At 36.6% G+C, this 72,089-nt stretch overlaps 3 protein-coding genes across 6 annotated transcripts; 2 read left to right on the forward strand and 1 right to left on the reverse strand.

Annotated features, from left to right (window-relative positions):
* Positions 1-2,213: 2,213 nt before the first annotated feature.
* LOC113303638 (putative disease resistance protein RGA3) lies at positions 2,214-11,700 on the reverse strand. Of its 4 annotated transcripts, none has more exons than XM_026552686.1 (5): positions 7,516-11,700; positions 7,095-7,182; positions 6,857-6,908; positions 6,168-6,255; positions 4,806-5,825 (listed from the first exon to the last, which is right to left on the reverse strand). In XM_026552686.1, exon 1 carries the CDS (start codon positions 11,641-11,643, stop codon positions 7,993-7,995), a length of 3,651 nt encoding a protein of 1,216 aa, XP_026408471.1. In that variant the 5' UTR covers positions 11,644-11,700; the 3' UTR covers positions 4,806-5,825; positions 6,168-6,255; positions 6,857-6,908; positions 7,095-7,182; positions 7,516-7,992. The 4 variants fall into 4 exon arrangements, with proteins under 4 accessions (XP_026408472.1, XP_026408471.1, XP_026408468.1 ...); XM_026552683.1 differs by having other exon boundaries at positions 6,817-6,908; XM_026552684.1 differs by lacking the exon at positions 6,857-6,908.
* Positions 11,701-13,301: 1,601 nt separating this feature from the next.
* On the forward strand, positions 13,302-15,976 carry LOC113303639 (succinate dehydrogenase assembly factor 2, mitochondrial-like). Its single transcript, XM_026552688.1, has 6 exons — positions 13,302-13,473; positions 14,167-14,344; positions 14,454-14,555; positions 14,653-14,779; positions 15,365-15,433; positions 15,518-15,976. The coding sequence occupies exons 2-6, from the start codon at positions 14,205-14,207 to the stop codon at positions 15,662-15,664; spliced, it is 585 nt and encodes a 194-aa protein (XP_026408473.1). The 5' UTR covers positions 13,302-13,473; positions 14,167-14,204; the 3' UTR covers positions 15,665-15,976.
* A 90-nt stretch (positions 15,977-16,066) lies between these two features.
* Positions 16,067-17,402, forward strand: LOC113303640 (cell wall / vacuolar inhibitor of fructosidase 2-like). The gene is made up of 2 exons (XM_026552689.1): positions 16,067-16,207; positions 16,309-17,402. The coding sequence occupies exon 2, from the start codon at positions 16,668-16,670 to the stop codon at positions 17,226-17,228; it is 561 nt and encodes a 186-aa protein (XP_026408474.1). The 5' UTR covers positions 16,067-16,207; positions 16,309-16,667; the 3' UTR covers positions 17,229-17,402.
* The last annotated feature ends 54,687 nt before the right edge of the window (positions 17,403-72,089 follow it).

Genomic DNA, 72,089 nt, shown 5'->3' on the forward strand with positions numbered 1-72,089 from the left:
TTAACATATCTAAGTCCTCTTTTTGCAGTATTTAGGTGAGCTTATGTTGAAGACTGCATATGTTGACATATTTGATTCACAAAATTTCTGGTCTGATCCATGTCATATAATGCAATGAACCAACTAAAGACTTATATTCAGATGGATATTGTAAAATATCACCTTCTACACCTGCAAGTTTGAAATTTGCTAGTCAAAGTGAATTGCAAGGTTTCAAGCCAACCATATATATTAGTCTTCTATAGTATATCCAAAACATATTTTGATTGAGAAAAAAATAATCCTGCTGAACTTTTATGAACCTCCAAACCCAAAAAATAATGCAGATTACCAAGATCCTTAAGTGGAAAATGAGTGCCCAATTATTGAAAAATAGAGTTATAGTGAGATGAATCATTGCTAGTAATCAAAGATAATATTGGAATCAGACACGGATTTTTCAGTAAGGGTAGAATAAGGATAAACATTTTCATGAAAAGAAACATGTCTGGAAACAAAAGTTATATCAATAGAGGGATGTAAACATCTATAACCTTTATGATTACCACCGTAACCTAAAAAGATGCATTGTTCACTCCTAGGCACAAGTTTGTTAGAATTATATGCCTTAAGCCAATGAAAGCATAAGCAACCAAAGCATTTCATAAAGAAGTGAGCTGGATATTTATGAAAAAGTTTTTCAAAGGTTGAATATATTTCTTGGGAAGTCTACTTACATTATAGTTTGTTGTGGATAAAGATTCAAACCAGAAACATATAGGTAAATATGCTCGAATAAGAAAAGTTCTGGTAACATATATTAAATGCCTATGTTTTGACTCTGCAACACCATTTTGTTCAGGTGTATGAGGACAAATGATTTCACGAGAAATACCAAAGGTGGATAAAAATTGGTTAAGTTCGTTGTTAACAAACTCAACACCATTATCAGTTCTGATGGTTGTAATGGCTTAAAAAGAATAATTTTTCTGCATAAATTTTAAACAGATGTCTAAAATCAAGTTTATTTGCCATATGGAAAACCCAACATAATTTTGAAAAGTCATAAATTACACTGATCTAAAACCTATAACCAGATACAAAATTGACTGGTGCAGGATCCCAAACATCCATATGCAAAAAGGCATAGTAGACACAAAATTGGACATTGCAAAGGGTAATTTATGACATTTTTCTAATTGACAAGCAGTACATAATAGAGGCTTTGACATGACATTTTCAAGCTTTATTATTCTACAAACTCTACTAAGAGACTCAAAAGAAGGATGTGCAGTATTTGGATTGATTCGGTAAGGGATATAGACCATTCTCATTGGGTCCCTGGAAAAGAATCCCCCCTAATTTAAGGTCTTTGATATAAAAAATGAACTTCAGGTAAAGATTAGAGAACAATGATTATCTCTAGCAAATTTGTACACATAAATGAGATTATGAGCAGCTTTTGGAACATGTAAAACGTTATGAAGCATAAATATTTTATTTGAGCAAAAAAGAGTAGGATTACCATGAAGAAGAATTTGCATACCTTCACCATTAGCAGTAGTGATTTGTTCAGTACCAGTAAAAGCAGCAAAAGTATCAAGATTATGAGCATCAGTTGTAAGGTGATTACTAGCACTAGAATCCATATACGTACCAAGGGTTCTCACCAAAAATATTTGCAGAAGCCGTCATTGCATGAATGCTTCTTGGAGGTGGTCTGCCTTGATTTGAAAAATTCAACCTATTCCAACATTCATCAGCCTAATGAGCATACTTGTGACAGATTTAGCATGCAGGTTTTTCTTCAAGATACAAACTAGGAGGTGTCCTTGTTGAAGGATGAGAATGAGTTCTTTTTTTTTTTTTACCTAGAAGGAGTTGGTAGAATACAAAAACCTCTACCAATACTATTATTAAAATATGAATTTCTTCTAGAGTAAAAATTATTAGATCTACCATCTCTGAAGTAACCTCAATTTCCACCTCTACCATGATACCTAGGATTATTCCATTGAGCTGCAAACGCTCTATTTGATGATTCTTGAATTAAAGATTTATTGTGTTCAGCAACAAGTTCTTCACTTAACAGTAAGTTTTGCAACTCAATACTAGTCACAAGAGGAATTCTTATCCTAATAGAAGTAGCAAATGATTTATACTCAGGATTTAAAGCAAATAACGTGACAACCACCAATTCATTATCCGCGACCATAAATCCAGCAACAGCTAGCTGACCAGCAAAAAATTTAATTTAATTAAGAAGAGTTGGTACAAATTTATCACCCTGTTTGATCGACATCAATCTTGTATGTAACTGAATCGAGTGAGTTGAAGAGACACGAGAAAAACGATTTTCAAAAGCTTTTCATAGATCAAAAGAAGAATTATAACCTACAATGTAAGAAATTATTGTATCTGAGATAGTCGAGTTGATCCACATCATGATTGTTGCGTCTTCATCCATCCAATAAGTGTAGAGAGGATTTTCAACGTCGTTATTTTGATTAGTACGAGATGTAATCTGAACTGGACATCAATGTGATCCATCCAAGAACTTCATCACTTTGAGTCTACAAATAACAAGAATCATAAGATATTTCCAGATCAAGAAATTATCTTCTTTAAGTTTCAGCGCAACAATGTTTGTTAATCGATGAATTGGAACATTTGTGGTCAAATTGGAGATTGGATTTTCCGTTATTTACTGAAATTATCTAATCAAGATTTCAAGAAAACAACTGAAGAAAAGAAAGATTAGAAGAGAGATATTCAGAGAGAAAGCTCCGACAACATAGTGAATTATACAGGCGAAAGTAAAAGATTCTCGCTACCAACCAAGAAAGGTTACAGTCTTATATAAGAGACAGCACATGACATGCTGGAAATAATAGGAGGTGAAGAAAAGACTATTTATGCAAAACAAATAACAGTTATTACTAGGGCTGCACATACTCCGGTGCGGACCGGTTCTCTTATGGAACCGGTGTCTGTACTTGGTGTTGACCGGTACCTCTTTTTGAGTACCGGTACCTGTACTTGTACCTGGAGTTGTACCTGTACCGCCGGTACCGGTCCGGTACAAGACCGGTACCGGTTTTTTTACCCGGAAAACGTTACAAATTAATACTAAGTTATACAACATTTCCATATGATCAATGTATCCAAAATAAGTTCAGGTTGCATACATACTTAAGTTCAACATTTCCATAACTTCAAAACAACAATCCAAAATAATTTCAGTTTGCTAAAAAGTAAAAAACAACATTTCCACAACTATAAGTCTGTCTACGACAAGTCGATAACGATAAGAAATGAAATGTGAATCATGTGATCATTGCAAACGAAAATGGATGGTTGCAAAGCCTGCACTTGCAATTTGCAATCCTAGCCTGCATTCATTTCCATAAATTACATAGTAGTAATGAGAATTTGGTATAGAAATGAATCCAAATTATGTTTCAACAAGGACAACAAGAAAGATAAAGAAAGTTACCAACCTTCCATTTCTTAGCAAGGAGCCAAGAAATAAACTTCAAGCTTTTAGGAAATTCTCAATTATGACTGCAACATGCAAAAAAAAATAAACAAGAAGAAATAATTAAAATTCAGTCAATACAATAAAAGTAATTACTATTAAAGAAAACAAAAAAGAAGAAAAACCTAAATAAGTACCTGCCGCATCTTCACCATCATCATCAGGTACATAATCACATAGTAGATCAAGAGCCATGGGTTTTTGTAAATAACTTTGTGTACAGAGCAATGCCTCAACTGTCTTTGTAGACATAGAAGCTCTCCATGGAGTAAGCACGCGCTTTCCGGTGCTAAAAGCTGATTCAGAGGATACTGAAGACACAGGCAAGGCTAATATATCTCTTGCAATGTAGGACAGTACCTTATACCTGTTTGCATTAGCCTGCCACCAAGCCAATATGTCAAAGTCATCATCTTGATCTACTTCACGCATTTTTCCATCCATCATCACATCTGTCAAGTACCTATCTAACTCCGTTGTTCTTGCTTCTTCAACACAACTTGGGTTGTCCCAATGTTGTCTCTTCCTTGATTGAATTCTTGATTTCAACCCTTGAGATGGCGTGCTAACTGAACTGGCAACTACCGAAGCAACACTAGATGACCCTTCCTCATGAGTTGAATACACTGAACTATAATCATCAAAGAGTTCCTGAAATTCTAATTTCACCTTTCTCATGATTCTTTGAACCTCCCACAAATTGTTCTCAAACAAACAGTTAAGAGTAAATTCTAGCCCCTTTAGTTTCTCTCTTGGATCCAACAATTGAGCAAAAAACATAACAGGATTCATTTTCTCGTACACACCCCAATACTTATTGTACTTGGCAAACATAAGACGAGACATACGTGAAATAAATGGATCTGATGCTACATTTTCTCTAAATTCAATTAATTGTTCATGGATGAATACCAACTCCCATAAGAAAGAATGAGTAGTGACTTGTGTAGAAGCAGAAAAATTTACAGTTGCATCGAAGAATACCTTTAAACACTTCACAAGACCTCTAGCATAAGCCCAATCTTCTGCATAAGGAGCATGAGTCTTTACTTTCTTTTTCTTCTTCTTATTTACCTCTTCTTCCATATCCTCAACCTCTTCATCTTCTTCCATATCCTCAACCACTTCTTCCAAGATATCATCACTAGCTATAGCTTCCTCAATATCAGCATCACTTGGTAAAACAGATTCCTTGTCTTGCTCAAAAATAAACCTCTCTTGAAAGTCCTTATCAATCTGTGCTAACATTGCAAAAACTTTTTCATATCTTTGAGCAGCTTCTAACATCAAGAAAAATTAGTCATAACTCATAAGATGCATGTGACAAATTCCAAAATAAATTAATGATGTGAAATGAGAATGTTACATGTAAATATTTAGCTCTGATTGGTGATCTTGTCCAGCTAGTAACAACTTGCTTCAGATGATCCATAGCTACTGTGTTGGCGCTGACATTGTCTAGAGTGACACCAAACACATCTTTTAGACCCCAATCTTCCAAACAATCCACCAACTTCTCACCGATTGCAATACCTGTGTGACCTTCAACTTGACAAAACATGAGTATTCTCTTCTGCAGTTTCCAGTCCTGATCAATGTAGTGAGCGGTTACACAAATATAATTAAAATTATTTGGTGATGTCCATGTGTCAGTTGTCAAAGATATCCTCTGCTTAGATGTCAAGAAGTAAGTTTTTAGGTTATTCTTCTCTTCTACATACATCTTTAACATATCCCTATAAATTGTCATACGTCCTGGAACCTTGAACCTAGGTTGTGCCTCTTGCATCAATGCCACAAAGCCTGACCCTTCTACTTTTCTAAAAGGAATTTCATCCTTAATTATCCACTCAACAAGACGCCTTCTTAACCTATCATAATTGTAAGTATGAGCAATAAGTTTACCATCCTGACCTGGTTTTGGGGGTGGCATCAACAGAGATGGTTGTCCCTTTTCTTTCTTCCTGTTAGGATTCTTTAGACATCTATTCAAATGCTTTCGCAATCCAGAAGTGCCATTATTGTCATTGTGAGCTTTGTATTTATTGTGGCAATAACGGCATTCAGCCCATTCATCATCTATCCTAGTCATTTCCAACCAAACAGATGATCTCACTCTGCCGTGCTTCTTTTTGCTATCACCAACTTCAACTGCTTCAGCTCTGCCTTTACTTGTTGGAGTTGCAGTTTCAGATTCATTTGTGTGAGATGCAGCTTGAGAGGATGATCCAACTTCTGTTTGTTGAGTTGTACTTGTAGTTGGAGTTGCAGTTTCATTTGTAGTTGGAGTTGCAGTTGATGTGGTCATCTAACAAACATAAAACAGAACCAATTACATTCAGATTATACCAACATTCATTATAGAGTATTAGAAACAAATAATAATCAACCAATGGTATTATATATATGGTCATCTAGCAATGCAGTTAATGATGACTGAGCACTATGATGACTGAAAGAGTTCAAGTAATCTTTCACACTTCTTATTTTAAGGTTCAAGTAATCTATCAATCAGATTTAGGAGCCCTATATCTTGTTAGCTGAGCACTATGATGACTGAAAGAACTCATCATTTCCCCACTCATATCCCTGACTACAACGAAGATGACTGAAAGAGTAAAATTAATGAAATACAAGCTAGTTTACATACTCTGAAGTACTTTAAGTCTTTAATGGGTATTTTGTAACACCTGCTGCCCTGAAACAAATCACGATCCTTAAGCGTTCAGCGGTTCAGCCTGAAATTCATTTATAGTTAAAGAGGAAATTAACAAGTAAGTAAATTTGCACAAGAAACAGTAGTCAGTAAAGGTTCAAGTAAATTTAACAAGGAATAGATAAACTGCATTGTGATCCATATCAATATGCACTGAACTCTTATTGGTGGTTATCGACCATTAACCCCAAATTTGAGTAGCATCAACAGGTGTTTAACCTGCTGGCACGGCGAAAAGACATCTCTATGTTTATGTGGTGAACCAAATGTAATTTTTAGTCACACCTACTCCGTAAATTAGGAATAACCTTATTCGATTCCTTAATTATTGAAAACAAAAGAAAAAAAGGAACAAAAAAATACATGGAGACCTACATATGTATTGTTATAGTTATATATCATTATTCGTTACCGATTAATCAATGTAAAATGCTTCTTCTAATTTTAGGAATCAATTAAAATCAAAAATTTCTTATTTCATCGAAAGAGAGTAGTAATGTATATGTTGTTGAAGATGAATCTGTTAATTTCATCTTAAGAGTTATTTGTTTCGGTGGATAAAAAGAATACAAGATGTGCATACTCTGAAGTACTTTAAGTCTTTAATGGGTATTTTGTAACACCTGCTGCCCTGAAAGTAACAAATCACGATCCTTAAGCGTTCAGCGGTTCAGCCTGAAATTCATTTATAGTTAAAGAGGAAATTAACAAGTAAGTAAATTTGCACAAGAAACAGTAGTCAGTAAAGGTTCAAGTAAATTTAACAAGGAATAGATAAACTGCATTGTGATCCATATCAATATGCACTGAACTCTTATTGCTTGTTTCTTTATATAAGAGTTGAGTAAAAATTGAGCTTACCACAAGCCATTGTGCAGTACTTGAGAACCCCAAAAATCTAATTCTTCCTTCTTCTCTGCTTTGGCCTTTGGACTAATCTTCTCAATATCTGAAAAAAAAAAAAATACAAACGAACTTAGAACATAAAACTGAAATTAGAAAAGGAATTCTACTGAGAGACAATCAGACAAACCAAAACAAAATAAAATGAAAAAATAAACCCTAAAAAAATCAATACAACCAGATATACAGTAACCCTAAAAAAATCAATACAATCAAAACTCGGATCATAAAACTGAAATTAGAACCATACCCATGATTTTAACTTCATAAAATCAAAAAGTTTGCTAGAGATTATGTCAAAAAAATCAATATTCAATACGAAAATCAATGTACAATCAAACGATTCAAAGTTTCAAAGCCTAAGGAGAAGAATACTGACCTGAATCCTGATAGAGATGGTGATCCACTGATATTACTGATATTCAATCTCGATTCAAACCCTAAGAGAATCGAGAAACTGATGCTGCCGCTGAGTGAGAAGAAGAGACGAAGAAGAAAGAACTGAAGAATGCTTCTTCATTTTCTTTTGTTCTCGACATCCTATATAGATCTCAACGGCTAGGATTAAAAACCTAGATAGATCTCAACGGCTAATAACAGCCGGTACAAATGGTCCGGTTCAAGTACGGTTCTCCCCAAGAACCGGTGTCTGTACCGGTCTAGTCCGGTTCTCAAATTTCAGAACCGGTGTCTGTACCGGTCAAGCCGGTTCCGGTTCGGTACAAGTCCGGTTTTTCCGGTTCTACTCCGGTTCAGGTCGTGTAGACCGGTTCTTGTGCAGCCCTAGTTATTACAGGTAAAGATAAATGTACACACTGTTAACTGATAAGGGGCTACCTTATCTGACTACTACCTTTTACGGCAGCAAATTAATCAAGTCTGTGTAAACAGTTGGATCTCCTCGCTGCTCGTCTCTTTGAATAAAATCAACATACAATTCCTTAAGAAATGAGAGGGATTTGAGACCATGACTCAAAGACTCTTTCACATTTGGGCAATTGAAGATGAGTAATTGTTGAAGAGAAGTGCATCCTCGTAAATCTGGAAGAACCTCAAGAACTGGGCAATCAATGAAATACAATTTCTGAAGAGAAGTCAATCCTCGTAAATCAGGAAGAACCTCAAGGACCGGGCAATTATTGAATTCCAAATGCTGAAGAGAGCTGCTGTACAGTTTATTTACACCAAAGCCTTTAAACTGATTACACCCTTCAATTAACAGAAGTTGAAGATTGCAATTGTTTTGGAGTATGCTTATTGAAAAGAATGTAAGCTCCTCAATATCACCCAAAAACAGCTTTGTCAGAGATGTCTGGCTTCTTCCAACTGAGCATACCAACTTGTGATCGATCTTCTCTAATACCAGTTTCATCAGCGCAGGAAATGAAGGCATTTCTGTTAATTTCTTGCACCCACTAATCCTCAGACCCTGAAGACAAGGATACGAGTAAGGAAATTCTTCTAGAAGAAACATGTCAGTAAGATCGAGCTCAAATAAAGAAGGAAACCCGCCGATATCTAAACTCTGTAAAGACATTCCTGTAAGTTCAAGACGCTTAAGGCTTGGGAGCTGCCCAATAGACGTTGGCAGTTGTTTAATTCTTCTGCAATCTATAAGATCCAAATATTCCAGTTCTGGAAGACCATGTGGAATGCACATCCACGCGGGAAGGTCACACCCCATGAAGTTAAGAATCTGCAACCTTTTCAAACCGGTGGGAGGTTGGAGAGCTTCAAATACTTGAAAATTACAGGATTTCTGATCCCACCACCGGATGCCCAACTCTTCTTCTATATTATCCCAATCAAGTACCAATCCAAGAAGATTTTGTTTTCCCTTCAAGTTTGCATTCTCAGCATCTACTGGGTTTTTCACGTTCTGAAGATTCACAATGCCTAACGCCTCAAGAAAGTTCAGGTTTCTTAACTCTTGAACACCAACGCTACATTCAGGTTCACTTGCTAGTTGTTTTGGCACTGAGTACTTCAGTTCTTGAAGGAAAGCTAGTTTCCCTACACCCGACATTGTTGATCCTCTCCCGTAAAAGTGAATCTTTCTAAGTTTTGTCCAGTTTTTTATATGTTTAGGAGGCTCACACTCGAATAGATGCACAAACACAATATTGTTTAGGCTGGCACAAGACTCAGGCAACACTTTGATCCCAGTACCTTCTAGGTCCAGGGACCTTAACTGACTTAAAGCTCCAAAATCCTCTGGTAATGTTTTGAGTAATGGGCAGTTTTTGAAATGAAATATCTCCAAATTAGCAAGACCTGCCACATATTCTGGTAAGGCTCTTAAATTTCTGCAGGTGTTGACGTCTAATGTTTGCAAATTGGAGAGGGTGAGGACAGAAAGAGGCAACTCTTCAAAGGGGTTGACTGACAGATTTAGAAATCTTAGATTTTTCAAACTGGAGATAGAATCAGGAATGAGTTTTAGTTCGCAATTATTGAGATCCAATGTATGCAAATTAGAGAGCCTGGTGATAGAATCAGGCAGCTCTTCCATGTCCGTTGATGAGAGTTCAAGATATCTTAATTTTTGTAAAGAGTGGATGTTTGTAAGAACATTTTGAACACTATAGATGTTGGTCAATATCAGTGTCTCCAAATTGTAAAGTTTACTGACGGACTGATCATTCACTGCTTCCCTAAGATCAAGAGAGGTAAGACGGAGGTACCTTAAATGTCGCAGCGCGGAACTCAAAGAACGCCATTTTGGAAAATTTGGTGAAAAACCCACATGCAGGATGCGTAAGTGATCATTTCTTGAGAATATAGAAGGATCCAGGCTTGCACCTTCAGAGATAAAAATTGTCCGCAACTTCTTCGCATTACTCAAGCATTTCAGAGATGTTGATGATATATCTTCATCCCATTGTAATTGTAACCGGCGAACTTCAGAAATATCTTTGAACTTGCTAACTTTAAGGGACACCAATTCGTTTACCCCAAGAACATCTTTAGCAAGATCATGCACAAGATCATGCATCTTGCACGTCTCAATGTCGCCTAAGTCGTTCTTCTTGAAATCATGGAAAAATGAGCTCCACGCCAGACTTTCGAAATAATCACGTCCAAAGTCTTCGACTGATCTTTTGGTTTTTGTATTAGATTGTTTGAGAAATCCTTCTGCCATCCAAAGATGAACCAAAGTTTCTTTACTAATCTCCCAATGCCTGGGAAAGATTGAGCAGTATGAAAAACATTGTTTCAAATGAGATGGCAAGTTATTGTAACTCAATCTCAATATTGAAATGAGTTTTCTTTTTCTTTCTGGAGTATTCCACATATCATCATCCCTAATTGAAATCCAATCACTTTCTTTGTTTTTTAAGTGCATTAGACTTCCAAGAAACTTTGCTGCAAGTGGTAAACCGCAACATTTTTTTGCAATTTCTTTTCCGATATCTGACATTTTTGGAGCATCAAATGCTCCACCGGGAGCAAAGGCTTTCTGCTTAATAATAGACCAACATGCACCATCTTCTAACTGACTCAAATTATACGGAGGAATACTCCCTGAAACAATAGAAGCAACTTGGTAATTACGCGTAGTGATTAGTATTTTACTCCCCGGAGCACCAACGTGCAACACAGACTTGAGGCTCTCCCATTGCTCTGCATCATCATTCCATAAATCGTCTAGTACTAACAAATATTTCTTCCCTTTTAATTTTTCTCGAACCATATTCTCTAGTACACGAAAATTTGAAGGCTTGTGGAACTTAGCTTGAGTAATGGACTCCATAATGTTTACCAAGAGGATTTCGATATCAAAAGTTTCCGAGACATGAACCCACATGGTTAGATCAAACACTTTCTTTACCAACTCGTCTTTGTAAACGAGCTGTGCAAGTGTCGTCTTCCCCAGCCCCCCCATACCTACTATGGATATCACGGTCACCTTTTCAGGATATACAGAAGATGCTGCTGCTGCTGTGGTATTGGTTGTTAGAAGTTTTATTATTTGGGATTCATCGTTCTTTCTGCCTACAATTTCTGACTCGTTAACGTGGGACGTGACTTGTCTGTCCAGTTGATCAGCACTCTCACTATCTGGAACAGGCGTAGTAAATTCCAACTGAAATCTATCCATATCTTGGGTAATTTTTTCTAATCTTTTATTAATAGCTTTAATTTTTTTAGCCATTTTCAGACGAAATGCAAATGGCGGCTTTGAAGAAGAAGCGAGATGGAATACCTTATGCTTTGAGCTATTCTTTTTATAACAGCGACGCATGTCCTCGTAAGAGAACTCATCAATCACGTCATCGGCATCATATGTAATATCCTTGAGCCTTCTCAACCAAAGTCTTACAAGTTCTTCCTTTTCTTGCCTCTTCTCCGCGTCTGCAATCACCGGAAGAATCATTTCCGAGGTACTTTGAAGCTTCTTCAAGTCATTTTTGACATCCCAACAAGCTAAAGCAATGTCTTCGGAAACAACACCCACCAGTTTTTTAAGGATTTCGGTTGCACCGCTCACAAGAATCTCTTCCATGGTTTTAAGGTGTTTACGAATTAGAAACACGAAAGCAAGTTTAGTATACCACTCAAATAGAGTATTGCTCTGAATATATAGTCAGAAGATTTGAATGGAAAACTAAATGGATAATCATCAACTACTGCTGGTTGTTGGTGCGTTTGATTACGATAGGTTTGATTAGAATCCAATGAACCTGCTTTTCTTCATTTCAGGAAAAAAAAAAAGAAAAGAAAAAGATGATTATGAAATCAAGAGCACAAATTCAAGAAACGGTACAACTTTGAACTGATGCTTAACAGTAAAGTAGATACTATTTCTTTTGAGATTTTTCAAAGATTTTTATTCTACAAAGCAATAACCATGCCTAAAGTGGCCGCAATACCTTTTTTCAAGAAGTAAATTCCATCCCCACCAGCTTTGCCTCTTTTTCATATTCACAACAAATACGATATTGATACAGCTTGCATTTAAACTTGTGGTTCATTGCAGTTCTCATCAAGTACTTGAAAAACTGGAGCTGAACCGTACAATAAAAACAAGTTAATTGACTGTATAAACAAGTTACGGTACCTTTTCATCAAGTCAGTACAATTTCCAGATAAATGAAAACAAAAGTATGAAAAACTTTGAGTTGTTACCCTTTTACTGGCTGCTTTCTTGTAGCGAAGCATAATTGAGCTAAGTGTTTGAATTCGTACAATGCTGCATGCTGGTGGCCCTAGTTAGTGGCTCCACATGCACCCTTGTGCGGCCTGCTTTAACCGCGGAACAAATCTGTGGCTCCGTCCTTGCATTCGGCGCTGATACAGCTTGACTTCTAGTTGTTAGTGTTGTTGGGCTTATGTGACCACAAGCCCAATCTAAATTTCGTATCCTAATTTTATTTCACCGTTGAATTGGGGGCCTGGAAAGTAATTGGGGGCCTCACACTACCCCTTATCCAAATATCTTGGTAATGCCTGATCTACCTCTTATCTAATTAGTGGTAATCTCATTTAATTAGTGTAAAATTTTAAAATCAAAATCAAATTTATATTTTTTTCCGAATCTTATGTTTGAAAAAAAAAAATCAGCGCAAATTTGTATGAAAAGTCGTCATGAAATTTTTTAAAAAATAACGATCCTCAAGAGTCGTCATTGTTTCATTGACGACTCTAAACAGTCGTTATTATTTAAAAAACGACACTCAATAGTCGTCATTGTTTTAGTGACGACTCTAAACAATCATTAATGTTCAACTACGGATATGACGAGCCTTTAATGTATTCCGCCATTAATGAATCTTTAAAGAAGATAACGACTCTTTTATAAGCAATAACGACTGTTTAGAGTCGTCACTGAAACAATGACGACTCCTGAGGGTCGTTTTGGAACAATAACGACTGTTTGGAGTCGTCACTAAAACAATGACGACTCTTGAGGGTCTGCTATTTTTTAAAAAAAATTCATGACGACTTTTTATACAAATTTGAGCAGAAAAAAAAATTGATTTTAATTTTAAAATTTTGATTTTAAAGTTTTGATTTTGATTTTAAAAAAAAAATTAAAAAAATAAGAGATAAAATAGTATTTTCACTTTACTATTGATACACCACTGAAAATTTTGGGTGCAACCAAAATTGCTGAGGCCCCCAATTAAAATCTATGGCCCTTAATTGTAAATGGCACCGCGCAGAATGTGTGCACGTAGCGTATCCAGCCACCGCTTAATTCTGGTCGCGGCGAATGCATTTACCAACCAAAACTAACACAATTTCATCTCAAAAACCCAACAGGGATTCAAAATCTTGTACCTGAAGGAGATAATCAGACAGGAACAGCTACCGACATCATTTGGGCATCTCGGTATGTGATTTCTCTCCTTCTCTTGAGTTTTTGCTTTCTGTCAAAACCCTAATTTTTCATTTCGCTTCTATTTAATTCGTATGATTTGAATTGCTTGCTAAGTATTATGCCTCTATGATTCTTGCTGTTGGTTGGTTTGAAATCGTGGATTCGATTTCATGGTAATCGCTTATTCGTGATGCTTGTTAAAGTTCAGAAGGTATTAATTAAGAACAGAAGCTTTGCTTAGGAATCCTAGAGAATTTGAAGGGTTATTTCGTTTGACACCCTTACATCTAGCTTCTATGGCCTCTTTATAGTGATTGTGCACACATTTTGCTATTTAAACTTAACAAATAACAACAATATTGCGGTTTGTAGTTGTCACGTCAAGGTTCAATAGCGCCAATGATTGTATCTTGCCTAGCTTATGCTGCTTATCTCGATTGTTTTTTCTTTTGTTAAGTAGGTGTTTGAAACCGTAATGAAAATTTATTGTAGTATCAACAGGTCAGATTGAAGCAAAAGTTAGGTTTGTGGATTATGATGTTTTATCAATCCGATTCAGGTGTTAATAGTTGATTCTTTCTGTGAAAAAGATACATGCCTGCAGCTGGTGGGATCTGAAATTAGAGTTGAATTTTTATTTATTGATTACGGTTTTACCATCACTCTAGCTGATTCTGTGTATTTGTTTGTGATTACATTTTAGAGGTTTTCGTTAATTGAACGAGCTACCAGATCAATTAACCATGGCGCCGATGAGAAGAGCTCTGCTTGCTACTCTCAAACAGACTCTTAGTACAACGGTAGTGCCGAATAAGACGAGGATAACGACCTCCACAAGGGCTTTGCTGATGGACACCCCTATTCAATCACAATCTTGTTTCAGGTACAAATTTTAAGACTTATGAGTTCTTCTTGTTGTTTTGATTTAGCATCTTTATCTTTCTCTCGTTTTTTAGCCATTCTTTGACTTACGAGCTCTAACCATTTTTTAGGTCTCAGCTTGGTTCAGTTTATAGTTTCTCTATGAATCTTCAGTCCTTTGGTGGCGTGTTTGATCTTTCCAATGAAGAAAGCAAAAGGCGCGCTATTAATAGGTTGCTTTCAAAGATTTTTTTTTTCCCTCTCTTGGGTTTTGAAGTAAGGCTTATGATCAATGTCTTACTTTCTGTTGAAATTTGTTTGTTTTTCCAGATTGTTGTACCGAAGCAAGCAAAGGGGTTTCTTAGAATTGGACTTGGTATTAGGGAAGTGGGTCGAGGAAAATATCTCTACAATGGATGAATCTGGCATAAAATCGCTTGTTCATGTTCTCGACGTGGTAAATATACCTAATACTCAATTTATCATTTTTAATAACAGCTAGGTTTTGTTATTTTCGCTCAGAGTTTGGTATTTGTCAGATGTCAGACCGCTGTTTTTCAGTTTTGAATGTGTCTGATTTGGGCTTGAGTGTCGAATCAAATGTAATACCTTCATTTGAGAGTCACCAAGCAAGCTTACAGCTTCCTGAACTTTTTTGATCATGCTTACATCCGTTTAACTAAACACATTGATCCACACATTTGTGTGAAAAGTCAAATGTAAATCCATTCAGATGAACAATTCGTAGATATAGTTATGTTAGTGGGTCAAATCACTGGATTTATCTCACAGGCCTCACAAAGATACTTTAAACTTGTCTAACGACTGCGTAAGAAGAAGGTTTGGTCTCATCATTCCACATATCTACTCTTTAAGGAACTTCCATGTAATATTCAGTTTGCGCGATTATTAGTTCTGGTACTTGTTGCAAATTTCAATTTTCCTTTGGTTTCTGCTTTCATAATAATGCACACATGCCCCTTAGTCAATTTCAACTTTTTTCCTTTCCTTCTCAATTTCATATTTCTCTTTTATTCTACAGGAGAACCCAGACCTGTGGAAATGGCTCACTAGCCAGGAACAACCACCCGAGGCTTTGAATAATAACCCAGTGAGTATATTCTTTATTTACAGTTAATTTTCTTCTTACTGTGCAGTTAGAGGTCTAGATTTTTACAAGTGTATGTATTTGTAGGTATTTTCTGCTCTTCGTGAGAAGGTCATGGGCAACCTGGAAAATCATGCTTCCCCTGACACACGAGCAAAACCTGGGCAGCCATGGGTAAGAGGATGGGATGATTTGAAAAGAGGACGAGACAGCCCCATATCTGGGAATCAGTAAGTACTTACTCATGTGGAGTTTCGGATCACAATCTTATGTATTTAGTCAAAAAACGGGTGATTTCTGTCGGACTACTCAATGGGTACTGCTTTGTTCTAATGTTTCAAGTTGATATTTGGTGAACTTAGTGCTTAATAAAAAGCTCATGTGTTCATTAAGGATAAGCGTCACATGTATGTGTCTGTTTGTAAAGAGAAGGTTGCTGCAAAATGCGAGTTGCATTCTCACCTTCCCCATTTTATATAGTATGACAAATAAAGCCACTCTCTCAGGTAATATATTATGCCAAATAAAGCTACTCTTTCAGGTTAATCTCTACAGTCTTCACAGCTGTTCAGTCTTATTTTGCATATAATCCACCTGGATCGAGTTCTAGTCATCCAAAATCAAACCTCTTAAGGTGACGAGGTCTTAGTTTTCCAGTCAGTTGTTTCTGGTGAGGGTGTCAGCCATTACTCGTCCTGTGGATTATTCATGATGAAATGAGCATCACTGTGCAATAACTAGTTGTCGCCAAACCCATAAGCTGCATCCAATTGTACTGTACGTCTCCAAATTACATCCACGTGATTATTATCTCTATTTTCCTTCTTTTGATATGACTGGTCGATTCATCTTACTGCATCTGTTTTATTTTACTGCAGCTCTGACAATCAAGCCAACCATTCTGGTTCATCTCTTCTAAGGACCACAAGTAGTCCACTTGGGAACCTTTGTTTGTGAAAATCCATTGTACTGGTGACCCGTGACTCCATAGTATGGGGTTAGCTAAGCTACAAAACAATAACTCATTATTAAAATATCATCTATATGAGGAATAAAACCAAAGGGAAAGTGAAAATGTAGTAGCTGTAACTTTTGTCCAGCAATTTCAGATTTTTTGTCCAATACGTTTGAACACATCTCAACTATGAGTCAAACACTTATTTTATCCCTATATATGTTTGTGTAAGAGACCAGCAATGATGTCAAAAGCAGTTCAGCAGGTAAACCTATCCAAGATATGGGTTCACTTAGTTTTCTTCATCTTCTTGTTCTTCTTCTACTTTCCCAAAATTTCTCTTCTGCACCTTATCGCCATCAACAGTTTGCAACTGGAGATTCAGCTTCCATCCGTAATATTTGCAAAACCACAAACTACAACAAACTATGCGTCTCTTCTCTCAAATCAAATTCCTCAAGTTTGACAGCTGATGTTAGAGGTCTTGCTGTTATTATGATTGGTATCGGAATGAGTAATGCAACTCGAACATCTACCTATTTGTCCTCTCAGATGCTTAGTAATACTAATGATGTTGTGATGAAGAAAGTTCTCAAGGAATGTGCTGATCAGTACACGTACGCGAATGATGCTTTACAGTCATCTCTCCAGGATTTGTCTAACATGTCATTTGATTATGCTTTTGTTGATGTTACTGCGGCCAAAGATTATCCAAATAGCTGTCATAATGCGTATCGACGGTTTCCAGGGTTAGCGTATCCGCCTGAGATGGCACGCAGGGAAGAGTATTTGGTGCAAATATGTGATATAGCTCTTGGAATGATAGGCAAACTTCTTGATTAGTAAGTAAAATAAGCATGAAGCCCAATTAATCGAGAATGTGTCTCATTTCTCCTTCTTGTATCATTTTCATTTTTTTGGGGTACTGTTCATATATTTATTTTTTCTCCTTGTAATATTGAACCTGCAAGCTCTTGTCCCACCTTGTTATTAATTCAATGCGGATTCTTGCTCATCGATTAGCTCCATTTATGCCATTATTTTGTTGCAGGAAAAAGGTAACATTGTTGGCAAACAACCCTTTTGTTCTATACTGGTTTATTTTGAACACCTGTACTATAGCCGCTACTGGAAAAGAAAAACAGTAACTGCGTTTGAAGTAATTTTGTAAGCCTTTTGTAATGTTATCTGAAAGGTGAATCAGGCTATCGTCCCTTTGGCTCAGTTGGAGAGTAGTTACAATGGGAACACAACATAAAAACTAGGGCAGGCACCCAAGGACTTTAGACAATCTCATTAAGGTTTGAAAGTTCCAACTCATGAGTAGACCCAGATTACATGTATAGAAGACCTCCATAGGTTTGACTGCTGAAGTCACCCCTAGCGCATCCTATCCTCTGAACATAACTTTACGGAAAATTTTAGTTATTAGTCAACACGCTTTTAAATTGAAATTTTATTGGGTCTACCACAAGTCGCAACAAAGAAAAAAAAGGACTAGTGGTGGACTCAAGCTCACCCTTATAATTTACTCAACTATATAATATCAGAATCGAACTTTAGAATTCGATTCTATCTTAGGCACATTGGCTCCTCTCAAGGCGCAAGAGCAAGACCATCTAGTGTTGCCACCTTGAAGAAGCTGAAGCAGTGTAGATAGCAAGCTACGCAAAACAGAAAGACTTGCCAGCTTTTTACGTTGAAGGGAACTTTCAGAAGATTATGGACCATATGAAAGGGGAAAGAAGTGAATCTAAGATGGCGATGTAAAATCGATGTCACTGTAATACAATGGTAAAATTATTAGGTGATGATACCAGTGACCTGAGTTCGAAACTCATCAGCACCGATTATTTACTATTAACTCGTCATCATTTTACAAAATACCTTCTATCAGGATGTAAATGTTTTTTGGCCTCAACTTTAAGTATAACTATAGAACAAGGAATACCGATGGATGCAGACTCCTTAGTAAAGGAAGCCAAAACTATGGGTGAGCAACGGGTGGAACCCGTGGATTTGGAGCCATCCATGTCCAGTCCATCAAATTGGCGGGTGTTAGATTTAAATTCATGTCTAGTCCATCACCCGCTGATGTGCGGGTGGATGGACCCATGGATTTCATATTTTTTTATATAAAAGTAGGTAACATCATAACAAAAATTAATTTACATCTTCTTTTTTTTTTATTAAACAAAGCCGATTTTATTAACTAGAAGCACTACACGAAATCAGGGATTTTGTAACGCCCGATTTTGTTAACGGATTTTTTTAAGTAACGTCGTATCGACGTTGGTACCGTTGGATAATCATTGCAATAATTCATATATGTTACAGAGTTTCAGGAGGGTTATGGGTAATTACCTTCCTATCCTCAACTTAAATTACCAAGTCACCTTTTTACCCTCCATTACTACTATTAGTGCCTCTATTACTACTATCAGCTCCCAATTTCATCTCACGCTCAAGGACTACCCAGCATCCCAACTGAAAAAGCGGGGGTCTAACAACCACACCCAATATTTCGCTCGGCAATCTGAGTAGGACAAACTCCAATATACTTTCAAAAGAATCAACTAGACAGTTAGACTCATCTATAGAAAAGTATATCAGGGAGCGATATCTCTATTTCTCAATTCAATCCGCAAGCAAACAAATAAGAATTTACGAGCCCGATTGAATAAGAGAAATAACTTGAAAGGTACCAAAAACCAATGTTCAAGTGTCAATCAATTTATATCAACAACCAAAGGTTGGATTATCTAATTGATTGATCTTAAGGCACAACCTGTGATATTTCTATTATATAACAAAATATAATGCGGAAAATAAATGACACAGACACCAGAAGTTTTGTTAACGAGGGACCTAGCTAAAGAGTTGTTCAATTACCATAATCTCATAGAAGTATACAAGAACACAATTGAAGCAAAATCGGTTTGATTCATTCGAATCAATTCATGAACATTATATCCACGGTTAGCAAAGATTGCATTTCTTATTATATAAAAGTATTAGTTCATGTCACAATCGATTTTAGAACTTTAACCACTCAAGTACGCAAACGGGTACGCATACTTAAGTTGCCGGACCAAGTTTGGTTTTTGCCAGTATGCGAACGGGTACGCATACCTCCAAACCCAGCAGAAATTCTCGGATATGAACCTTACGCCAGTACGCATACGGGTACGTGTACTTAGGTTCCCGAACTTCTCAAACCAACAGGTACGCATACGAGTATGCATACTATGGTTCCCGGACATGGATTACGTATATGCAAGAATGCAAAATATGTTCATAATCCAATATTGGTTAAGTGTTCTAAACTCTTATTTCAATCATTGAATCTTTCTTAGAGGATGACAATAGCCGTTTTCACACACTATTAGCATCAAAGCACTTTTCAAGTTATTGAAATAATCATAACGAAACATTTCAAGTCTACACCAAATGATTGTATCATACAAACCATGTAAGATGTTACTCGGCAATTTTCACATGATCATCTTTTGACTTTCGTCAAGAATATAAGATGAATCTGGTTGAAGCGAAAGCTTACCAACACATATTTCGAGAAATATGTAAACGAGTTAAACTCAGCTCGAAATATCAAATATGCATAATAGAAAACTATATAGCACTACGACTTATGTCTCAATATAGGATATAGAGTAGAAATAGATTTTCCAAGTGATAGATGAGTTTCAGTGCTAGAGCATAGCTCGGTTGAACCCACCAAGCGTTGGTATGTCAAGTTTGGTTGTCACATTTTAGCGAATCAAAACTCATTTTAAGAGTCGCTTGATTAATTACTAGAGTCAACTTCGTATAGGTTAAAATAGAAAGTTATTAGGATATGAGACATACAAGTATTACCTGAAGACTTGAAGAATGTGAATACGTAAAGAGCTATAACGACAACATCATCCTTCCTATTGTGGTTAGTAATATTTTGACTTGAACTGTTTCATTCCTAACGTATATTTCAAGTCGTGCTATATTGAAAACATAACTGCGAAGCTATGAATGATTATACTCTAGTTAGACACAGTATTAAGGAATTATAATACGAAGTATAACGTCTATCTTTTGAACTTCGTATATAAGACATCGACATAATCGTATGAATGCTATTTGGATTATGTATGGGTAAAGGTGAAGATTTCATCCTAGGAAACAATGTTTACATTCGTTTAAAGGAAGTACATTCATAAACTTGGTTTGTGAATCGAAAGGGAAATCGCTAGGCTTATTGGTATTATTATTCATAGCAAATCTTTGGATTATCAATATGTGTGATTAGTATAACCGCTCATAATTTATTACGTATCTTGGTAAAACTATTCACAATGCCTGACTTATGAATTAGTATAACTTTTATTAGTGGAGCTAATCTTAAATAATCACCTGAGATGGTATGATCGATATTTGCAATTGGTGTGACCGATCCTAGTCATTGGGTAACCGATCCTAGTAAGTTGGTATGGCTAATCACAAGAAGGTGTAATCGATCCTTCTAGTAGGTTAACAAGTTTTAGAAATTGGTGTGACCGATCCTATAACTTATGCAACTGATGCGTGTCGTGAGTGCAATCAAATTAAATCACTTATTTCCTCAAAATTAACTGGTAATATAATGGAAGCAAGGATCGTTCCCCACGAAGAGCGGGGAGTTTAGTTGTCAAAAAGGTCACAATTGTGGGGGTTTTGTTTTAGGTTGTAAACAAAGTAAATAAAATAATTGAAATTGAGTTGTAAGCAATAAGGAGAGAGATGACCGAGGAATCCTTCTTCATTACTAAACCGTCATCAAGTTTTATATCAATCCATTTATCCTTAGTACATATTATCACCAACCATAGAAAAGCAGCTAGATCAGTGTTATCCCCTAAATCCATTAAGTCACTGGACACGGAAGTTCTCGACTACCAGAATCTATTCAACTGAGCCACCAAGTAGTAGATCACTCAAGGTGTAACCCAATCAAATGATTTAAGCTCTATGAATTTATAGGTGGATCCTAATAGTTAGACTCTTAGATCAAGGTCCACTTTTTAGTGTTGTTTATACACACAATTGCTCCACAGAATCCCTCTGCAAGGTCTCGTGTTTTCTACTTGTGTATGAATTATTCGACGATTACTTATATCCTAACTCAATAATAGCATTAGGTTAAATCAATAAACCAATTCAGTTGGTCACCTAAATAGTCTACCAATTAATCATAAACTTTCATAATCGTATAAACAAGCGATAATCATATAAAGAACTTCAAAATAAATTAATATAATAACTCAAATCTTGTCTAGAACTTATAATTCATCCTTAATCAATTATGGGTTTAGATACTCATGGATTTAGGATCATACATGTTAAACATATAAGAAAAGTAAAGAGATATTGTTACAATTGATGAGAACCGCTCTGAAACCCTAGCTTTTTCCTCCTTTGTTGTTTCTCCTCTCCAATCTTACAAAGTAATGTAAAAGATCTCTACTTAATGTTTGGTAGGTGTCTTTATATAGTGCTCACGAAATTAGGTCTTCAAAATCCTTCCGGGCCCGTGTATTATCGAAAAGGGGGTCAAAAACGCGTCAAAAGTGTCCCAGGAAGTTGTCAGGTTTGGCTCAAATGTGTATGGACTCTTCCGGCCGAACCTGACAAATTATTTTTGCTCCGGATGAGTGTCGGGTTTGGCTCAAAAGTGGTAGAGAGTTATCAGCCGAACCCGGCTAGCTCTCTTTCAGCCGAACATTCTCCTGTAATTTCTTGTATTTTCGTCCAAAACTTGCTCCAAGGTTCGGCTCACTTCATGGTTTCTCTTATTAGCCCAACCCTCTCCTGGATACCTTGTTAAAAACTCATTTGTAGGTTCGTCTTAGGTCATTGGATCATCTTCTAGCCGAATATTTACACTTAAAATCTTCCGAAAACTTGATTTTTATGTTGCAGGTTCGGCTGACTCGATCTGATGAGTTTTGAGCCGAACCTCCCTTTGTAACTTCAAATCTTCCAATCTCGTTTTTCCCATAACTTCTTCGTCCAATGTCGGAATGACCTCATTCTTTTTGCGTTCTTTTCGTAATTGAATTCTCTTCAAGATAGAGGTGAAAATATTTGGATTTGAACACATTTCTTTGGCCCTTCTTTGTAAACTCCATTCTTTCGTAGCAATTTCCACTCCTTTTGGATGATTCACTTAAATAAACAAATAAAAGAGAGAACAAGAGTAATACACATAGAATGCAAGAAATATATCTAAAACAAGTATGGAATGGACACTAAAATCATATAAATTAAGCACTTATCAAATTCTCCCTCACTTAGATTTTGCTAGTCCTCGAGCAAACTACCTAAAATACAACAACTTCATGTCATCGAGGATACGGTCACACTTAGCATGTGTAACAATCCTTTAAACCCCTAGGTGTCCCTAGTGGACGAGTTATAGTCTCGTGAGGGCTTACGAGAGATATACCCACAAAACCTACTCCAACTTCAAAGAGTTCCAGCTTCCCAAACATCCAAAGAGCTATGAGGACATAGAGTTTATGCATGCTGTAATAAGAAGTTAGAAATACCAAAGAACATATTCTCATTCTTAAATGTTGAGTGATAAATAACCACACCATGATGAGAGAAACGCGTGATTTAGAACGATCAATAAGCATTTCTCCTCGACTTCTGCCTCACTTAAAAAGATTTTATGATAATTGCACTCAAAAAGACGGATTTTTTATGGGTCTCACATGTGTGCAGGTAGGAATGAAGAGAGAAATCCTACACATGTTTAATGGTGGGAAGGAAACCTTCCGAATTATTTCTGGAGACTCCACAAAATCGTGGAAAACAAAGATATTTTTCTGATGATCTCTAAGAAAGGAAATCAACCATTATTATTGAAAATAGAGGATGAGAGTACTTACCACCTTCACATCTGATTGCGATGATGATAACACCACTCTCACAACATCCAATAGAAACTTCTTCCTTCGGCTCGTCTTCTTCATCTTCCCGGTCTTCGTCTTCGGTCTTCAACTATTGATAATAAACTCTTGAACTTCATAAAACTTTGACAATTTGTAACTATTTTCCTCAATTTCCTTGTTGCTTGAAACTTCCTTGTAGATTTTTCTTCCTTTCCCACGACTTTTATTAAATAAATAAAAACAATATAACAAATTTTTCTTGTCTCATTTTTTTTTTTTTGAACTTCAAAATAATACAAAAATAACAATGGAAACAACCATGGGTGAAGTACTTTACCGCTTGATTCTTCACAACTTGTATTGTCTTCGTACCATAAACTTCAATAACTCTCATCTTTTGATTCTCTTCTCTCTTGTGAATAAGTCTCCATACTTAGATATAAAATTCCGCTCCTTATGTTTAAGTCTTCAACGTGTATATAAAAATATGCTCATTGTATGTTGCTTTACTTGGATATGAAATGTCGCTCTTCCTTGAATTGTTGCTTGTAAACCTTGAACGTCTTCAACTTTCCTTGTAGATTTTGATGTCGCTCCACTTGTTGATGATGATGGTGTTTCTATGGATATGTTGTTGGCGATATAGAGAATGGTGCTAACTGCAAATCAAACTACAAGAAGGTGGTTTTCATCTATAGACGTCACCTTCATGATTGACAAAATTAGCACTCAAGAGATCAAAGAGTAGTGCTTCTATTGGTGGGAGGTTGGGTAGCTCACCATTCTACCCGGAATAAACGTACGGTGACACACACTCAAAATAAAGCTCTTTAGTCAGCTACAAAGAAATCTGGTTTAGTGCCTTAGTTGATATGAAAATAGGCAGTCTCCACTAATGATTGATCATCAACTCTAATAATGTATTTCTCCCTTCTCCTAATTTGCATCACCGGCATGATTAAATCCATTATTTAACACTCTAACAGCAAGAAATCCAACGTAGTTCCCTAACACTTCTAAGTTCAGTTATGTCGGTCAGAATTCTCTATGTAAACATACCTAGAAGTATGCTAGTGACTCTAAAATCTCTACAAGTTGGAGGTTTTATGCAAAATTTTTGAAAAACTCTATATGCAAAATATCCAAACACTCCCCCACACTTAAACTCTACATTGTCCTCAATGTAATTGACTCGTCCTAAGTAAAGTCAAGGTAGGAAATCCTAATATGATATGCAAAATGAAGAAAAAATAAATAAAATAAAGATAGAAATAGAAATACAAAACCGATAGGTTGCCTCCCATTAAGCGCTTAATTTTACGTCCTCAGCCCGACTTGGCATTCTCCAAGCTACTCCTCCGGAGGGAGTTAATCACGAAATTCTAGCACATCCATATCTACATACGCAATGCTTTCGTAAAAAGGTTTCAATTTGTGGCCGTTGACCTTCGAAGTTGTCCCATCTCGGAAACTAGTTATATCAACTGCATCATGAGGATAAACATTAGTAACAACATATGGTCCAATCCATCTGGACCTTAGCTTACCAGGAAATAGTTTAAGACAAAAATAAAATAAAAGAACTTTTTGTCCCACAACAAAATTCTTTCGAGAAATCATCTTGTCATGGAAAAGCTTAGTCTTCTCTTTGTAAATCTTGGAACTCTCGTAAGCATCATTACATATCTCCTCAAGCTCATTAAGTTGTAGCTTTCTTTGCTTCCCCGCATTGTCATAATCCATGTTGCACATCTTTATCTCCCAATAAGCCTTGTGCTCAAGTTCAACCGGAAGATGACAAGCTTTGCCATAAACCAACCGATATGGAGACATACCACCGATGTTTTGTATATGGTTCTATACGCCCAAAGTACATCGTTGAGTCTAAAACTCCAATCTTTCCGTGTTGTGTTAACGGTTTTCTCCAAGATGGATTTGATCTCACGATTTGAAATTTCAGCTTGCCCACTAGTTTGTGGGTGATACGGCGTACCGACCTTGTGAGTTATGTTGTATTTCTTGTGAAGAGCATGAAAGGATTTCTTGAAGTGCGAGCCTCTATCACTGATAATCACTCTTGGTGTACCATGTCTAGAGAAAATATATTTCTTCACAAACTCACAAACAACTTGAGAATCATTAGTATAGGTGGCTTTAGCTTCTACCCATTTTGAAACATAATCCACAGCAAGAAGTATATAAAATTTTCCATTCGAATTGATAAAAGGGCCCATAAAATCAATTTCCCACACATCAAAAATTTCTACAACAAGAATCGGTGTGAGTGGTATTTGATCTCGAGCACCTAGATTGCCCGTTCGTTGACATCTATCACAAGATTTACAAAAAATATATGCATCCTCAAATAAGGTGGGCCAATAAAATCCACTCTCAAGGACTTTGAGAGCGGTACGTTTAGAACCAAAATGACCACCACATGCATAAGTATGGCAAAAAGTAAGGATAAACTAGAATTCAGAGTTAGGTACGCACCTGCAGATTATTTAATCGGAACCATATTTCCACAAGTAGGACTCATCCCACACATATTGCTTGGCTATCTTCTTAAGCTTAAGATTTTTAAAATTAAACATTAATTGTACTAGGTACTTGCCTTGTAACCAATTAGTTCACTATATCAGTGTACCATGGTGTTGAATCTTCAATTGGGAAAAGTTGTTCGTCGGGAAAACGATCATGTAACGGAAGTTCTTCTTCGGAAACAACAAGTCTACTGAGATGATCCACAACAGTATTCTCAACACCTCTCTTATCCTTTATTTCATAATCAAATTCTTTCAAAAACAAAATCCACGGTGTAAGTCTTGGCTTAGCTTCTTTCTTCTTAAGTAGGTACTTAAGTGCTGCATGATCGGAATATACAACCACTTTTGCACCCACCAAATACGATCTAAATTTTTCTAGTGCAAACACTACAACCAACAACTCTTTCTCGGTGGTAGACTAGTTGATTTGTGCATCGTTTAGGGTCCTAGATGCATAATAAATCACATGGGGCAGCTTGTCCACTCTTTGACCCAAAACAGCTCCAACCGCGTAATCACTTGCATCACACATTAATTCAAATGGCAAACTCTAATCTGGTGATTTGATAATTGGCGCAGTTGTCAACAATTCTGTCAATTTGTCAAAGGCTTCTTTGTACTCCTTTTTGAAGTCAAAAGCAACCTCTTTTTGCAATAATTTGCACATCGGCATTGATATTTTGGAGAAATCTTTGATAAACCGCCTGTAAAAACCTGCATGACCAAGAAACGAGCGAATCTCCCTCACCGAAGTGGGGTACTGTAAGTTCCTTATTAGGTCTATCTTAGCTTTGTCAACTTCGAGCCCTCGAGAGGACACGATGTGACCTAGCACTATACCATGGTTTACCATAAAGTGGCATTTCTCCCAATTTAAAACAAGATTAGTGTCTATGCATCTTTATAGCACAAGTTCTAGATCTTATGAAAAAATATCAAATGAATTACCATAAACACTAAAATCGTCCATAAATACCTCAATGATGTATTCCACTTAGTCAGAAAATATATTAACCATACATCTCTGAAAAGTGGCGAGCGCATTGCAAAGACCAAACGACATCCGTCTATAGGAAAAGGTACCAAAAGGACAAGTAAAAGTAGTCTTCTCTTGATCCTATGGTGCAATAACAATCTGATTGTACCCCGAATAACTGTCCAAAAAGAAATAATGTGAATGTCCGACTAACCTCTCTAGCATTTGAGCAATGAAGGGCAAAGGAAAGTGATCCTTTCTAGTTGCGGCATTAAGCTTTCGATAGTCTATGCACACTCTCCATCATGTTTGAACTCTTGTAGGAACAAGTTCATCATCTTGATTTCTAACAACAGTGACACCCGATTTCTTAGCCACCACTTGTACCGGACTAACCCATTTGCTGTCAGAAATTGGGTAAATTACCCCCACACTTAGCAATTTGAGGATCTCTTTCTTCACGACCTTCATCATTAGGGGGTTAATCCTACGCTGAGAATCACGTACCGGCTTGCTATCATCTTCCATAAGGATTCTATGCATGCACATTGATGGACTAATGCCTTTTATGTCAGCAATAGTCCAACCAATGGCCGTTTTGTGCTCTTTCGGAACCCGAAGTAGACGTTCTTCTTGTATAGCAGTGAGGTTCTTTGCAATAATCACCGGAAGCTCCTATTTATAAACTAAGTAAGCATACTTTAAGTGGTCGGGAGGAGGCTTCAATTCTAGCTTAGGTGCCTGCACAATAGAAGGTAAAGGAACCTCATTAGTCACGGGTAAGGAAATATAAGAGATATTACCCATTTTAGCTTCTTGTAATGCTGTTAAAGAACCACAGATATCCACTAGCTCTTTGACTAAATCGACGTCCAAATTCGGCTTCCCATGAACATCCAAATCAATGTTATTTCGCAACACAACTCCAAGTTCATCCTCATTGCTCAAATCAAATATTTGTTGTGCTAACGAATCAATAACATCAATAGAGAAAGCGAAGTGCATATCACTAGGATAACGCATGGCTTCAAATAATACGTTGAAGCGAATGATCTCCTTATCAAATTCCATAGTGAGTGTACTATTGTCAACATCAATCTTCGTCTTTGCAGTTTTCATAAACGGTCTCCCAAGTAATAACGAAGTAGATGAACAATTATCTCCATTATGCATATCCACAATGTAGAAATCAACCAGAAAGATTAATTGATTCATTTGAACTAGCACGTCCTACACGACTCCCTTCAGATATATATTGGACTTGTTTTCCAATTGAATAGTAATTTTCGCTTCTTTAAAAGGTCCAAGATTCAAAGAATCATAAACATCGGCTGACATAACACTTATGGATGCTCCCAAATCAATCAAAGCACGCTCAAATCGTCGTTTACCAATATTAATTGGTACTGTAAAACCACCAGGATCTTCACACTTTGTAGGCATCTTCTTAAGTAACATAGTTGTAGCACTTTCGCCCACTTGAATTATCTCATTAGCAATCAACCTATCCTTCCTTGTGCACAAATCCTTCAAAACCTTAGCATACCTGGGTACTGTTTTTATGGCCTCAATAAATGGAATGTTGATTTGTATCTTGCTAAAAATGTACATGATCTCCTTGTATTGAGCTTGCTTCTTTGACTTGGAAAAACGACTAGAGAAAGGAGGTGGTATGGTAAAAGTGGGAACCGTGTCCTTAGGTTGGCCGTTTGAGGTTGAATTTTCCTTTGGGACGGTTTCCTCCTCTACTTCCTTTTCGATGTCGTTAATAACCTCTTTTTGTTAATGTGGCTCTTCATTTTGTCTCCCACTTCTTAAAGTAACCGCATTAACATTCTCTTTTGGATTCACAATAGGTTGCGAAGGAAGCTTTGTGGATGCTTGAGATTTCATTAAGTTAATATCGGTCGCCAATTGTCCCATTTGAGTTTGTAAATCCTTGATTGATGAACCTGTCTTTTGTTCCAAAACCTTGATTGCCGAATCCGTCTTTTGTTGGTTTTGTTGAAACAATGACGTAATACCTTGCATCATGACATTAATCTTATCATCAATTGAAGATCCTTGTTCCTTCACTTGAGGTTAGAATTGTTATTGAGGTTGAAAGAGTGGTTGTTGGAAACCACCTTGTTTCTCATATGGATTGGGTACCGCCGCTTGCTTGTTTGCATAGCTAAGTTGGGATGATCCTTCCAACCGGGATTATAAGTATTTGTGTATGGATCGTACCTTGGCCTTTGATTTGGAAATAAAGCATTTACTTGTTCGGTTTTAGCATCCGGAATAATTACTGCATCCATTCGTTGCATTAACCTTTCCATGCTCCCCATCTGTTAGAGAATTGCTCGGTCGAACTCGCATGTGTTGCTATCTCAAGCATGTTTGTCAATGTTAGTGATCAAAACTATAAGTCTTGATTTCTAGTCTACTATAGCTAAGTCTCAGACTAGGATAGAAAGTGTAGTTGAGATCAAGGACTTCATGGCGATTCATCATACAAGAAGAAGAACTACTCAAGGAACCAGTGGAACTTCTTGACAAAAAGGTATGTGAATACTTGAACTTATCTGTCACTCAAAAGTCTATCTAATATATCTCCTACTTCTTGAGATATAAAGTCGTATGCTATATATAGACTTAGATTATACACATTTGGTATTTCGAGCCGAGTATACCTCGCCTATCTATATCTCGAAATATGTGTTGGTAAGCATTTCGCTTCGACCATGTTTATCTTTACCTAGTGACGAAAGTCATGATATATTTCAATCACTTTGAAAATTGCTTTGACGAGAAATGGTGTAACAACTGTATAACGTCCTCTAAGAATGTTTCAATGGTTGGAATGAGAGTTTAGATTACATAACCAATGATGGACATAAGTATTGTTGAGGAAACACATATGTGCATAAGTCCTATCCCTTGAACCAAAGTTTGCGAACTTAGTTGATCAAGAGAAACCGGAAGAATTTCTTGTTGCCAAGTCCGCGAACTCAGTCGGCGAATTGCCGAACTTCTCATCCCTAGAAATTCTGCTGAAGTTGACAAACTTGTTACGTGAGTACCAGTCCGCGAACCGGCGGAAAGTCTTTGCCGATATTTTCTGCTGGAGTTTGTAAAATCTGCCCGGTTACATAAGTCCGCGAACCTAGTGTGCGAACTTAAGAAGGTTATATATCTGAAGATGATTTATGAACTTAAACTTATAAAGAATAAGGAATAGAATTTGCAAACCGTGGCTATAAAGTTCATGAACCGATTTGAGTGAATCAAATCATCTTTGTTTCAATTGTGTCTTGTGTAGTACATAAGATTTCCTTGCAATTGAACAACTCTCTAACTAATTCATTTGAAGTCATTTGAACTAGTTATGGTGAAGAATAATATGGTTGGTATGAAATGCTCATACGGCTAACCTTTTGGTTAACTATTGTTGAACCAACAATGCACACGTTTGGGTACGGTTAACAAACCTAGAAGCGTGCATTTCATTTGTGCATAACAAGCTAAGTTTTCGATCTAACGGTTGAGAAATATTAGCTTGAATCTAAATAAGGTTTTCATCTAACGGTGGATATTGTTTGCTTTGTGACCAAGGAAAAACCCTGATTTGAAAGACTATATAAGGGGACATCTAGCAACTCTGCAAAACTAATCCCCACACTTCATGTGTGATACTAGTTTGAGTGCTAGAGTCGTTTCTCCTTTAACCTTTGGTTTTCTTCTTCTAAACCCAGGTTAACGACTTAAAGACTTCATTGGGATTGTGAAGCCATACCGATACTACTTTTATCGTAGTTGTGTGATCTGATCTTGCATCTTCTATCGTACGAGTACAATCAGATTGATTGGCTTGAGATTAATATATCCGATAGGAAAGATATAAAAATTATTCAAAAACATCTTCGTCTCATTGTTTGTGATTCCGCAACATCTTGTTTCGCTACCATACGATTAAGATTGTTGTGAGGTGATTGATTTATCTAGGCTATTCTTCGAGAATATAATACCGTATTATCAATTGGTTCATGTTCACCTTGATTATTATCAAAAAACGGAACAAAAAATTTAGGGTTTTTCTGTGGGAGACAGATTGATCCTTTGATAGACTTGTCTGTGTCAGACAGATTTGTTTATTGTCAAAGCCTGCGATTTTGGGTCGTATCAACTCTTAGTTGTGGGTGAGATCAGCTAAGGGAATCAAGTGCGCAGTATCCTACTGGGATCAGAGGCGTAAGGAGTACAACTATACCTTGGATCATTGGGAGACTGATTGGGGTTCAACTACAGTCCAGTCCGAAGTTAGCTTGGAGTAGGCTAGTGTCTGTAGTGGCTTAATACAGTGTGTATTCAATCTGGACTAGGTCCCGAGGTTTTTCTGCATTTGCGGTTTCCTCGTTAACAAAATTTCTGGTGTCTGTGTTATTTCAGTTTCCGCATTATATTGTTTTATCTTTATAATTGAAATAATACAGGTTGTGCGTTAGATAATCAATTAGAGTAATCCAACCTTTGGTTGTTGATTGTCATTGATTGATCCTTGGATATTAGTCTTTGGTACCATCCAAGTTATTCCTTGTATTTGATTAGTACTCGCAGTTTCTGTTTGAGGAAATCAAATCAAGAGAGATAGATATAAACTCATTGATGTACTTTTAATTGATTGAGTCTTGTTGATTCTCTTAAAATTATATTCGAGTTTGTCCATACAGATTGCTAAGCGAAATATTGGGTGGTGTTGTTAGACCCCCTCTTTTTCAATTGGTATCGGAGCAGGCAAACACGTTCAAGACCTTACAAGTCTGTGTTTGTAGCGATCTGACTCTATGGACAGAGGTGCTATCTCTATTAACGTACCACCAGTCTTCGATGGCTCTAATTACTTATGGTGGAAAATTTCTATGCGATCTTTTCTTCAAGCGCATGATTTTCAATCATGGGTATATGTTGTTAATGGCTATGATGCTCCCGGTGTGGCAGTTGGAGATGTAAACGTTCCCAAGAATATTGGTGAATATAATTCTGCCGAGATATTTGCTGCAAAAAAATTCCGACGGTTTGAATGCCATCATACATGCCATTACCCCAAATCTTCAGCACCATGTGTCAAATTGCACTAGGTCTAAAGATGCTTGGGATATCTTAGAAACCGTATTTAAAAGAAACTCCAGTGAAAAGGAAGCTAGGCTTCAAAACCTTACTTCCGATTGGGAGTACCTTCGTATGACAGATGAAGATACATTTGATGAGTTTAATCACAGAGTGTCTGAAATTGTTAATGCATCTTTTGCATTGGGTAAGACTATTCCTGAAAAGGACGTTGTGATGAAAATTCTCAGATCGCTGCCATCTAGATACGAGTCTAAGAAGCATGCCATCGTTGAGGGAAATAACCTTGATAATCTTTCCAGAAATACATTGGTTGGAAAGCTAAAGATATTTGATCATGAGCATACATCCAAAATCGGAAAGGATGTTGCCTTTAAAGCACATAAGAATACTAAGTTACTTGATAAAAGTAATAGTGTTTATGTCTCTGAGGATGATCAGTCTGAGGGTGATTTTTCGGATGAAGATCTTGACAAATCAGTCTCGTTGATCACAAGACAGTTTAGGAATCTTCTATTGAAGAGAGGTAAATCGTTTTCAAGAGACAAACCTAGGTCATCAGATAAGCCTCACAATCGAGTTCCTTCTAAAAATAGGGATGCTGACGAGGCTGATGACGAGGATATGCCACAATGCTTTAAGTGTAAAGGTTTTGGTCATTTTGCAAACGAGTGCCCAAATCGTAGAAAATACACTGGGAACAAAGGTCTTGATGTAACACTTGATGAGATGTCTGAGATCTATGATTCTGATGAAGATAGGAAATCAAGTGTTGGTCTTCTATGTGAAAACATTGATTTTGATAATTGTAGCAATACATATATCAACCTTGATGGTTTCGGTGAAGAAGAGAATCCAATCAAGATGGAAGAATCAATTGACCCATCCTTTGGAACTCTGGTTGTAATGTTTCAGGATCTACTATGTGTCTGGATGCTTTCACACCACAGATTCCTGAATACTATCCAAGTTTGACGTGCTCGTTTTGTTCTCAGAAAGGTCATGAACTATCAAGATGTTACAAGTACAAACATCAAGTGAGGCACGCCAATGATGAGTGCCAAATATTGTATATTTTTATCCCTTTTTGTTGGCATTTAACTCATCTTTTGCGCATTAATTCTACATTTTATCCCATATTCTGTATTTTCATTGCTTTCAAGAATAAATATTTTTCTTACTTAATTTTGCATTTTTAGGCAATAAATAAAGTCTGGATGAATTGCGGAGCGGAATAGAGCAGAAAAGTAGTAAAAAGCCGCGAAGAATGTTGTGCACAAGACCAAGAGGGCAGAAATGGGCTCAAGAAGGAAGAATTGTTCTTAAAGAAGTTATGGGCCTGACATACCCAAGGCCCAAAACCCTTTCTCAAACCCATTTCCACTACCCAAGCCCGTATCGGATTTCAGCCGTCAGATCGAAGCATCTCAGCATCCTACGGTCGCTCCATCATCGCACATCAAACTCCGAAGCTCCCGCTGAACATCGCAACGCCCATCTCCATCTTGGGACGTCCTTTTCGTTGCATTCCTCCATCCGACGGTCGCTACCCGCAGATTCACATCTTATCGTTGGATCTACCTACCATTGTCACATCCTACGGATCAGATCGAGATACATCATCTCTCGCTGAAACCGCTACACACCACAGCACCAAACACCCTACACCTCTACCAAACACCCCCTTCTTCCCAAATCATCGACCACTCTCTGCCCATCCCTGTTGCAGAACCACCACCATCACCCTGCCACTGCCATCGCCACCACCTACTCCATAGCCACCTAAACACCACCACCAACTCCACTATAATCATTCCCCTCATCTTCTAGCCATCTATCCTACCAATTTCTTTTCTTTTCTTTCTCAGAAAACCCTAGGAAAGAAATTGGTACAATAGCTCGAGCTAGAAAGAGAAATTGAAGGCATGGGAAGGAGCAGAGAAGGGAGAAGAAGCATGGGTTGAAGACGGACTCGTCTTATCACAGTTGGTGAGTAAAAAAATCGAAACCCTAATTCTCTGATATTTTGGGGATTTTTAGGTTTTTGCTTGCTTGTATAAATAGAAGGTGTTGGGTGTGAAATTGGCTCATGCCTGGGCTAGCCAGAGCACCAATTGAGACTTGGGTTAGCCAAGCTCAAGGGTTCAGTTCAATTCCAATTTTTGTATCAGTTCATGTTTATGATGTTATGATGTTCTAATCCATTCTGCTAGGGTTAAATGGAGCCCTTAATATTTTGCTAAATTGATTCATGTTCTTAGTGGTGTTATTGCTGTACTTAATTGCTTAAGGGTAGATTTCATCTTAGTTCTACAACATATTACTTTCACCATGTATGTCATGCATCCTTGGTAGTTTGATCAATTCTATGTTGTTGTGCTGTAAATCATGCTTAAAATGAATAGATTTATCTTTTGATTAGTTGTGCTTTAATCAGACAATTAATACTTGTGATGAATGCTTTTTACCAGAGACAATGACATCACTGTAACTGAATTACTAAGCTAAGATTAGGTGGTGGACTCCAAGATCCTAGCAATCTCCATATCCACACTGAGATTTAGCTTTTGTCTTGACACTTTAGGATTCGAATTCAAGTGAGAAACATAGAAAATCAACACAACTCCCTCCTAGTCCCTGAGGACAAACCCCTTCTTACTCCACCTATCTACAACAACCCTGTATACTTGCAGGTGTAGTTGTAGGTTCTTTTGAAACCCTAACAAGTTTTTGGCGCCGCTGCCGGGGATAATTTTTAGGACCTTTTAGAAGCCTACCAAGTTTTTGGCGCCGCTGCCGGGGATTGGTGCTGTGTTTTATCTGTGTTTTCTTAGCTATTTTGTATTTCATTTCATAGCATTTGCATCTGCATCTGCTTCATTTCATTTGCTGTTGGACCTGCTGTTCTGAACCTGTTTTTCCTCTGCTGGGACGCCACCAAGGAAAAGAACCAAAACCCAACTGGGTTTTTGCAACAATATCAGAGCAGCTGGGCTGTGCTTAAGCAAGTAAGCCTAAACCCATTAAGAGAACCCAACCTGTGGGCTTCCATTTTTCATTTGTGGGCTTGTAATAATTTTTTCCATTTTTTTGTTGGGCTTGTAATCTTAATTACTTGTGGGCTTGTTTGTTTAATTGCTTGTGGGTTTGTGATGTTAGACTGATTTGGGCCTGTAGTTTTAAATTAGAAAAACTGAACTTTTGAAAGCCCAACTGGGCCTCCGACCAAACAAGCAACAGTTAGGCTATTTCAAAAGCTACATTGGGCTTCAGTTTGCATACACATTGTAGGCTTAGTTCAACTTCCCTTGACAAAGCAATTTCTCCCACCAATGTGGGCTTGCTCCTAATTTCAAAAACCAAAATTGCTCCCAAATTAAACCAAATTTTTATCATCTCCCTTGGGCCTTACTTTTTTGTGATTTGTGTGATTATTTCATAAAACAAAGACATGTCTGGATTTTGGTCTGTCTCTGGGAATAAATCTATTAGAGATGCTTACGGGCAAGATTCACCTTATGAGCCTCCCACAGACCATGATGTCAATAGTTATAGGGATTATAATTATGGACCTTTTCAAGGTCATGAGTCTCAATATGCAAACCCGTATAACTATTCACCCATGTATCAACCTAGCCAACCTAATATGCATGTTTGTACCTTTTGTGGTGGTTTAGACCACCCTGATGAATATTGCTATGTTTTGCATGAATTTAGGAAATCTAGGGGATACCATGAAAATCCAAATTATGAAATGCCCACAAATTGTGAGGCTGGTAGTCATTGGGACCATAATCAACCTTTCGAAGGTTGTGATCAATATTTTGTAAACCCTAATGACCATGCACACATGTACCATTCACCACAATTTGAACATGAAGAATTTTGTACTCCCAGGAATTTAGACTCCACCGTAGAAGCTCTCAGACTCGGTGAGCAAAATTCTGATAGAACTATGTCACGCATTCAGGCGAAGTTAGATCAGATTTTGCTTCAACTACAAAAGGAGGAAATTCATGAGAAAATGCATGTTGTCCCTAATAAAGTGTCCAGTCCCATTCATCTAAATGATATTGAATATGAACCTGATTTAGAGGAACATGAATCGACTAAGGACACCACCACTTTTAATGAGGATCAATATGCATGTTACCATGATGATGATTATGATGATAATGATATGTTAGAAGAACATGTTTTTGCTGAAAATATTGTGGAACCTTTTGGTTCAATAACATATGGCTTCTCAGCCTCAACCTTCATGAATGTTGTTTCTTCTGATACTCATTGTAATTCATATGATTTTGATTCTAATATGGGTCTTGTACAATTCTTCTGTGAAGATGAACATGACATAGGAATAGTTGAATCTTCTGTAGACACTAATTTTATTATGCATGAGGACGAATTTGATGTGTCTGATTCCTTGCCTAAGTCACAAAATGTTATTTCTTCCGGTGATGATTTGAGTACTTCGAACAATCATGATACTGATTTAGGTCTTGATGTTTTGTTCGATGAATGTGAGCATGTTTTACCTGTTTCTGATTTAGGGAAAGTATGTGTTGGTATTATTGATCTTACCCATGAAAATAATTTAGATGTACCCACTTTCTTACCTAAATCTCAAATTGAGATTATTCCACCCAACCTAGATTTGGTTTGCAACAAAAAATTTAAACCAACTTTTCTGAAAATTCCCAATCTAGGATTGGAACTGTGTGCCTCCCAAGTCCTCTTGGACTATTTTGCTTCAAAATATAACACTTTTAAAGAGCCACAGTTGGAATGCATTTCTTTGCCCATCCCGAAAACAGTCCATTATGAGTTAGACCTTTTGAATCCTGAACCCCTAAAATTAAAAGATTTTGTGCTTAAAAGTAAACCTGTTGAACAATTTAGGTTTAGGGGTGATTCATTCGGTTTTTCACTCTCACTCCCATTTCAGTCCAATTTTAGTGTTTTGAAACTTTCTATGTTTCAACACTTTGTCTTTTGGGTTGATCCTCAACTCTTTAGATTGTTAGTGTATGGTGAATATTTGTTGTATATAATCCAGTAGATAAATTTTTAAAAACCCTTTTGTTCCTTTTGTATATATTTTGCTAATCCAATATGATTTCGGCTAAAATATGTTGGATTTTTGCCTTGAATAACGGAGTTTTAATTCTGCTTTCGCCGAAATCGGGTATTCTCTCTCCTTTTACTCTACTCAGCATGTCCCTTTCCATATGTTGCATTTTAATCCTTTCCATATTTTGAAACATTGAGGACAATGTTTAGTTTAGGTTTGGGGGTATAGAGTAGATGCCACGATAATATGCTATAATTGAAAACGAACTCCTTCTTTTTGAAAAAAATTGAAAAATTCCAAAAAAATTGAAAAATCAAAAATTCAAAAAAAAATTAATTAAAAAATTGAAAAAAAAAAAATCATAAAAATGGAGCTCATTTACCTTGAAATGTTGACTCTTGTGCAAATATGTATTTTTATTAGGAGTCTTAGTCTAGATATTTAGGCACCCTGATTCTAGCACAATTCACATAGTGATAAGAAATTTGCACGCGCACGATCTACCAATACATGTATGGCCTCGATCTTCAAGGTGTTGGATAGGAAGTTACGATTGCCAATCACTTTAGAATACTGAACGAAACTTGACTAGCTTGTTCTTTGGTTGGTTGGGATAGAAGGTGGAGGTTACATTAAGAAAGACAACCATCGAATTTAACTGGGTGCATCAAAAAGGGCTACCTCTTGCAAAGTGTCATGTAATCTTTTGTTTCCTTTTGTGTTTGTATCAAAAGTGTTTCCTTGTTCAAAAAAAAAAAAAAAAAAAAAAATCAAGTACTTATCAATTCCATCATCTCTTGTTCCAAAAATAAAAGAGAATAGTCAATGTAAATAAGAGTCATGTAAAGAGTCATCTTTTGTTGTTTTTTTGTAATAAGCAAGGAGGGTGTATGCCATTGATGTACAACGCGAGTAATTGTGAAATACCTCCAACTCATTCACAATTCTCGTAAAGTCCGGACAGCTAGCTAGATTTCGACCTCAGTTCTTAGCCTGAGAAACTATCTCTTGGTGATTAGTAGTCATGACTTCAGATCTTTCTTTACACATGTGTAGATACACTTTACACTCTTATCACATGTCCTTATTTGTTATCAGTGCTAGGATTGTGCCTTCTATAGCTAGATTGACATCTCCATTTTGCTGTGAGCTTAACTGTTTTGCACATGTCACGTTTGATGGAATCTGAGCTTATATTTTGTCCTTAGGTTTTGTAGGCACACCTCTGGTAAACCTTCACGAGACTTCAACTCGTCCACTAGGGACACTTAGTGGTTTAAAAGGCTTAGTGCATACGCTAAATGCATTCGAGAGACCAGCGACAATGGTATAGTTAGGATTTCCTTAGTTTTGTTTTACTTGAGGACAAGTAAAATTCAGGTTTGGGGGTATTTGATGAGTGCCAAATATTGTATATTTTTATCCCTTTTTGTTGGCATTTAACTCATCTTTTGCGCATTAATTCTACATTTTATCCCATATTCTGTATTTTCATTGCTTTCAAGAATAAATATTTTTCTTACTTAATTTTGCATTTTTAGGCAATAAATAAAGTCTGGATGAATTGCGGAGCGGAATAGAGCAGAAAAGTAGTAAAAAGCCGCGAAGAATGTTGTGCACAAGACCAAGAGGGCAGAAATGGGCTCAAGAAGGAAGAATTGTTCTTAAAGAAGTTATGGGCCTGACATACCCAAGGCCCAAAACCCTTTCTCAAACCCATTTCCACTACCCAAGCCCGTATCGGATTTCAGCCGTCAGATCGAAGCATCTCAGCATCCTACGGTCGCTCCATCATCGCACATCAAACTCCGAAGCTCCCGCTGAACATCGCAACGCCCATCTCCATCTTGGGCCGTCCTTTTCGTTGCATTCCTCCATCCGACGGTCGCTACCCGCAGATTCACATCTTATCGTTGGATCTACCTACCATTGTCACATCCTACGGATCAGATCGAGATACATCATCTCTCGCTGAAACCGCTACACACCACAGCACCAAACACCCTACACCTCTACCAAACACCCCCTTCTTCCCAAATCATCGACCACTCTCTGCCCATCCCTGTTGCAGAACCACCACCATCACCCTGCCACTGCCATCGCCACCACCTACTCCATAGCCACCTAAACACCACCACCAACTCCACTATAATCATTCCCCTCATCTTCTAGCCATCTATCCTACCAATTTCTTTTCTTTTCTTTCTCAGAAAACCCTAGGAAAGAAATTGGTACAATAGCTCGAGCTAGAAAGAGAAATTGAAGGCATGGGAAGGAGCAGAGAAGGGAGAAGAAGCATGGGTTGAAGACGGACTCGTCTTATCACAGTTGGTGAGTAAAAAAATCGAAACCCTAATTCTCTGATATTTTGGGGATTTTTAGGTTTTTGCTTGCTTGTATAAATAGAAGGTGTTGGGTGTGAAATTGGCTCATGCCTGGGCTAGCCAGAGCACCAATTGAGACTTGGGTTAGCCAAGCTCAAGGGTTCAGTTCAATTCCAATTTTTGTATCAGTTCATGTTTATGATGTTATGATGTTCTAATCCATTCTGCTAGGGTTAAATGGAGCCCTTAATATTTTGCTAAATTGATTCATGTTCTTAGTGGTGTTATTGCTGTACTTAATTGCTTAAGGGTAGATTTCATCTTAGTTCTACAACATATTACTTTCACCATGTATGTCATGCATCCTTGGTAGTTTGATCAATTCTATGTTGTTGTGCTGTAAATCATGCTTAAAATGAATAGATTTATCTTTTGATTAGTTGTGCTTTAATCAGACAATTAATACTTGTGATGAATGCTTTTTACCAGAGACAATGACATCACTGTAACTGAATTACTAAGCTAAGATTAGGTGGTGGACTCCAAGATCCTAGCAATCTCCATATCCACACTGAGATTTAGCTTTTGTCTTGACACTTTAGGATTCGAATTCAAGTGAGAAACATAGAAAATCAACACAACTCCCTCCTAGTCCCTGAGGACAAACCCCTTCTTACTCCACCTATCTACAACAACCCTGTATACTTGCAGGTGTAGTTGTAGGTTCTTTTGAAACCCTAACAGCCAACAAACTTCAACGAAGATAAAATCGATTCGCAAGGAAGCTTAAACCTTCTCAGAATACTGCTGAGGTATGTAGGATTTTATCTTCGTCTAAGAAGTTGGTTTCCAAAGACAAAATAAGACCATTAGAGAAGAAGGTATGGTCAAATCCTTTGATAGACAGAAGTCTGAGGATTCTTCTCAAGAGGAAAATGGTGGACAAATTTTTGTTCACCACATCACAAATTAATTGTGTTGTTTGGTAAATCTTGTCTCACGTGCCTGATCAAAAAGAGATAAGATTGTGTACCGCTCAGGCTTTAGGAAAAGTTTTTTTTTTCTTAGGATTGTGTTTCATGTCTATCAAATAAAGTAAAGGGTTATTATCGACAATTCTACTCTTTATACGGTTTAGAATTTGGCGTCCACGAACCTGTTTAAAGGTTGCGAACCCTACATTCCTTTTTCCTCTCTGATATTCTTTATATCTTAAGACTGCTTGATGAGATTGTGAATTCCACTCACAAAAACCAGTTGTTTATAATTTTTCTCTAAGCATCATGTCTTTGGATGGAAAAGATGTCAATATGATTGTTAAGCCATCAATCAAGGAAAAAGAGAAATCTCCAGTAACTCCTTCCTTGAAAAGAAAGAGGAGGAATACAAGAAAGCCAAGGGATGTCCCTTCTAAGTTCAAACTCTCAGAAGTTTTCCGATGTTCTTGATGAGTTGAAGGAAGTAAGAAAGGAGATTAGTGAAATAAAGGCTTGCGTTTTAAGATCTTTGGAAATTCAAAAGGCCCTGGTTCGACATCATCATCCAAGACGGTTTGTTGGTATTGACTCCTTCCTCCACAAACCTTATATTTCGATGGCTGTTGACGACAAGGAGTTCGGGAATGATAAGGATTTTCTCAAATATATTGTTGCCTAGTATGTCTTATTTTTGGTTTAGTTGGAAGAATAACTAGTGCTTGAATAAAAATGATTGTGACTACACATAGCTATTATTTTTCATCTTCTTGTTCTTTTTTAGGTTTATTGGTTTAAATTCTAAAAGCATTTGGAGGATGATGGTTTGTAGTATTTAATATTTATGATTTGTTATATTGCAATTTGTTATGGGATATTGGTGTTTACGTCAGTGAACTATGTTGTCCCATATTTTGTCAAAAGTAAAGTCGTTCATGATCGGTATTCATGTATTGATTTAAGGATGAATAAACTTTTGACATATACAAAAGTTAAGCCTATACTGTCAATTCTTTGATGGAAGATAAGTTAAAATCTTTTGTATTCAAGGATTATGTCTATTAAATATCGTTATGCAAATAGTGATGGAAGATAGAATGAATCCTTGTGTATTCCACAGTATTGATCTTCACTGATCCACATTTTATGTAATACTGTGAGGCTCCGTAATGTGTCTTATGTTGAGCACGACACAACCAAGTTGATTAATTTTTGATTAGCTTTGTTGGTTGTTCCGTAAGGTACTTTATGTTGAGCATTCTTGAACTAAATTAATCATCTTGTTTGGTTATTTAGTTATTGCTCCATAAGTCTTTTTATGTCGATCAAAACAAATGACAATTAAATTGATTACTTTTGCAATTAGTTTGGTTGTGTATTCCAATTAGATTAATTATGGATTCTCTTGTAATTAATCTAGTTAAGTATTTTCATACTCCGTAAGATTCCTCTTATGTTGAGTATATGAACGACTATCCTATTCATTTTCTAATGGTTATGTTAGTCGTATGCTCCGTAAGTTCTCTTATGTCGAGCATAATTAATTAAGTTGATCACTTTTGTGTTTAATTTGATTGCGTATTCCGGTTAAATTAATCATGGGTTTACTTGTGATTAATTTGATTGAGTTTTTGGATATATAAAATCATTCTCATGGTTTTTGGTGTCCAATAAAAATCCTTCTTTTCTTTTGAAATTAAGGTCGCTCTTGTTGTTCCCTTGGGAATGACATAAAATGGGGGAGAGTTCTTTCGAACTTGTGCTTAATGGTCATATCTTGAGGGGTGTGCGGCTGTGGAATTTTAAATGGGTTATCTTGTATCTTTAAACTCCTTGATGAATGCTATTAGCTTCGTCTATATGATTGCATCTAAATTAGATGGTATGTATTTTCTTTTAGTCATGAAATCTCTCTTACGGAATTTCATTATGATCCCGTTCTTGTACCTTTGCCAATTTTATTGACAAAAAAGGGGAGAATTAATATGTAGTTCACACTACAAATACATATGGTTTTCGGATCATTGTGTAAGGGGGAGTGGTTTCCATGTGAGATGGAGTATTGACTAAGGGGGAGTGATACATATCACCATAGTATTATTGTTGAAGTTGTGATACAATTGTACTTTGACACTGTGTAATAATACTATGACATTGTATAACAATGATTGAGACATATGCTTTCTCATTGTTATAGCTACGGATCTTCAACAATGGTGATGCTAAACTTGCAACCTTTGGGATCATTGGAGTACTTGGAAGTGACGAAGATTTCGAGGAATGTTGAAGATTAGACATGTGGAATAGGAGCTACTAAAGTTTCTTTATCTTTTTTGTATTCCATATGTATTGATAGTTTTGTCACTAAAATTGACAATGGGGGAGATTGTTAGAGCATTGCTCGGTCGAACTCGCATGCATTGTTATATCAAGCGTGTTTTTCAATGTTAGTGATCAAAACTGTAAGTCTTGATTTCTAGTCTACTATAGCTAAGTCTCGGACTAGGATAGAAAGTGCAGTTGAGCTCAAGGACTTCATGGCGATTCATCATACAAGAAGAAGAACTACTCAAGGAACCGGTGGAACTTCTCGACAAAAAGGTATGTGAATACTTGAACTTATTTGTCACTCAAAAGTCTATCTACTCTATCTCCTACTTCTTGAGACAAAAAGTTGTATGCTATATATAACTTAGATTATACACATTTGGTATTTCGAGCCGAGTATACCTCGCCTATCTATATCTCGAAATATGTGTTGGTAAGCGTTTCGCTTCGACCATTTTTATCTTTACTTAGTGACAAAAGTCATGATATGTTTCAATCACTTTGAAAATTGTTTTGAAGAGAAATGGTGTAAAAACTATATAACTTCCTCTAAGAATGTTTCAATGGTTGGAATGAAAGTTTAGATTACATAACCAATGATGGACATAAGTATTGTTATGGAAACACATATGTGTATAAGTCCTATCCCTTGAACCAAATTTTGCGAACTTTGTTGATCAAGAGAAATCGGAAGAATGGCTTGTTGCCAAGTCCGCGAACTGCCGAACTTCTCATCCCGAGAAATTATGCCGGAGTTGACAAACTTGTTACGTGAGTACCAGTCCGCGAACCGGCGGAAAGTATTTGCCGAGATTTTTTTCTGGAGTTTGTAAACTCTGCTCGGTTACTTAAGTCCGCGAACCTAGTGTGCGAACTTAAGAAGGTTTTATATCTGAAGATGATTTCTGAACTTAAACTTATAAAGACTAAGGAATGCAATTGCAAATCGTGGCTATAAAGTTCATGAACAGATTCGAATGAATCAAATCATCTTTGATTCAATTGTGTCTTGTGTAGTACATAAGATTTCATTGCAATTGAACAACTCTCTAACTAGTTCATTTCAAATCATTTGAACTGGTTATGGTGAAGAAGAATATGGTTGGTATGAATGCTCATATGGCTAACCTTTTGGTTAACTATTGTTGAACCAACAATGTACACGTTTGGGTACGGTTAACAAACCTAGAAGCGTGCATTTCATTTGTGTATAACAAGCTAAGTTTTCGATCTAACGGTTGAGAAATATTAGCTTGAATCTAAATCAGGTTTTCATCTAACGGTGGATATTGTTTGCTTTGTGACCAAGGCAAAACCCTGATTTAAAAGACTATATAAGGGGACATCTAGCAACTCTGCAAAACTAATCCCCACACTTCATGTGTGATACTCCCTCCGTTCCAATTTAGATGATGTTTTAGGAGTTTTCACGCAGATTAAGAAATGAAGAGAGATACAAAAATATTATATCTATGCCCTTGAGAAAAGTATTCAAACATTAATTACTATTAGTGTATTTAAAAATAAACTTATGGTTCCAAGACAAATTGTGAGGGTATTGTTGGTAGTTTTGTGGGAAAAATATGAAAACTATCAAGTAATGTGAAACAAAAAAATAACCCTAAACACTCATCTAAAGTGGAACGGAGAGAGTACTAGTTTGCGTGCTAGAGTCGTTTCTCCTTTAACCTTTGGTTTTCTTCTTCTAAACCCAGGTTAACGACTTAAAGACTTCATTGGGATTGTGAAGCCATACCGATACTACTTTTATCGTAGTTGTGTGATCTGATCTTGCATCTTCTATCGTACGAGTACAATCAGATTGATTGGCTTGAGATTAATATATCCGATAGGCAAGATATAAAAATTATTCAAAAACATCTTCGTCTCATTGTTTGTGATTTCGCAACATCTTGTTTCGTTACCATACGATTAAGATTGTTGTGATGTGATTGATTTATCTAGGCTGTTCTTCGAGAATATAATACCGGATTATTAATTGGTTCCTGTTCACCTTGATTATTATCAACAGACGGAACAAAAACTTTAGGGTTTTTCTGTGAGAGACAGATTGATCCTTTGATAGACTTGTCTGTGTGAGACAAATTTGTTTATTGTCAAAGCCTGCGATTTTGGGTCGTAGCAACTCTTAGTTGTGGGTGAGATCAGCTAAAGGAATCAAGTGCGATGTATCCTGCTGGGATCAGAGGCGTATGGAGTACAACTGTACCTTGGATCAGTGGGAGACTGATTGGGGTTCAACTACAGTTCAATCCGAAGTTAGATTGTAGTAGGCTAGTGTCTGTAGCGGCTTAATACAGTGTGTGTTCAATCTGGACTAGGTCCAGGGTTTTTCTGCAGTTGCAGTTTCCTCGTTAACAAAATTTCTGGTGTCTGTGTTATTTCAGTTTCCGCATTATATAGTTTTATCTTTATAATTGAAATAATACAGGTTGTGCGTTAGATCATCAATTAGAGTAATTCAACTTTTGGTTGTTGATTGTCATTGATTGATCCTTGGATATTGGTCTTTGGTACCATCCAAGTTATTCCTTGTATTTGATTAGTACTCGTAGTTTCTGTTTGAGGAAATCAAATCAAGAGAGAGAGATATAAACTCATTGATGTACTTTTAATTGATTGAGTCTTGTTGATTCTTTTAAAAGTATATTCGAGTTTGTCCATACAGATTGTTAAGCAAAATATTGGGTGGTGTTGTTAGACCCCCGCTTTTTCGCCATCCTTTGTTCAAGGTATGATGATGAATCACTAACTTCATGCACTCGCCTAAACATTGGTCCATCTCTTGTGTAGAATTGTTGCGAGTTCGTGGCCATACTTTCAATCAACTCGGTAGCTTGGGCTACTGTCTTGTTCACTAGTGCACCACCACCCGCGGCGTCAAGAAGAGATCTATCATTTGGTTAAAGACCTTCGTAGAACTATTGGAGTATCATAACATCACTGAATTGATGGTATGGACAGCTTGCCACCAATCTCTTGTATCGGTCCCAACATTCATACAATGACTCTCCCACATTTTGCTTTATCCCACAAATTTCCTTGCGAAGTTGAGTAGCTTTTGATGCGGGAAAATATCTCTCGAGGAAAAGTTTCTTCAATCCATTCCATGTTGTGACACTTCCGGAAGGCAAATAATATAACCATTCCTTAGCATTTCCCGCCAAAGAGAACGGAAAAGCTTTCAAACATTGCTCCATCCTCATTAGTCTCCGGTGGAAGTATGGTATAGAAGTCCATAAGATGTTTGTTTGGATCTTCATTCACCATACCATGAAACTTTGGAAACTCTCTAATCAACCCAGGGTTGATATCGAAGGTTGAGTTAGTTTGGATACACCATTGTTGTGTGTCTAGCTTGTGAGAACCTAGGTCCTTGAGTGTACGATCACTCATTGCTTCTTCGTCCATGTCCGCATCTGCGAACTCGCTTGATGAAGAAGGAGGAAGCGGAGTGTTAATCACTCGAATGAAGTCCTTTAGTTGAGTGCCGGATCGAAGACGTATTGGACTCGGTCTGCCCTCTTTAAGCATTCACCAAAGATATAGTACCTGAAACAAAAATCTAGAAAAAAAAATTAAAAACTAAAAAGAAATAACTAAAAACAAAAATAACAACTAATAAAAATAACAACTAAAGCTACCGACTGCTCCCCGGCAACGGCGCAAAAATTTGATGCGTGTCGTGAGTGCAATCAAATTAAATCACTTATTTCCTCACAATTAACTGGTAATATAATGGAAGTAAGGATCGTTCCCACGAAGAGCAGGGAGTTTAGTTGTCAAAAAGGTCACAATTGGGGGGGTTTTGTTTTAGGTTGTAAACAAAGTAAATAAAACAAATGAAAATGAGTTGTAAGCAATAAGGAGAGAGATGATCGAGGAATCCTTCTTCATTACTAAACCGTCATCAAGTTATTATATCAATCCATTTATCCTTAGTACAGATTATCACCAACCGTAGAAAAGCAGCTAGATCATTGTTATCCCCTAAATCCCTTAAGTCACTGGACACGGAAGTTCTCGACTACCAGATTTTATTCAACTGAGCCACCAAGTAGTAGATCACTCAAGGTGTAACCCAATCAAATGATTTAAGCTCTATGAATTTATAGGTTGATCCTACTAGTTAGACTCTTAGATAAAGGTCCACTTTTTAGTGTTGTTTATACACACAATTGCTCCACGGAATCCCTCTGCAAGGTCTTTTGTTTTCTACTTGTGTATGAATTATTCGACGATTACTTATCTCCTAACTCAATACTAGCATTAGATTAAATCAATAAATCAATTCAGTTGACCACCTAAATAGTCTACCAATTAATCATAAACTTTCATAACCGTATAAACAAGCGATAATCATATGAAAAACTTCAAAATAGATTAATATAATAACTCAAATCTTGTTTATAACTTAGAATTCATCCTCAATCAATTATGGGTTTAGCTACTCATGGATGTAGGAGCATCCATGTTAAACATATAAGAAAAGTAAAGAGATATTGTTGCAATTGATGAGAGCCGTTCTGAAACCCTACACTACAAAAAAGCCTAGCAAAGGCCACTAAAATCTCGCAACAGCTATAAAAAATTAGTTGCCAAATGTTTTCGAAACTAGTCAATGACAATTAGTAGTTCCTATATGCTTCGGCAATAACTTAATGGCAACTATTAGCTTTGTTAGTTTCTGAACTTTTTAGAAACTAAAATATGCCAACAATATGAAATGCTTTAGTAGCTTAATGTTTCCGGAACTAAGCAAAGGCAACTGCTAGTTTATGTATACGTCGGCAACAGGTTAATCGCAACTATGGTTTTGACTAGTTTCCAAACACTTCAGCAGCAAACATATGGCAACTACACAAAATGCACTAGTGGCCTCAGACATATAAGAAACTTAAAACACCAACTAAGGATACATTAGTTGTTTAAACCGCTCTTTCAGCAATTAAATAATAGTTTGAATAAAATAATTTAACATTTTGATTTGCTATCAGCACCGAACAGTCTTTCTAAAAACAAGAAAATGTTGGTTTTAAGTAGAGGAATTTTGACGACTACTCATCATCCCTTTCGAGATTCCTTAAACAGACAGTAGAGAAGGAAATTAAGATGGCAGTCACTATTAAGGTATTGACGTAAAATAAAGTTTTAACAATGAAATATGTTATTCAGACTGATCCAGAGCTCAGGTTAAATTGTCTTTTATGGAAATGGTAAAGGAAATGAGCTTTGCCCTGAAAGACTCTTAAAGGTACAAAGATTAAAAAAATGAATCATCATGTCTTCCCAAATGCCAAGTATGTATCCAATGTCAGAATATTTTCTCGCTCAACTTTCGCGGCGAGACAAAGTCCTAACAGGTGGTATATCTAATCGACATATCCTGGTGTAAAGTCACCCCACATAATATGTCAGTCCACTTCAAATACAGTATCAATATCCCTCTTATTGTTGTTTCTGCCCCTTACAAGAACACCCAATTTCCTACCCGGGTTATACATCTCAGCGCACCAAGTCTATGAAATTTTTGGACTCCTGCAATGGAGGCATCGTCATCTCTTAGCAGTCCTATCCAACTCTTGTCAATAGAAATAAAGTCATGGAAATGCAAGAGCTGTGGGAGAAGCTAATCAATTACAGGGAACCAAATGTCTATGCTTTAAAGGGAGATGTGATAGGATTTATGCTCATAAATATTAACACAACAAGAGAAAATTTCCCGTATGCTGGGTTGGACATTATTCGTCCAATCTCGAAGATCATCAAGACCTGCACCAAACATTAGGTACTGTCAGGAAAATTGCCAAGGCATGCACCGATGTGTGTTATTTTCTTTTAATAAATTTCAACTAAAATTTGTCTGAGCCCATGAAGTGTTAACCAGAATAAAACTACACGAAAATTTTGTACACACCTCGGGATAAGTCTCCGAGTTAATAAAAAGGCCATTAATGGAGGATTTAAAAATCTTCATGAATGGTAGTTTCAGTAAGCGGAAGACGTTTCTGGCTGCACGCCTAATCAAGTTACTTGTATCCACCGGGGTACCAAGAAACTGTGAAATAGGAGAAGTATAAGATATGAGATAATTGGTAGGTATAACTTATTGAAAATCAAAAACTTCTCTTGTTGAATGTGTTGCAACTCTCCAACGATGTGATCCACAAATGCAAATACATGTATTATGTTTAATCTACTCCTTGGTTTCATGTATTATACATATATAAGGACAGGAGGAATACCATATGCATGTGTGCCTCTTGCACCTTCAGACGATCACAGGTCACCATATGATATATTGTCTCCAACACAACCATAGAATGGTCATTCAACATGTCCATTAACAAATTCAAGGCGTCATTAGCAAATTGGACAGAGAAAGCTATAAGCTTCCCAAAGGAATTAACGGCTGACATCCTCACCTTAAACCGAGTTCAAGCCAGAGAACAAAGCATATTGTATTGCCATGGGTTTATCATGGGTTTACACTCAAATTAAACAAACTACAAATACTAATAGAATCACCTCAGAGATTTGGTCCTCGAGCCCATGAACAAAAGCACCAGCGGCATTTGAAGCTGGTAGGTCCAAAATTTTCGCATTACTGTACACAGGAAATTTTCTTTCTTTAGGTTACCTATGACTTTGTTTGACAAGGTCTGCAGTAGTATATTAGACACCATCTTCATTTTCCAAATCCAGGCCTCATCGTAATTTCCATTCCTGACACATCTACAGCAATAAGAAGCTTTGAGTTCTTGAAAATTGGTCCAATACAGTCTCCACTAGTTACAGAATGACGTGAATTTCAATTAAAATTAAAAAAAAAAAACACTTATGTGTCCACAAGATGAGGGGTTTTAAGCAAGTCAAGCAATGTACTGAGCAGGGTCACCTTTCTCTTCTCCAAAATCTGTTGTGCAGAGTCAATGAACTCGGTGCAACCGGATGTAAGCATTTTGAACAGGAAATCAAAATCTCCTCTCAACGACTTCTAATTAATAGAACATATACCATATTAAGCAGAGGTATTGTGTAAATAATTACTCAATATGCTCGCAAAATAGATTTAAAGAAATAACACCAGTTGTTGCCTCTCATCACCAATTAAGTTTCAACAGGAAACCAAACCATGCTAAATAGAGTCTACAAAACACTTGCAAATACTACATTCCCTACTGTCCAATCACGGGAAAAAAAACCCACCAATGGTGAAACTTCACAGAACAACAACAAAACAAGTCCCGGTAGAATCCTTCAACAACATTTTGATAATCAAGATTGCGGCTCTTACTTGTGAAGCAGTAACTTGTGACCAGCTATAGTACCGAACAAACCCTTCCAATAGGATCACAAAGAGATGGACTATCTTTGTTGCATCAATTACACAACGTGTTCACTCTTTAGCAACCTAACCTTTCTTTTTTTAACAAATTTTTTTACCTCTATTCAGATCACTTAATTAGTAGATTCTACAGACAAATTGATACCGGTTTCATTTTTCTATGATACAATATATTTTTCATCACAGTGTACCTCTCAATTCAATTAACATAAGTCGGTAAAATTTGTCACTTAAAATGGCAATAATCGGCCAAAATTTGTTGCATAATCTTCTAACTCAAGTCAAATTTGAACCTAAAAAAAGGGATCTTAAATTCAACCGTCCGAATTGCCACTAGAAAAAAGGATAGAAAATTCTCCTAAAGCTTAATATCTGACACCATACACCAATAAGTGACAAAGATCAATTAATCATGTGATATATTCAGTATACCTTGTCCAGCAAATGCAACTGAGATGGGGATAGATATGAACTCCCTCGTACTCAAAGACCTACCTGCAGCAAATAACAAAAATCATATAGATATTAAAATAATTGGGTTAATTAAAAATCAGTTTCCATCGATCAAGTAACAAATAAATTAGACAAACTACTCCCTTTGATTGAAAATCTCAAATCAGCTGAAAACACCCAATAAATTGAAAATCTCAAATCAGCTAGATCTTAGTTATAATTTCATTATTTGAGATGGTTATTTATAAATTATGAGAAAAAGCAATCAATCTCGTTTCTAACCTTGTATTTTCTGAAGATAACCCTATTTCAAACAATCTCATTAAAAATCCAACCTCCATCTGCAGCACAGATCGAGTTTATCAAAAATCAGCTTAACCAAATCTGAGAGAAAATTCTTAGAGCAATTTTATCAAACAGCACATAAGCATATGTAAATAGCATATGAAATGTAAGAAACTTAACTTGAGGTAAAACCCAACTGTCAGTAGACAAGGGAAATTCTCTGATAAATTCTCCATCAAACTTTCTTGTGTTCCGTTTCTTCCCCATCAAGTGGAAAGCCTACATCTTTTTCTCAACATATCATCAACTGTAACTTTCTCAAGTTTCTCCTGCAGGAAGAGAGATTTGAATTCATTTGCATAAGTGAAGAAAAAAGTTTCATACAGAGAGAGCAGTCTAGACTGTACCGAAAAAAAAAGAAGGTGTTTACAGATTTCAGGTTTCAATTTTGGTTATTGGTATCGATATTTGTTTGTTCCCCAAATTGGTTGGGCGGGATACAAAATTGAAGGCGCGAAAATTGAATTCGCCCGCGAAAGTTGCCGCCATATTTCAATCACCCAAACTCTGGGCGCCAAAAGAAACGGTAGTGCCAAGGTTATATTGAACGGTTGAGATGGCAATCCGTGTGATAATGAACAGATAAAGATGCGATCCATGTGATAGATAGGGTAGGATTTCTATTGGCCGAAAAAATAACATACGGATTTTGGTTAATATCTTGTGTGTGAGTTCTCTAATGATCATCTTGACTCGAGTGATCTGAAATACCAATTCTAGGCCAATTTTACAAAGTTACCAATGACTTGTAAATTTTGACGTGTCGATAAATAACAAATTTATGTAAATTTTACGTGATTCTTTACAATAGGTTGATAATTTTGGTGTATGCAATTGGATAAATAGTCGATCAATGGTGGAACTAGTATACTCTCTACTCAATATAAGATGTCAAGTAAATTTGAGTACCATTGGTTAAACATCTACATAAGATGATTCCAAGACAAATTCATCCGTCTATGTAATTTAAGCAATCTTATAGTTTTAATTTTTCGAAATTTACATAATTCAGTTTTAAAACAAATCATTGACTCTTAAATTCACTCGATCTTCTTGAATATGCATAAACATTTACATAATCAAATATGGGGAAAATTCACCTTACTTTATGATATTCTTTAAATTTCACTGGATTTGTATAGGGATTTACCGAATTTGATCCCAAATAAACATTCGTTGGTCTAAATACGACAACTTTAATTGCATTTATTTAGCTCAACGAGGTAAACTCTTGGCAACTACCCATGGTATTAGTTATTGAATGATTCAGGGACCATATGACAACTACAAGTCTTGATTGTTGAATGATACGGAAATCATGTGCCAACTACTAATTAATTGTTTTAACCCATCGCAATTGTGAATCAAGATATTTGGCTGCTATCAAATTAATTGCTAAATAAATTCACAACAAGGTATAAACTTAGTTGTTATAATGTTGGGCAACCATCTGACAACTATAAAGTTTGGTTGTTAAAATGTTTGGAAAGTACTTGGCAACTACAAGCATTAGTGGGTCTAATTTATTGCATTTAACAAATAACGTATTTGGCTACTATAACTCAAGTTGCCATAAGTGTGAATGGCAACAAGGTATTTTAGTAGTTGCATTTACATATGGAAACAACCCATACGACAACTTAAGCTTCGCAACTACATTAGTTGCTTTTTTATTTGGCAACTAAAATCTCATCTTAGGCAACTAAAGTAGTTATGTTGCCAATGCTCAGGTTTTTTGTAGTGCTAGCTTTTGCCTCTGTTGTTGTTTCTCCTCTCCAATCTTACAAAGTAATGTAAACGATTTCTACTTAATGTTTGGGAGGTGTCTTTATATAGTGCTCACGAAATTAGGTCTTCAAAATCCTTTCGGGCCTGTGTATTATCGAAAACGGGGTCAAAAACGCGCTAAAAGTGTTCTAGGAAGTTGTCTGGTTCGGCTCAAACGTGTATGGATTCTTCCGGCCGAACCTGACAAATTATTTTTGCTCTGGATGAGTGTCGGGTTCGGCTCAAAAGCGGTGGAGAGTTATCAGCCGAACCCGGCTAGCTCTCTTTCAGCCGAACATTCTCCTGTAACTTCTTGTATTTTCGTCTAAAACTTGCTCCAAGGTTCGGCTCACTTCATGGTTTCTCTTATTAGCCGAACCCTCTCCTGGATACCTTGTTCAAAACTCATTTGTAGGTTCGGCTTAGGTCATTGGATCATCTTCTAGCCGAATATTTATACTTAAAATCTTCCGAAAACTTGATTTTTATGTCGCAGGTTCGGCTGACTCGAGCTGATGAGTTTTGAGCCGAACCTCCCTTTGTAACTTCAAATCTTCCAATCTCGTTTTGCCCATAACTTCTTCGTCCAATATCGGAATGACCTCATTCTTTTTACTTCTTTTCGTAATTGAATTCTCTTCAAGATAAAGGTGAACATTTTTGGATTTGAACACATTTCTTTGGCCCTTCTTTGTAAACTCCATTTTTTAGCACTTTCGTAGCGATTTCTACTCCTTTTGGATGATTCACTTAAATAAACAAATAAAAGAGAGAACAAGAGTAATACACATAAAATGCAAGAAATATAGCTAAAACAAGTATGGAATGGACACTAAAATCATATAAATTAAGGACTTATCAGCAACCGATCACAAGTAATTACCATAAGATGTGGTAACCGATCTTGGTACTTAGTTAACAAAGTTTTGGAAACTAGTGTAACCGATCATGGTACATGGTTAACAAAGTTTTGGGAACTAGTGTAACCGATCCTAGTAGCCACATGGAGGTAGAACTGAAACTTATTTTTGGTAGAACCGTAAACCCATGATTTGTGATTTGATATTTGATAGTGATCAATCACATATAGTTCTTGGAAATCAGATGAACCAGTTCTAAACTCGCTTTGGAAGTGTGGCTAATCGGTTCCAAGATTGTAAATATGAAAAAGGATTTACAAAGAAAACAAAAGGATTTACAAACAGGTCGACATACTTTGAACACGTGCGGTAATTCTTACCTTTTATTGTTCGAAGATATTCCTTAATAACAAAAGGAGAATCCCCAACCGAAATAAATTGAGAATATTTTAATTAAAATTTTTAGTTTTTATATGCTTTTAATTACCAGCAATTAAATGCATATCTCTGGAAAATAATAATTAGTAATGTGCATTTTCTAATTGGAGATTTTCTAGTGAGATTTTGGTAGATATTTGGACAAAGAATTTCCAGGAATTATGAAAACCGATTTTGGGCATTTATTGCATATCTTAAGAATAATTCGGTTTTGGAAATTCCTTGGTGTCCAAACTTCCTTTGTCTATAAATATTTAAGTTTGCATTCCAAACAAACTAATACTCAGAGCCAGCAAAACTACCTAATTGTGTTGTTACTGGTGGAGCCGCCTACTCGGAGAGGAAAGTACCCTAATTAGGCGAAATCTCTTACGGCCGCTCGGTTTAAAGACTTCTTTGGGATTGAGAAGCTTTATTAGTACCGTTTGTGGGAAACTAGATAATTGCAGTTTATTATTAATTTTCGATTGATTTGATTGACTAAAGGTGGTTGAACTTTGATTGCACCTGGTTTGTTTATGCTTTAGAATCTTCTCTTCTGATATAAGATTCACTCAAACTAGATAGAAGTTTCGACGGGGATATTTAGAACTATTTTAGATCTAAAGACGTCTTGTGATAATCCAACGTTAACAGACTCCGTTCTGGGTGTGATTGATCACAAGAGATTCAAGTTGTGTTGTGTGCAGGTGTTGATTGAAGATTAAAGAACATTTGAAGACAAGGAAGATTTCTTATTTGAGTTCATAATCTTTGGTGTACACAAAACTTGATCGGCTGGGATCCAACTATAATCGGTTTATCATTGTGGTAGATTGGATTGATTAGTTGTGTAGATCGGCATTCAGTATTTAGCATCTTGATAGATCCTATTATTGATTTGCATAAATCTAAACAATTACTTTGGTAGTTGTTAATTAGATTGATCTAGAACCCGACAAAGGAGTTTATGGAATAAACAGAAGAGCCTTTGTCAAACTCATATCACTTTGTTTGAAAAGAGTTGTTACCGAACAGATTTGTTGTTCCTTTACTGTTTGGAATACGAACCAAAGGAATTCTTCCAAGTGCGTGACTTATTACAAGTTGGAGGCACAGGGATACTGAGGGAACTAGGTGAACTATAGGTTTAGTTGCTTGGTCTCAACTATACGAAGTTGGTCTAGATTTTGCGTAGCGGTTTAATTCCGAGAGTATTCAATTCTGGACTAGGTCCCCGGATTTTTCTGCATTTGCGGTTTCCTCGTTAACTAAATCTTGCCGTGTCATTTACTTTTATTTTCCGCAATTACAATTGTCTTATTATAATTTAAAGTAAATTACACAAACGTTAATTCCTAATTACTTGATAGCAATCCTATAGTGTTTGGTTAAGTCCGAACCTATTATCAAGTAATCATACTTCATTCTTGTATTGTCCCGATCTTGAATCTATAGTATCCATAGACGATCACACGAAGTGTGAACCGATTAGTTGTATTTTCTCTCCTCAGCCCATAGACAATCACTTTCGTAGAAAGGACTTATAGGTGGAAAAGTTTTAGATTGAGGTATATTCGGGTACCCTCGTCTTTTCATTCAGTCCCGACATACCTTTTGTTGATGAAGTTCCACAAGCTCTCCTTAGTAGTTCTTCGTCTTCAAATGATGAACGAAGTGAAGTCTAATGCTCAACTACACAATCTATCCTAGTCCGAGACATCTATAAGTAGACTAGAAATCAAGACTTATAGTTTTGATCGCTAACATTGACAAACAAGCTTGAGATAGAAATGCTTGCGAGTTCGGCCGAGCAGTGCTCTAACAATCTCCCCCTTTATCAATTTTAGTTACAAAACTATTAATACATATGGATTACAAAATAAATAAACTTTGTAGCTTCTCATCCAAATGCTTGATCTCCTTGGTTCTTCAACATTACTCGAAATCTTCGTCACTTCCAAGTACTCCAATGATTCTGAACATGTTCAATTCAGCATCATAGTTTTTCAAGATCCGTAGCAGTAACAATGAGAAAACAGTTGCTTTCAACCATTGTTATACAATGTCATAGTATTATTATACAACATCAAAGTCCAATTGTATCACAACTTTGACAACAATACTGTTAGAGCATTGCTCGGTCGAATTCGCATGCATTGCTATCTCAAGCATGTTTGTCAATGTTAGTGATCAAAAGTACAAGTCTTGATTTCTAGTATACTATAGCTAAGTCTCGGACTAGGATAGAAAGTGTAGTTGAGCTCAATGACTTCATGGTGATTCATCATACAAGAAAAATAACTACTCAAGGAACCGGTGGAACTTCTCGACAAAAAGGTATGTGAAAACTTGAACTTATCTATCACTCAAAGTCTATCTACTCTATCTCCTACTCTTTGAGACAAGAAGTCGTATGCTATATATATATATACTTGGATTATACATATTTGGTATTTCGAGCCGAGTATACCTCGCCTATCTTTATCTCGAAATATGTGTTGGTAAGCTTTTCGCTTCGATCAAGTTTATCTTTACCATGTGACGAAAGTCATGATATGTTTCAATCATCTTGAAAATTGCTTTGACGAGAAATGGTGTAACAACTATATAACGTACTCTAAGAATGTTTCAATGATTGAAATGGAATTTAGATTACATAACCAATGGTGGACATAAGCATGGTTGTGGAAACACATTTATGTATAAGTACTATTCCTTGAACCAAAGTTTGCGAACTTTGTTGATCACAAGAACCGGAAGAATGACGTGAGCCAAGTCCGCCAACTCAGTCCGCGAACTGCCGAAGTTCTCAAACCCGTGAATTTCTGCTGGAGTTGACAAACTACTTGCGTGAAGCTAAGTCCGCGAACCGGCGAAGTTCTCATACCCGAGAATTTCTGCTGGAGTTTTTGAACTCTGCCCGGTAACTTAAGTCCGCGAACCTAGTCTGCGAAATTGAGAAGGTTCATGAAAGTTTCCAAACCGTGGCTATAAAAGTTCATGAACCGATTCAAGTGAATCAAATAATCTTTGCTTCAACTGTTTCTTGTGTAGTACATAAAATTTCCTTGCAATTTAACAACTCTCTAACTAGTTCATTTGAAGTCATTTGAACAAGTTATGGTGAAGAAGAAAATGGTTGATATGAAATGCTCATATGGCTAACCATTTGGTCAAATGTTGTTGAAACAACAAGTGCATACCTTTATGTACGGTTAACAAACCTAGAAGCGTGCATTGTCAAGTGTGTATAACAAGTTAAGTTTTCGATCTAACGGTTGAGAAATATTAGCTTGAATTTAAATCAGGTTTTCATCTAACGGTGAATATTCAATACTTTGTTACTAAGCTAACATTGATTGCAAACCGTGATTTGAAAGACTATATAAAGGAGACATCTAGTATTGTGCAAAAATAATCCCCACATCTTACCTGTGATACTAGTTTGCGTGCTAGAGTCCATTCTCCTTTAACCTTTGGTTTTCTTCTTCTAAAACCAGGTTAACGATTTAAAGACTTCATTGGGATTGTGAAGCCAAACCGATACTAGTTTTATCGTAGTTGTGTGATCTGATCTTGCATCTTCTATCGTACGAGTACAATCAGATTGATTGGCTTGAGATTGATATCTCCGACAGGAAAGATATAAAAAGTAATCACAAACATCTTCGTCTCATTGTTTGTGATTCCGCAACATCTTGTTTCGCTACCATATGATTAAGATTGTTGTGAGGTGATTGATAACTATAGGCTGTTCTTCGGGAATATAACACTGGATTATCAATTGGTTCCTGTTCACCTTGATTATTATCAAAAGACGGAACAAAACCTTTAAGGTTTATCTGTGGAAGACAAATTTATCCTTTGATATACTTGTCTGTGTGAGACAAATTTGTTTATTGTCAAAGCCTGCGATTTTGGGTCGTAGCAACTCTTAGTTGTGGGTGAGATCAGCTAAGGGAATCAAGTGCACAGTATCCTGCTGGGATCAAAGGCGTAGGGAGTACAACTGTACCTTGGATCAATGGGAGACTGATTGGGGTTCAACTACAGTCCAGTCCGAAGTTATCTTGGAGTAGGCTAGTGTCTGTAGCGGCTTAATACAATGTGTGTTCAATCTGGACTAGGTCCCAGGGTTTTTTTGCTTTTGCGTTTTCCTCGTTAACAAAATTTCTAGTGTCTGTGTTATTTATATTTTCGCATTATTTTTATTTATATAATTGAAATAATACAGGTTGTGCGTTTGAATCAATCAATTGGAAATCCGACCTTTGGTTGTTGATTGATATTGATTGATCCTTGGATATTGGTCTTTGGTACCATCCAAGTTATTCCTTGTATTTTATTTGAACTCGCAGTTCTTGCTTGAGTAAATCCAATCAAGAAGAGAGATATAAACTCGTTGATATACTTTTAATTGATTGAGTCTTGTTGATTCTCTTAAAAGTATGTTCGAGTTTGTCCATACAGATTGCTAAGCGAAATATTGGGTGGTGTTGTTAGACCCCCGTTTTTCAATTGGTGTCAGAGCAGGCAAATACGTTCAATACCTCAAAAGTCTGTGTTTGTAAAGATCTGACTATATGGACCATAAAGTCTCAATTGACGCTTCACCAGGTTTAAAAACCAACCGTAGAAAAAAGTCTGATAAACTGGTTACTCTTTAAAAAGGGTTGGATGAACAAATCCGGATCAACTCTGGTCTTGTTGCAGAAATTGCAATTCTTAAGGATTTGATATCTGGTAATAGTACCTTGGTGAATCTGAGAAACTCCAGTTGTTCCTCTTTAAAGAATAGTCGTAAATCAGATAGTAATCAATGACCGGTTGTTGTGAAAACTGATATGACTAAGAACCACTCAGACAAACTTCAAGGTTTTGGCCCGTATTGTTGTGATTCTTCCAATCACCTTCAACAAGTTTGTATGTCATTTCAAAAGAGTCTGAATGTTGCAAGTAATCTTTGTAAGAAAACTAAACAATTTTTTGTTACTCTGAAAGGACATACAAAACTATCAGGAAACTCTAAACAGAGAAGTACTAATAGTATGGGTGCCTTTTCTTTAAGATCTACGTCTCCTTTTCAATGGTTTATTGATAGTGGATGTAGTAGACATATGACAGGTGATCTCACATGGTTTATTTCTTCTATTGACTATGAAGGAGGTCATGTAACGTTTGGAGATGGGAGTTGTTGCTACATCAGCAAGAAGTGAACGATCAAACTGCCCGATGTTCCAGAAATCCATGATGTAGTATACGTAAAAGGTGTGAATGCTAATCTTCTTCCTATTAGTCAAATTTGTGACAAAGGCCATCGAGTTGTCTTCAATGCAAATGGATATGATATTGTAGACAAAATTGGAAAAGTAATTTTTCAAGGAACTCGTGGTAAAAACAAATGTTATCTACTTGATACTCAGTTTAGCAACCATTGCAATTTGACTAAGGTGGAATCTAACATCTTTGGCATGAGCGTTTTGGTCACATCAATTGTCATCTTCTAACTAAGATCATTAACAAAGAACTTGTTAGAGGAATTCCCAAAATCAATGCAAAGATTGAAGGTGTATGTGGTGCCTGTCAAAAGGGTAAGAAAACGAAAGTTCACCACAAATCATCTCGAGATATTCTCACTAAAGCTCCACTTTATTTAATTCATATGGATCTCTTCGGACCAATTCAACAACCCACTGTTGCTGGTAAGAAGTATGCTTTAGTTATGGTAGATGATTACACCAGATTCACTTGGGTTGCATTTCTATCTCATAAGAATGAAACTCTTGGTGAATTCAAGATTATTGTTAAAAGAATCCAGAACGAACAAGGTCGCAAACTAAAAAAAAATTAGAAGCGACCGTGGAACTGAATTCAAAGACACCAAGGTATTTTAATTCTGTGACGAACTGGGGATCATTAAACAATACTCACCACCTATCACTCCTCAAGCTAATGGAGTTGTTGAAATAAAGAATAGGAATATTCAGGAAATGGCCAAGGTAATGCTCCATAACAAACACTTACCATTAAGATTTTGGGGAGAAGCTGTTTTTACAGCATGTTACTTGATCAACCGTGTGTATTTACGGTCTAAAACCCTTAACACTCCTTATAAGTTGTGGCACGGAAAGAAACCCAACCTACACTATCTCAAGGTGTTTGGAAGTAAGTGCTATATTATGAAAGATCGAGAACAGAAAGGGAAATTCGACACCAAAAGTGATGAAGGTATCTTTCTTGGCTATGCTTCTGATAGTCGTGGTTTTCGAGTATTTAATCTCATAACACAAGTCATGATGGAATCTGCTAATGTTATCATCGACGACATTAGTAACTTTCATCATGATAATCCTCCTACTGAATTTCCTCCAACCGAGACAATTAAGAAAGTCAAAAAAATTCCAGAATCAGTTGAAGTTATCCCAACGGTTACTGATCCTGACATTTCTAGTGACGAGGAGAAGAGCATTGATCAAGCCATTCCTGACGAACAAGAGCGTGTCCCTCCACGACATCTCTGGGTTCAAAGGAACCATGATCCCAACAGTATTATTGGAGGAAGAGATTATACAGCCAAAACAAGAGGACAACTTCAAAATATGTGCAATTTTGGTTGTTATTTTTCACAAGTAGAACCAAGGAATATTGATGAAGCTCTGAACGATCCCTTTTAGGTGAATGCAATGCATGAAGAGTTAAATCAATTTCAAAGACAAGATGTGTGGGAACTTGTACCTTGTCCCTCCAATATCAATATTGTTGGTACCAAATGGATATTCAAGAATAAGTCTGATGAATTTGGCACGATTGTCAGAAACAAAGCTAGACTTGTCGCTCAAAGATATTCACAGATTGAAGGGATTGACTTTGACGAGACCTTTTCTCCTGTGGCACGCCTTGAGTCCATTCTTATTTTGTTAGCTCATGTTTGTTTTCTTAAGGTTAAGATGTTTCAAATGGATGTAAAATCAGCATTCCTAAACGGAATTTTAAAGGAGGAAGTCTATGTCGCTCAACCTAAGGGGTTTGAAAACCCTGATTTCCCAGATCATGTGCTAAAACTCAAAAAGGCATTGTATGGGTTGATACAAGCACCTAGAGCCTGGTTTGAAAAACTTACCACTTCTCTCATTAGAAAAGGTTTTTCAATAAGCGGAGCTGATAAAACTTTGTTTACCAAATGGAGTGGGAAAGATGTGGTTATTTCTCAAATCTATATAGATGATATCATCTATGGATCAAGTTCTGAAAAATTTGCAAAGGACTTCCAAGTCTCTCTTGCTAAGGAATTTGAAATAAGCAATGTTGGTGAATTAAAATTATTCTTAGGATTACAAATTCAACAACATAAGGATGGAATTTACTTATCCCAAGAGAAGTATGCCCGAGACCTTGTGACCAGGTTCGGTCTGGATAAGTCTTCCCCAAAATTGACACCTATGCCCACTACTAGTAAACTACATAGAGATGAGAAATGAGCAAAAGTGAATCAAAATTTGTATCGATCTATTATTGGTAGCCTTTTGTATCTTACAGCTACTAGACCTGATATTTCTTTCAGTGTTGGTTGTTGTGCCAGGTTTCAGGAAAATCCAAAGGAATCTCATCTTGAAGATGCAAAAAGGATCATTCGATATATTAATCACACTGCCGGGTATGGTTTATCTTACACTTTTGATACTAACATTGATTTATCTGCTTATTCAGATGCTGATTGGGCAGGATGTGTAGAAGACAGAAAAAGTACATCAGGGGGTTTCTACTATGTAGGACTAAATCTTGTAGCTTGGCATAGCAAGAAGCAAAATTTTCAATCCATGTCTACATGTGAAGCAAAATATATTGCTGCTGGATCATGTTGTACTCAACTCCTATGGATGAAACAAATGCTAGCTTATTATGGAGTTGATACTGGAATACTGAAGATCTTTTGTGATAACTCTAGTGCGATTCGAATCACTGGGAATCCCGTTGAGCACTCAAGAACAAAGCACATTGACATAAGGTACAATTTTATTCGTGATCTCTATGTAAATGGTATCATAAGTATGGAATTTGTGCCTTCCGAACAACAATTGGATGATATTCTTACCAAACCATTAGACACTGCTACGTTTCAACACTTGCGGCACTCTATTGGTGTTGTTTTGGTTCATTAAAACGTTTCTATAACTCTTGCCACTATGCTTATCTCTATATTTTGGGCAATTTAGTTTGAAACTCCAGTAGGTTTACTCCAGTTCAGTTTCTGTATAGTTGTTTTTGTCTTGTTAGTATCATTTTTGTTTCAAAATCCTTCTTTTCTTTCGAAATTAAGGCCGCTCTTGTTGTTCTTTCGGGAATGACATTAAATGGGGGAGAGTTGTTTTGAACTTGTGCTTAATGATCATATCTTGAGGGGTATGCAGCTGTGGAATTTTAGAGGGGTTGTCTTGTATCTTTAAACTCCTTGATGAATGTATTTAGCTTCGGCTTTATGATTGCATCTAAATTAGTTGGTATGTATTTTTTTCTTTTTATCATGAAATGTCTCTCTCGGAAATTTCATTATGATCCCGTTCTTGCACCTTTTCCAATTTTATCGACAAAAAGGGGGAGAATTAATATGTAGTTCACACTACAAATACATATGGTCTTCGGATCATCGTGTAAGGGGGGGTGGTTTCCATGTGAGATAGAGTATTGACTAATGGGAGTGATACATATCACCATAGTATTATTGTTGAAGTTGTGATACAATTGAACTTTGACGCTATGTAATAATACTATGACACTGTATAACAATGATCGACAACTATGTTTTCTCATTGTTATAGCTACGGATATTCAACGACGGTGATGCTAAAATTACAACCTTTGGGATCATTAGAGTACTTGGAAGTGACGAAGATTTCGAGGAATGTTGAAGATTAGACATGTGGAATATGAGATACTAAAGTTTCTTTATCTTTTTTGTATTCCATATGTATTGATAGTTTTGTCATTAAATTGACAAAGGGGGAGATTGTTAGAGCATTGCTCGGTCGAACTCGCATGCGTTGCTATCTCAAGCATGTTTGTCAATGTTAATGATCAAACCTATAAGTCTTGATTTCTTGTCTATTATAGCTAAGTATCAGACTAGGATAGAAAGTGTACTTGAGCTCAAGGACTTCATGGAGATTCATCATACAAGTAGAAGAACTACTCAAGGAACCGGTGGAACTTCTCGACAAAAAGGTATGTGAAGACTTGAACTTATCTATCACTCAAAAGTCTATCTACTTTATCTCCTAATCTTTGAGACAAGAAGTCGTATGCTAAATATATAGACATGGATTATACACATTTGGTATTTAGAGCCGAGTATACCTCGCCTATTTATATCTTGAAATATGTGTTGGTAAGCTTTTCGCTTTGATCAAGTTTATCTTTACCATGTGACGAAAGTCATGATATGTTTCAATCATCTTGAAAATTGCTTTGACTAGAAATGGTGTAACAACTATATAACGTCCTCTAAGAATGTTTCAATGATTGAAATGAGAGTTTAGATTATATAACCAATGGTGGACATAAGCATTGGAAACACATTTATGTATAAGTCCTATTCCTTGAACCAAAGTTTGCGAACTTTATTGATCAAGAGAACTGGAAGAATGGCGTGAGCCAAGTCCGCGAACTCAGTCCGCGAACTGCCGAAGTTCTCAAACCCGAGAATTTCTGCTGGAGTTGACAAACTACTTGCGTGAAGCTAAGTCTGCGAACTCAGTCCGCGAACCGGCGAAGCTCTCATACCCGAGAATTTCTATTAGAGTTTATAAACTCTGCCTGGTAACTTAAATCTGGAACCTAGTTTGCGAACTTGAGAAGGTTATATATCTGAAGATGATTTCTGAACTTCAACTTAAAAAGACTAAGGAATGAAGTTTGCAAACCTGGCTATAAAAGTTCATGATCCGATTCAAGTGAATCAAATCATATTTGCTTCGATTGTGTCTTGTGTAGTACATAAGATTTCCTTGCAATTGAACAAATCTCTAACTAGTTCATTTGAAGTCATTTGAACTAGTTATGGTGAAGAAGAAAATGGTTGATATGAAATACTCATATGGCTAACCATTTGGTTAACTGTTGTTGAACCAACAAGTGCATACGTTTGTGTACGGTTAACAAACCTAGAAGCGTGCATTGTCAACTGTGTGTATAACAAGTTAAGTTTTCGATCTAACGGTTGAGAAATATTAGCTTGAATCTAAATCATGTTTTCATCTAACGGTGAATGTTCAATACATTGTTACTAAGCTAACATTGATTGCAAACCCTGATTTGAAAGACTATAAGAAAGAGACATCTAGTATTGTGCAAAACTAATCCCCACACCTTACGTGTGATACTAGTTTGCGTGCTAGAGTCGATTCTCCTTTAACCTTTGGTTTTCTTCTTCTAAAACCAGGCTAACGACTTAAAGACTTCATTGGGATTGTGAAGCTAGACCGATACTACTTTTATCGTAGTTGTGTGATCTGATCATGCATCTTCTATCGTACGAGTACAATCATATTGATTGGCTTGAGATTGATATCTCTGATAGGAAAGATATAAAAAGTAAGCACAAACATCTTCGTCTCATTGTTTGTGATTCCGAAACATCTTGTTTCGCTACCATACGATTAAGATTGTTGTGAGGTGATTGATCACTCTAGGCTGTTCTTCGGGAATATAAGACCGGATTATCAATTGGTTCATGTTCACCTTGATTATTATCAAAAGAAGGAACAAAACCTTTAGGGTTTATCTATGGGAGACAGATTGATACTTTAGTAGACTTGTCTGTGTGAGACAGATTCGTTTATTATCAAAGCCTGCGATTTTGGGTCGTAGCAACTCTTAGTTGTGGGTGAAATCAGCTAAGGGAATCAATTGCGCAGTATCCTGCTGGGATCAGAGGCGTATGGAGTAAAACTGTACCTCGGATCAGTGGGAGAATGATTGGGGTTCAACTACAGTCCAGTCCGAAGTTAGCTTGTAGTAGGATAGTGTCTATAGCGGCATAATACAGTGTGTGTTCAATCTGGACTAGGTCCCGGGGTTTTTATGCTTTTTCAGTTTCCTTGTTAACAAAATTTGCGGTGTCTGTGTTATTTCTATTTCCGAATTATATTTGTTTATATAATTTAAATAATACAGGTTGTGCGTTTGAATCAATCAATTGAAAATCCGACCTTTGGTTGTTTATTGATATTGATTGATCCTTGTATATTGGTCTTTGGTACCATCCAAGTTATTCCTTGTATTTGATTTGAACTCGCAGTTCTTGCTTGAGTAAATCAAATCAAGAAGAGACATATAAAGTCATTGATATACTTTTAATTGATTGAGTCTTGTTGATTCTCTTAAAAGTATGTTCGAGTTTGTCCATACAGATTGTTAAGCGAAATATTGGGTGGTGTTGTTAGGCCCCAGTTTTTTTGAAATACTATGGTGATATGTATCACTCCCCCTTAGTCAATACTTCATCTCACAATAAAAACTACTCCCCCTTATATAATGATCCGTAAACCATATATATTTGTAGTATGAAACTACACTATTAGAGCATTGCTCGGTTGAACCCACCAAGCATTGGTATGTCAAGTTTGGTTGTCGTATTTTAGTGAATCAAAACTTATGTTAAGAGTCGCTTGATTATGTCCTAGAGTCAACTTCGTATAGGTTAGCTTTAAAGTATTAGGATATGACACATTACAAGTATTGCGAAGACTTGAAGATGTGAAGTAGCAAGGAGCTACAACGACAACAATCATCCTTCCACTTGAGGTTAGTGATATTTGACTTGAACTGTTTCATTCCCTAACGTATCTTTCAAGTCATGCATATTTAAAACGTAACTGCGAAGCATATTTGAACTCTAGATAGACATAGTATTAAAGAATACAATACGAGGTTTATTGCTTAACCATTAAACTTTATACATAAGACATCGCCATAATCATTTGTATGCTATTGTGATTATGTTTGGGTATGAGGTGAGGATTTCATCCTAGGGAACAATGTTTTACATGTGTTCTAAGGAAGTAAGTTCATAAACTTGTTTGTGAACCGAAAAGGAAATTTCCAGGTGTTATTGGTTTTGTTATTCATTGCATATCTTATGAACAACCAATATGTGTGATTGAGTATAACCGCTCACAACTTGTTTTTGTTCTTGGTAGAACTATTCAGAAAGGCCTGACTTATGTATTGGTATGACTTTTATTAGTGAAACCGATGTTAAGTAATCACCTGAGATGGTATGATCGAGTTTGTGTTATGTATGACCAAATTTAGGAAAGGGTAACCGATCCTAGTAAGAGGTGCAGTACATCACAAAGGGGATCTGATCCTTGTATGAGGTGCAACAAGGTTTATAGCAGAAAGGGAAACCGATCGTTTGGACATCTGCAACACGTTTTTAGGCAAAGGGGAACCGATCCTATGGACATGTGCAACACATATAAGTTAGATACCATATATATGTAGGGAACCGATCCTAGTACCTAGTCAACCGATTTTTTTGGAAAGCTAGTGTGACTATGCACAGTACTCACATGGAGGTAGAACCGAAACTTGTTTTGGTAGAATTGTTAAGCCCATGATTATGATTGAATGTTTGTTTGATCAATCACATAGTTCTTGAAAGTCAGATGAACCAATTCTAAACTTGTTTGGAAGTGTGGAAAATCGGTTTCAAGGTTGTAAGTGTGAAAGAGAACTTACAAAGTAAGGATGCCGACATACTTTGAACACGTGTTGTGAATGTTTGTTAGGGCATTGCTCGGTCGAATTCGCATGCATTGCTATCTCAAGCATGTTTGTCAATGTTAGTGATAAAAACTATAAGTCTTGATTTCTAGTATACTATAGCTAAGTCTCGGACTAGGATAGAAAGTGTAGTTGAGCTCAAGGACTTCATGGTGATTCATCATACAAGAAGAATAACTACTCAAGGAACCGGTGGAACTTCTCGAAAAAAAGGTATGTGAAGACTTGAACTTATCTGTCACTCAAAATTCTATTTACTTTATCTCCTACTTCTTGAGACAAAAAGTCGTATGCTATATATAGACTTAGTTTATACACATTTGGTATTTCGAGCCGAGTATACCTCGCCTATCTATAACTCGAAATATGTGTTGGTAAGCGTTTCTCTTCGACCATGTTTATCTTTACCTAATGACGAAAGTCATGATATGTTTCAATCACTTTGAAAATTGCTTTGACGAGAAATGGTGCAACAACTGTATAACGTCCTCTAAGAATGTTTCAATGGTTGGAATGAGAGTTTAGATTATATAACCAATGGTGGATAAGTCCTATTCCTTGAACCAAAGTTTGCGAACTTTGTTGATCAAGAGAAACCGGAAGAATGGATTGTTTCCAAGTCCGCGAACTGCCGAACTTCTCATCCCGAGAAATTCTGCTAGAGTTGAAAAACTTGTTACGTGAGTACCAGTCCGCGAACCGGCGGAAAGTCTTTGCCGAGATTTTCTGCTGGAGTTTGTAAACTCTGCCCGGTTGCTTAAGTCCGCGAACCTAGTGTGCGAACTTAAGAAGGTTATATATCTGAAGATGATTTCTGAACTTAAACTTATAAAGACTAAGGAATGCAAATTGCAAACCGTGGCTATAAAGTTCATGAACCGATTCAAGTGAATCAAATCATCTTTGCTTCAATTGTGTCTTGTGTAGTACATAAGATTTCCTTGCAATTGAACAAGTCTCTAACTAGTTCATTTGAAGTCATTTGAACTAGTTATGGTGAAGAAGAAAATGGTTGATGTGAAATACTCTTATGGATAACCATTTGGTTAATTGTTGTTGAACCAACAAGTGCATACGTTTGTGTACGGTTAACAAACCTAGAAGCGTGCATTGTCAAGTGTGTATAACAAGTTAAGTTTTCAATCTAACGGTTGAGAAATATTAGCTTGAATCTAAATCAGGTTTTCATCTAACAGTGAATATTCAATACATTGTTACTAAGCTAACATTGATTGCAAACCCTGATTTTAAAGACTATATAAAGGAGACATCTAGTATTGTGCAAAACTAATCTCCACACCTTATGTGTGATACTAGTTTGCGTGCTAGAGTCGATTCTCCTTTAACCTTTGGTTTTCTTCTTCTAAAAACAAGCTAACGACTTAAAGACTTCATTGGGATTGTGAAGCCATACCGATACTACTTTTATCGTAGTTGTGTGATCTGATCATGCATCTTCTATCGTACGAGTACAATCAGATTGATTGGCTTGAGATTAATATATCCGATAGACAAGATATAACAAGTAGTCACAAACATCTTCGTCTCATTGTTTGTGATTCCGCAACATCTTGTTTCGCTACCATACGATTAAGATTGTTGTGAGGTGATTGATTTATCTGGGCTGTTCTTCCGGAATATAAGACTGGATTATCAATTGGTTCCTGTTTACCATGATTATTATCATAAGACGGAACAAAAACTTTTGGGTTTTTCTATTGAAGACAGATTGATCCTTTGACAGACTTGTCTGTGTGAGACAGATTTGTTTATTGTTAAAGTCTGCAATTTTGGGTCGCAGCAACTCTTAGTTGTGGGTGAGATCATCTAAGGGAACCAAGTGCGCAGTATCCTGCTGGGATCAGAGGCGTAGTGAGTACAACTGTACCTTGGATCAGTGGGAGACTGATTGGGGTTCAACTACAGTCCAGTCCGAAGTTAGCTCGTAGTAGGCTAGTGTCTGTAGCGGGAAAATACAGTGTGTGTTCAATCTGGACTAGGTCCCGGGGTTTTTATGCTTTTTCGGTTTCCTTGTTAACAAAATTTCTGGTGTCTGTGTTATTTCTATTTCCAAATTATATTTGTTTATATAATTGAAATAATACAGGTTGTGCGTTTGAATCAATCAATTGGAAATCCGACCTTTGGTTGTTGATTGATATTGATTGATCCTTGTATATTGGTCTTTGGTACCATCCAAGTTATTCCTTGTATTTGATTTGAACTCGCAGTTCTTGCTTGAGTAAATCAAATCAAGAAGAGAGATATAAAGTCATTGATATACTTTTAATTGATTGAGTCTTGTTGATTCTCTTAAAAGTATGTTCGAGTTTGTCCATACAGATTGCTAAGCGAAATATTGGGTGGTGTTGTTAGGCCCCAGTTTTTTGAAATACTATGGTGATATGTATCACTCCCCCTTAGTAAATACTTCATCTCACAATAAAAACTACCCCCCTTATATAATGATCCGTAAACCATATATATTTGTAGTTCGAAACTACACTATTAGAGCATTGCTCGGTTGAAGCCACCAAGCATTGGTATGTCAAGTTTGGTTGTCATATTTTAGTGAATCAAAACTCATGTTAAGAGTCGCTTGATTATGTACTAGAGTCAACTTCGTATAGGTTAGCTTTAAAGTATTAGGATATGAGATATTACAAGTATTGCGAAGACTTGAAGAAGCAAGGAGCTACAACGACAAAAATCATCCTTCCACTTGAGGTTAGTGATATTGGAATTGAACTGTTTCATTCCCTAACGTATCTTTCAAGTCGTGCATATTTAAAACGTAACTGCGAGTTATATATGAACTCTAGATAGACATAGTATTAAAGAATACAATACGAGGTCTATTGCTTAACCATTAAACTTTATAGATAAGACATCGCCATAATCATTTTAATGCTATTGTGATTATGTTTGGGTATGAGGTGAGGATTTCATCCTAGGGAACAATGTTTTACATGTGTTCTAAGGAAGTAAGTTCATAAACTTGTTTGTGAACCGAAAAGGAAATTGCCAGGGGTTATTGGTTTTGTTATTCATTGCATATCTTATGAACAACCAATATGTGTGATTGAGTATAACCGCTCACAACTTGTTTGTGTTCTTGGTAGAACTATTCAGAAAGGCCTGACTTATGTATTGGTATGACTTTTATTAGTGAAACCGATGTTAAGTAATCACCTGAGATGGTATGATCGGGTTTGTGTTATGTCTGACCAAATTTAGGAAAGGGGAACCGATCCTAGTAAGAGTTGCAGTACATCACAAAGGGGAGCCAAACCTTGTATGAGGTGCAGCAAGGTTTATAGCAGAAAGGGGAACCGATCCTTTGGACATGTGCAACACGTTTTTAGGCAAAGGGGAACCGATCATATGGACATGTGCAACACATATAAGTTAGATACCATATATATGTAGGGAACCGATCCTAGTACCTAGTCAACCGAATTTTTGGAAAGCTAGTGTGACTATGCACAATACTCACATGGAGGTAGAACCGGAACTTGTTTTGGTAGAACTGTTAAACCCATGATTGTGATTGAATGTTTGTTTGATCAATCACATAGTTCTTGAAAGTCAGATAAACCAATTCTAAACTTGTTTGGAATTGTGGAAAATCGGTTTCAAGGTTGTAAGTGTGAAAGAGAACTCACAAATTAAGGATGCTGACATACTTTGAACACGTGTTGTGAATGTTTGTTAGAGCATTGCTCGGTCGAACTCGCATGCATTGCTATCTCAAGCATGTTTGTCAATGTTAGTGATCAAAACTATAAGTCTTGATTTCTAGTCTACTATAGCTAAGTCTCGGACTAGGATAGAAAGTGTAGTTGAGCTCAAGGACTTCATGGAGATTCATCATACAAGAAGAAGAACTACTCAAGGAACCGGTGGAACTTCTCGACAAAAAGGTATGTGAAGACTTGAACTTATCTGTCACTCAAAAGTCTATCTACTCTATCTCCTAGTTCTTGAGACAAAAAGTCGTATGCTATATATTGACTTAGATTATACACATTTGGTATTTCGAGCCGAGTATACCTCGCCTATCTATATCTCGAAATATGTGTTGGTAAGCGTTTATCTTCGACCATGTTTATCTTTACCTAGTGACGAAAGTCATGATATGTTTCAATCACTTTGAAAATTGCTTTGACGAGAAATGGTGTAACAACTATATAACGTCCTCTAAGAATGTTTCAATGGTTGGAATGAGAGTTTAGATTACATAACCAATGGTGGATAAGTCCTATTCCTTGAACCAAAGTTTGCGAACTTTGTTGATCAAGAGAAACCGGAAGAATGGATTGTTTCCAAGTCCGCGAACTGCCGAACTTCTCATCCCGAGAAATTCTGCTAGAGTTGAAAAACTTGTTACGTGAGTACCAGTCCACGAACCGGCGGAAAGTCTTTGCCGAAGTGCGCGAACCTAGTATGCGAACTTAAGAAGGTTATATATTTGAAGATGATTTCTGAACCTAGTATGCGAACTTGTTACTCTGCCCGTTTGCTTAAGTGCGCGAACCTAGTATGCGAACTTAAGAAGGTTATATATTTGAAGATGATTTCTGAACTCAAACTTATAAAGACTAAGGAATGCAAATTGCAAATCGTGGCTATAAAGTTCATGAACCGATTCAAGTGAATCAAATCATCTTTGCTTCGATTGTGTCTTGTGTAGTACATAAGATTTCCTTGCAATTGAAAAACTCTCTAACTAGTTCATTTGAGTCACTTGAACTAGTTATGGTGAAGAAGAATATGGTTGGTATGAAATTCTCACATGGCTAACCTTTTGGTTAACTATTGTTGAACTAACAATGTACACGTTTGGGTATGGTTAACAAACCTAGAAGCGTACATTTCATTTGTGTATAACAAGCTATGTTTTCGATCTAACGGTTGAGAAATATTAGCTTGAATCTAAATCAGGTTTTCATCTAACGGTGGATATTATTTTCTGTCTAACCAAGGCGAAACCCTGATTTGAAAGACTATATATGGGGATATCTAGCAACTCTGCAATACTAATCCCCACACCTCACGTGTGATACTAGTTTGCGTTCTAGAGTCGTTTATCCTTTAACCTTTGGTTTTATTCTTCTAAAACCAGGTTAACGACTTAAAGACTTCATTGGGATTGTGAAGCCAAACCGATACTACTTTTATCGTAGTTGTGTGATCTGATCTTGCATCTTCTATCGTACGAGTACAATCAGATTGATTGGATTGAGATTAATATCTCCGATAGGCAAGATATTAAAAGTAGTCACAAACATCTTCGTCTCATTTTTTGTGATTCCGCAACATCTTGTTTCGCTACCATACGATTAAGATTGTTGTGAGGTGATTGATTTATCTAGGCGGTTCTTCGGGAATATAAGACCAGATTATCAATTGGTTCATGTTCACCTTGATTATTATCAAAAGACGGA

This window comes from Papaver somniferum, chromosome 8 (assembly GCF_003573695.1).
Source record: "Papaver somniferum cultivar HN1 chromosome 8, ASM357369v1, whole genome shotgun sequence".
NCBI lineage: Eukaryota > Viridiplantae > Streptophyta > Magnoliopsida > Ranunculales > Papaveraceae > Papaver > Papaver somniferum.

Coding starts and splice junctions, on each gene's coding strand:
- LOC113303638 (XM_026552687.1), bottom strand. CDS start 11,643: ATGGAAGAGATTCTTGTGAGCGGTGCAACCGAAATCCTTAAAAAACTG.
- LOC113303639 (XM_026552688.1), top strand. CDS start 14,205: ATGGCGCCGATGAGAAGAGCTCTGCTTGCTACTCTCAAACAGACTCTT. Junction 14,345..14,453: donor CAATCACAATCTTGTTTCAG/GTACAAATTTTA, acceptor ACCATTTTTTAG/GTCTCAGCTTGGTTCAGTTT. Junction 14,780..15,364: donor TTGTTCATGTTCTCGACGTG/GTAAATATACCT, acceptor TTTATTCTACAG/GAGAACCCAGACCTGTGGAA.
- LOC113303640 (XM_026552689.1), top strand. CDS start 16,668: ATGGGTTCACTTAGTTTTCTTCATCTTCTTGTTCTTCTTCTACTTTCC.